The 72,089-nt window shown below is 34.1% G+C and overlaps 1 protein-coding gene across 1 annotated transcript; it reads right to left on the bottom strand.

The window, feature by feature from the left end:
• Window positions 1-49,703: 49,703 nt before the first annotated feature.
• On the bottom strand, window positions 49,704-68,363 carry LOC100376844 (monocarboxylate transporter 12-like). The gene is made up of 5 exons (XM_085496505.1): window positions 68,114-68,363; window positions 51,952-52,198; window positions 51,668-51,811; window positions 50,660-51,493; window positions 49,704-50,322 (listed from the first exon to the last, which is right to left on the bottom strand). Exons 2-5 carry the CDS (start codon window positions 52,187-52,189, stop codon window positions 50,003-50,005), a joined length of 1,536 nt encoding a protein of 511 aa, XP_085352631.1. The 5' UTR covers window positions 52,190-52,198; window positions 68,114-68,363; the 3' UTR covers window positions 49,704-50,002.
• Between the last annotated feature and the right edge of the window lie 3,726 nt (window positions 68,364-72,089).

Below are 72,089 nucleotides of genomic sequence, written 5' to 3'. Positions count from 1 at the left end.
AAATTCGTTGAAAGTTCCTAGTAATATTCACAATTGGTAGTTAGAATTGTAATGTTCACTAAATGCTTCTTTCGTATATACATTTGAGATGGAGCTAACATTTCGGCAAAGATATCATATAGTGATATGGCACACGGACAACACTTTGAAAATTTGGCTTAATCTATTTATACTGATTTAAGGTCTTGCCTTGTTTACCCAGTTATCCACCCAATTTGTGAATTACAAACAAAGTATAGTCTCGAAATACAACCTAGAGTTTTGGAATTTGGAATTACCCCCAAGACGTAAAAGTGATCTCCGTGCAAATTTTTATCATAGCAAACTCCTGTATCAATTTTCACTGCAGGTCGACTTTTGGGACAATGCGCTAGGTCACCAGGGGTCACCAAAAGGCAATGGGTTTCAAAACTCCAAGGTCAATTTTGTTCATTCAGCGTCACATTATCATCCGTACATGTTTAAGAAAAGTGGTTGTTTTAGTTACTAAAGATGACTATTTGATTGATTGTAGAGACATTTTGTTTTCAAAACTTTGATTTTGATGAAATAATATATCCTGATTAATATTTGATATCCTGTGCGCCATAATCACATGTCCAATTACGTAATTACATAGTGTTACGGGTTTTTGTCATTTCTAATTATTGCAATATTCCACCCACTGTCATCATTGTATTGATGACATATCTTCAAAGTTAATGGGTAAAGCAGTTGAAGAGAATAATATGATTGCATATTTCACAATGGGATTTTACTTTTTAAATGAGTAGAATGAGTAGACAAACTGTGTCCTATATTACCAGAATACCACTATATACCGTATACACATAATAATGAGCAATTATTTGAAGTTGGGAAGGGTAATTGAATGTATAATTTTGTTTTGTATATAGTGATATTACGGATGGCAAAATCAAAGGTGGTGGTTATAAATTATTATACTATTAACATAATTGGTCAAATATATTATCAACTTAATTATTATATGGGGATTACCATATACCAATGTTCGAGGTCACTAATTTTCAAGTATCTTTTACCTTACAAAGTAGGTGGTCACACACACATGGTGCATATTTTTGTTAGATCTAATGTAAATTTTATGTTTTCAATATTTCTCAATATAAAACAAATAATGGCAGTCCATTCACATATTTTATCAGAGGATTTTAAACTTTGTAATATTTGTTCCAAAACTACAGATGGTATGTTATTGATATCCCTTAGATATGTGAGAAGAATTTGTGAAATTAATTGCGCAATTGCTGTGGCACCAGCAAAATCATACAAAAGTAGGAAATGAGAAATTTTGATATAAAGTATCGTTTATGGCTTCATTGCTTGTCTGAAACAAAATGAAAATGCTTATCTTTTTATTAGACATGTGCTTAACATTTAACATGTTTATCAGATGAAAATATCCCAAGCACAGCACATGTTGGAATTATTGCATATAATCCTGTGTTTACCTAACACTATATGGAATCTTTCATATCTTTTCAGAAGTGTAAAGAACGAATATATTGTTAAGTGTATAGTGTTGTTTGTCAGTGAAAGATCTGTATATCTGAATGGCTGGATTTCAGAGAAAAATTACCATGTGATAGGCTTTATGATTCTTGAATTACGGCAGTGCACGCTCGTGCATATAATTATAAAGCAACACGTTGTACGAGCAACTCTCACAAATCGGGATAAACATAAATAACACTAGCCGTAAGAATAACGGCAAACGTCTAATGGTAAATATTCACGATATACCTCTTTTTCAAGGATGTGTTGGTCTTGTCAAAAAGATTGAGACGTAACTTAGACTTAACCACACTCTCTTGCAAAACAGCGACAAGCAATAGGTCCAATGCTTGCTATACATATTATTTATTTATTTATTTATTTATGTATTTATTTATTTATTTATTTATTTATTTATTTATTTATTTATTTATTTATTTATTTATTTATCTCGTATATCGTTATTCAATGGCATGAATGTGACAAAATTCTTATTAATAAATCATGTGACTTGTTTTGTCTTTCAAGTACTTTTTCGGGTATCGGTTGCCCACAGACAGCAAGCATATACTCATATTACCACCAAAAATAGAAATTTTACCATTTAATATGGCAGCCATCTTGGATTGATAGCCAAAATAGGCTGTTTCACGGGTGTATTATCTTATTAATAATTACATAAACAAAAATAAATTACATAATTACATAGTTATCTACAAAACCTGCATTTAAAAGTCTTGTTGAAAAAGGACAATGTCCTTTTAGAAAACCTGTATATTTGCAATCCGAACCTAGAGAATCAGATGCGAGGTGTACATAGAAGAAGAGAGTGAGATATATTGCTGTGAAGGTTAGGAAAATTGATGATAGTACAATTAAATGATCTCATATATCATACCATAGAGTCTGGTAGAAACTGGATGAATGCAAGGTGTTTTCCTACTTATGAGCAGTATCAGCTGGATATATCATTTGAATTTGGTTATATCATGTAATCACTCAACATAGGATGTTGATGAAAAATACAACAAGGAGGAATAGCTAAGAACTTCAAACTTAGCACACAACTTCCATGCGCAACAGGGAGAAGATATACAATACACTTGGCAAACATTTCCCTGATGTGATTACAATATGAAAATGTAAGGTTACACTTTGTATGTATATGTTTTCACTCAGAAAATATATGAGCCATCTTAAAACACACTTTTTGATTTGTAATACTTGGTTAGATTTTAAGGTACAGGGAAATTTCACATGGTTACATGTACGACGTTTATTACAACGTTTATTAACCCAGAGGCCTGAGGCTCTGAAACTAATATTAACATTGCGGCAATCAGGTATATGTTGGCATCTTATCAGTATGCTGTCTAGTTGTGAGATAGTATGTGTTTCAATATATATTGCCACAAATAAGATTGCTCGTATGTTACGAGCGAACGTTTTCCTGATCCAATCGTTCAAGATACCAATAGTAATATCTTGAAATCGGATTCCTTAAATAGTGGATTACAAAATGCAACTCAATAATTCATAAGATTTGTCTCCAGGCAGTTGTAATCTTCTCATAAAAATATGTTATAAATCCCAATTCGATATAAATATGAAGATTACGTCATTCATACGGTAAATCGGATTATTCATACAGCGTATCGTCTAGTTCAATCGTTATATCTCTAAAACGCACAGGTAGCAACTCCTACAATTTGGCAAACAAAACATTCTACCAACAACAACTCAATTCGTAGACTATCAGCTCGCTTTAAAAAGGACTTCATTAGTGTACAGCGCCACACTACATAAATACAAGAGGGTCATCTGTATACTACTGTGGCTATGTTATGCGTTCAATTATAATTGATTCCATATATGAAATTAAAACATAGTTCAAATACTGCATTTGCATTTCCCTTCTATTAGTATCCGCAATAGATGTAAAGTCGAATACAACTCTCATGTGTATTTCCAAACTCACCATTTGCAGTGTACCAAAGGACCCTTTAGAAAATACAAGTGTAGTGACTCGTTCATGTTCTTATAGATACAGTGTAGCGGTGTATTAATCTACATACACAGAAAACACCGAGGCATACTATTATATATCTATCATATAATAATTATATCGAATGTCACCGCAGCATCGGGTATGACGTAATTATAGACAAGCCATAAAATATTAAGGATTAGAATCGACTATGCGGGTGATTTGCTGAATAAAAATAAAAACGCATGATGTTATAACAATTTATTGTTACACACCTTTTAGCAGATAAAAATTTTTAATGTTGATCTTCAGAGATGGGTGGCAGATGTTACTTCAAACGCAGTACTAGTGGAGTCGGTTTCTAAATGGTAAGTATGCAACACTGAAATGAATGTGGTTATTTTACAAGGGGGAAATGACTGCATTTGAAATACATTTTCTGTTATGGTGGCTAATTACGAGTATAAGCGACAAATAGACGTAAATGGGATTCAAGGTATACAGTATACGTACTATAGAATGATACTATGTTTGCATCGTAATAAAGCATATCTCAGACAAGAACTCCATGTGGCCGCGCACGAACGTATACGATATACGAAATATCACAAGTAAAGAAATTCAAGAGTTTCAGCAATAAAGTCTAGGCAATGAAGTTCAGAGTCGCCGTCTATCATTCGTACATTAATTACAATACAATATATACGACGCCAGAAGAAACATACATGGTAATACAAACATACGGTAACGTTAACAGTCACAGGATATCTCATTACAATATTCGTTCGCTGAACAAGAACTTTAAAAAACTGAAATTGTTATGCGATAACACCCTTACCACCAAGTTTAACATTATTGCTCTGACTGAAATGTATTTCTGGTTATTAAAATATGTAATCCAAATGGTCTACTAGCTGGATATTTTTAACGTGTCATTCATGATACTATATTTTCAGACGCAATTGACACTTCTTACTGAGAAGGATCCAATTAACACCATCAAAACTCACTATAGGGATCACGGAAACCTGGTTCAAACACAACAGATGCATCCAGCTAGTCTTGAAAGCAATCTTACCGACTAACTCTATTTATAAACTTGCCGGTGAACAACGCAGAAGCTTAAATGGTTCTACTATATTATTTTAAAACTGCTCATTGCTCAGCATACACGTATTACTTCTTCCGCCAAAATCATCTGTTCTTACATTTTGTGACATTGCGGTACGATCGCAACTTATATTATACACTTTTAATTTCACCCATCGTTGCATGTATTGAAAACGTTAGGAATATGTTTTATAAAAACACCACTGATTATCAGAGAGATTTCTCGAAGTACAACAATGACAATTTTCACTTTGGCTTAACATGAATAGGTGAATATGTCGAATCAAATGGTCAGGCACTCTTGGCGTTATTTAAGTTTTAATTTATCACACTAGATGAAAAATCGAAACAGGCATGATGTCCATTATTTTAAAGCCGACACAATCAGTTGTATCTATTATTGTTCTATCATCCACGATACATACAATAAAAAACATAATTTTAGAGCTATGAGTGCCCAGGAACTTGCAACTGTAACTATTGACCGGTGATTGTACATCTGCTTGACCCGTATAAATGTAAATATGTAGGGCTGGAAGACAATCAATCTATAAAACAATCATCCGTTGGAGAAAGAGTTGAAGTTAAATTGCATGATTTGATTGGGCGCGTTAAGAGTTCATTAATCAACGTTTCTGTAACGATGTATTGTAATTCAAATTTATATCAATTGACTTTGTCGTATTTCACTATTCAATTGACTTCGTCGTATTCCACTTCATAGCTCGTTCGATTTCCCATAGAAACGCGTAACAAAAATTAACTTAGTTGACCAGACCAGAGAACGAGCTGTCGTGTTTGATTTAGTCAACTGGTAAAGTTTATATTGACAATTCTGCCAAGAAGTAACGGGCTGGCGACGATTTAAAAAAATACATGTATGAATGAATGAATGAATGAATGAATGAATGAATGAATGAATGAATGAATGAATGAATATATAGGAGACGACATAGCTTACATGCTTTCGCAAGAGGCTTAAGACTGTATATCCATACGGCACGATAATATTACGTGTATTTTCTAATACCGCATCAGATCAGATTAACAAAAGATACCGTTTCATCAGACTTTTTATATGACAGATATAATACATGAATTTGAAAAAAAATCAATTATATTTTAAACTACCAATGATTTATTAGCATCAGTTTTATTACCTAAATTTAAAGGCTTGTGGAAGTGCAGTAACAAAATTTAAGGAAAAATGAATGATGTTATGTCTGAATCATATTTATATCTCCCACGACAGACAGTGACCTTTTCTCGTATTCTTGCCTTACAAAACGGCAGTTTAATACAATGAATATATAATGAGATTAATGCAACGAGTAGACATGACAATTACGTTATGAGCGTTCTAAAGGACGGCCTGGGAACAAGCATAGTTTGAAGTTGATAAAACTGTCTGTGATGGACAACTACACTAAATTGTCGATTATCAATGTGTCCTGGTGAATAAAACATAATAGGTTGCTATAGATCAAAAATATGCTGTTGGATTAATAGGGGAATGAGAATATGACAGAACCCCACACCCTCCCCGTGGCTCTCGTTGCGTATGGAAGTTATTTTCACGAGTGATGCGGTGTATCCTACGGCTTTAGCAGCAGAATACACCGCATCTCGAGGGGAAAATATCGTACTTCTAAATATTATTTATTTCTGCGATGTTTCGCAAAACGGTACTTCTGAAAGGACTACTTTGTTTGCTCTCAGACCTCATTTGTATATGGGTTGTGGAAATACCGATTTTGATTTCAGGGAGGAATCAAAATAAACTGCAGTACGGATGAAAAAATAAATTGTATGGTAGTTCATACAAGAAACCTTTTGTTAGCAAAGCTAACGACTTTAATTTTGTGACTTGGCGTTACGTATAATTCAATATCTCAATTAAAGAAGATAATAAATGCAACACATCTTTAAAATATTTCATACATTTCTTTAAAAACGTTGCTTCTTATTTATGTATTGACATGAACTTGTCTCAAAAAACTTAGAATAAATACATGATTAACTGCATAACACCAATATACCTGTACAGTCTTCTAAGCGCGTACTATTCAGTTGCACACAGGTGGTAGTTTTAATATGACTTATCCTATCGCTACAAGCTGCAAGATTAATCGAAAAGAATTGTAGTGAAAATGACACGTTTTTGATCAGTCCAGGAATCTCCAATTAATTGTCGATATCACGTCAATCATTCCGTGGTGTGTAGACAAATTAAGTTATCTTAGATAACAATATATATTACAATGAAATAAGTCCATAACTGGTTTTTTTTTCGTGCTTTTTAATAGAATGTGGGAAAAAGTGTCTTACCTGAGTTGTGGGCAGGAGCTATTATTAATGTTTTGTATAAGCATGGGTCTCCAAACAGTCCGGAGAATTAATAGGGGTATTTCACTGCTCAGAAAGCCTTTGGCTTTGCTATAAAAAATGGTATAAGGGGGAAAATGTTCAAAATTGTATTTAATATTTATAGTAATGTGTGAAATCTTTAAATGGTTTCAGAGAAATCAGGGTATATTTGTTAGTTCCTTCGAAGATTTTGTTTATTGTTGTTGTTTTTTTGTCCCTACCAATTCATTATTTATATTTCTTATTTTTGTTTGATTAGCTGTTTGATTCGTTTAATTGTTTCATAACAGGTTAATTAATTATTATATCAACTGGTTGCTTGGTTAATTTTTTTGATAAATAGTTATTGATGAATTGTATTTTCATCTATTTTGTTTCCTAGTACAGATTTAGAAATATAAATAGTTTCTGTCTGTCAATGACCTTTACAAAGAAGTTCACTGGAATGGCAGGACTGTGGACGAGACTAGTTCAGTAGAACTATTTTCACAGTCCTCATATTTTTGTTATTGTTTTTATCTACTTAACAACTTGTATTTCCATTTTTTCTGATGAAATAATCATATAATTGAGAATTATTTGCCTGTCCTGTTGATGTTAGGCAGAGGTTCATGCTAGGCAGAGGTTCATGCTGAGTCTTTACCTTTTTTTCCTTTTTTATAAATGAGTTGGCTTCAAATTTGCAGACATCAGGGCAGAGGGGTAGGGTTCAGTTATCTCCCGATCTTGTAAACATTCTGTGTAGACGATGTTGTGTTATTTTCTGATTCGATTTTTGGGCTACAGAGGCTGTTGAATAACTTAAGTGAAGACTGTAATGTTTGGAAAATGTCTGTCAATCTTTCCAAGACTAAAGAGGTAGGTATTATTTGAAGTACTGAGAAGTGGTTTTATGATAACAAAAGACTATGTGTTGTTTCATATTATAAGTATTTGGATGTGTTGTTTCATGTCTGTTAAATTGGCCCAGTGATACTAAAATACTTTCCCAACAGGCTAAAAAGTCGATAATGTGTTTACGCAAGCGCATCAGTGAATTAGGCCCCTTGCCATATAAACATTTCTTTAAAATTTTTGATACAATGATTTTTTCCTATTTTAACTTACGGCTCTGAAGTTTGGGGTCACCGGGGTTGTGAAAAACTTGAACGCGTCTAGCACCTTGCATGTAGAATGTTCTTGGGTGTTTCCCAAAATGCAACAAATTGTCAATATTATGGGAGTGTTGGCGTTACAAAATAAACCTTATCACTGCAAAAAAATGCATTTAATATTAGGCCAAGTTACTGAGTATGCCAGCACGTAGATATCCCCGGAAATGTTATGTTATGTTACTTCATCTAGATATGTCCCAGACGAGATACAAACCAAATTGGGTGACCAATGTTAAACAATTATTTATTTTCCTGTAATATGCATGAGGTGTGAGAGTCGCAAGAGGTATCGAACACCAGTAATTTTTTTAACATTTTTGTTTCAAGACTAAAATATCGTTTATATTTAGATGGGCAAGAAGATGTCGCAACTTTGGACAAACTTAATAATTATTATTGTAATTTTAAAACACGGCTTGAGCCCGGGCGTTTTTTTGTTTGCTATTTCTATTCCCTATCATAGGTTTATGCTATATTGTTTCCGTTGTTCTTCTTATTGTCTTAGGATAGCAAGCCTCTGCCCACTCTATGAAAACGTGGAAATTGAAGATGAGTTACACTTTTTGTTGATTTGTCTCTTATTTGATGAATTTAGGAAAACATACATCCCTAGATATTATTTTAGCCCGCCCTCATATGAGAAGTTTTTAACGTTGTTATTGTCTGACGACAGAAATGCATTGAATTTCCTTGCAGCCTTTCTTTTTCATTCCCTTAAATTACGTTATAAACTTTACTGTTTTTGTTACTTCATATTTTATATATAGTTTATGTATTTTGGGCCACAGGTCTTTGATTGCAATAACGACCTTATAACTGGTTAACAGATTGTTTACTTTACATCACTTTAAGTTTAAGTTTAGTAATTTAATGAATGTTTAGTGCACAGCAAGTGTACACACGAATTTACGACTAGAGTAGACTGGAAAAACAGACAAAACCACCATAAACTAGGATATGGACTTACCAACCAATGTTGAAAAGATATTTATGTTTAGAAGTTTTAGTTCAATCACAACAAATTGCTTCAATCATTGTTTCGATAACATTTTTGGAGAAGCTGCTATTATTCTACTAGAACTGAGATCAGCTAATACTTTATTTAAATATCATTATTAATGTGTACATTATCCAGTTAGTATTTAATATGCGTCTATAATAAATCGTTTGTAATTATACATGCACATAATTAATGCGGTCACATTAGCATAATAGTTGAACTAAATCTCTTCATTTTAATGCACAAGACGTAGTGAGCAGTGAGTGTCTTTTTATATTACATCTCCGGAATAAGTTATGTGCATATTCAATGAGGTTACAAGAGCTGTTGATAGTTAATAGTGACCATCTGTTTATCCAGGTGCCTATTATCCATTTAATTAATACGATCGATAAAGAGTTAAACCAAGTTTGCATTATCGGCTTATTCATAATAGATATATGTGAATTAGATATGTACATAATTAATGAGATCATACGACCGACTAATAAGTCAACCAAATCTCTTCATCCACAAGATTTAAAATTTAAGTATTTATAGAAAGTGTGGTCAACTTTTTTCAGGCAATAATAGGAGTTATTTTGCCCATGAAGATTTTTTATGCACTTATCATCATTATATTTCACATATTATACGTCTGATACCGGTAACAATAGATTTCATTTATCGGGACTTGTTTAAAAGCATTACTGATGCGCTCGAATGCTTTCTTTATTTAGGAAAAAATGCGTCATCTTTACGTCACAATTATCTCAGAGTATGGTATTTACGTCACATTAATCTCAGATCAAGAAATGGAGAACAACAGTCAGGCAGCTACCAGTTAATTATATTAATCATTATTGACGATTTTGTTTGTGATACAAAAACAAAGTTTACCGCTATACTGTAATGTAGCGATGGGTGGGGAAAACGTTAAAAGTATACATGAGGATTGCATTTTTGGACACGGTCTACAACTGGTTCAATATATTATACTATTCAGTCTGTAAAACACAGTGTTTTTGTGTTCGGGTAGTAAATATGTTAAAATCATTCGGACTTTTTCCCTTGCTTACACATCGATCGCAGTAGCAATGTAGTGCTTGACTGACATAGAATCACGTCACTTGAAGCGCGGTGGTCGTCGCGCAGCGCGTGTTCGAATTTCATGTAAATAAACAATGTATTTTACACGCGTTGTATACGTCACTATGTGTCCCATATCGAACAGAACGCGAAACGACGACTACCGCCCTTTAATATTGACAAAACTGAGGCGCATCGACCTCTGTTATGCGTAGGTAGATACGATCTTTGCCGTATCATCGTAAAAAACACTTATAATTATGATCTTCAGTTTGAGACAGAGATGATGTAAAATTGATGTATTTTGCGTAATATTGCATGATTGGTGACGCTTTCAACAAGATAAAATCGTTATCTTCGCCGTTCCACTATCTAAGTACATTCACCCTTTAGCAATACAATATTACAAGGTTGAGAAGAAGTCTAAAATGAACGTCAAACAACTGCATTGATAATATGACGTTTATATGACGTAAATAAACAACACGAAATCCGTTGACAGCGTCGATATAAATTAACCTGTAGGCATCCAACAATGAAGAAGATATTTTTGAGAAATTTCACTTTCAAACGCACCTTCCGAATTAAACGACACTACATTCACATTGTAACGTCATTTTGACGTCATAGAAGCACTCCGTCACTATGGCAATACTTTGGCTAACTTGAAAAAATTCCACCACCACTATATCGTATGATCACGAGCCGTTTTTGAATGAATAAATATATTCGATGTTGTATTTAACGTAATTTACTGACATGCCAACAAGTAACAAACAAAAAATAATCTTAATTTTCATATATTTTGTTAATAGAGTTGAACGCCTTCGTGGCAAGGGACTGAAATCCATAAGTGTATCCCCAACTGTCAAGGCAAAATACCACAAATGCCATAATGCAACTGACACGATAACGGATGTAATGCAGTACATTGTTATGTAATGCATTGACCATACATTGTAATGCATTCATAAAATTATCTGACGCATTTACCATATTAAGTTGTAAGTTATGTAGTGTATTCATCATGTTATATAGTGCATTCACCATGATATGTAGTGCATTCATCATGATATGTAGTGTATTCACCATGTTATGTAGTGCATTCATCGTGTTACGAAGTGCAATTACCGTGATAAGTAGTGTATTCACCATGTTATGTAGTGCAATTATCATGTTATGTAGGGCGTTTACCATGTTATGTAGTGCATTCATCGTGTTATGTAGTGCATTCATCGTGTTATGAAGTGCAATTACCGTGCTAAGTAGTGTATTCACCATGTTATGTAGTGTATTCACCATGTTATGTAGTGCAATTATAATGTTATGTAGTGCATTTAACGAGTTATGTAGTGCATTTATCATGCTGGGAAGTGCATTTATCATGTTATGTATTGCATTCACCATGTTATGTACTACATTCACAATGTTATTTAATACATTTATCATGTTATGTAGTGTATTCACCATGTTATGTAGTGCACTCACCATGTTATGTAGTACATTCAACAAGTTATGTAGTGCATTCAACATGTTATGTAGTGTATTCACCATGTTATGTAGTGCATTCACCATATTATGTAGTGTATTCACCATGTTTTGTAGTGCATTCGCCATGTTATGTAGTGAATTTACCATGTTATGTAGTGCATTCAGCGTGTTATGTAGTGTATTCGCCATGTTGTGTAGTACATTCACCATGTTATGCAGTACAAACACCATGTTATATAGTGCATTCACCATGTTATGTAGCGTATTTATCATGATATGTAGTGCATTCACCATGTCATGTAGTGCATTCACCATGTTATGTAGTGCATTCATCGCGTTATGAAGTGTATTCACCATGTTATGTAGTACATTCACCATGTCATGTAGTGCATTCACAATGTTATGTAGTGCATTTAACGTGTTATGTAGTGCATTTATCATGCTGGGAAGTGCATTTATCATGTTATGTAGTGTATTCACCATGTTATGTACTGCATTCACCGTGTTATTTAATACATTTATCATGTTATGTAGTGCATTCATCACGATATGTAGTGCATTCATCACGTTATGTAGTGCATTCATCGCGTTATGAAGTGTATTCACCATGTTATGTAGTACATTCACCATGTCATGTAGTGCATTCACAATGTTATGTAGTGCATTTAACGTGTTATGTAGTGCATTTATCATGCTGGGAAGTGCATTTATCATGTTATGTAGTGTATTCACCATGTTATGTACTGCATTCACCGTGTTATTTAATACATTTATCATGTTATGTAGTGCATTCATCACGTTATGTAGTGCATTCATCACGTTATGTAGTGCATTCATCACGTTATGTAGTGTATTCACCATGTTGTGTAGTGTATTCACCATGTTGTGTAGTACATTCACCATGTTATGCAGTACATACACCATGTTATATAGTGCATTCACCATGTTATGTAGAGCATTTATAATGATATGTAGTGCATTCACCATGTCATGTAGTGCATTCACCATGTCATGTAGTGCATTCATCGTGTTATGAAGTGTATTCACCATGTTATGTAGTGCATTCACCATGTTATGTAGTGCATTCATCTTGTTATGTAGTGTATTCACCATGTTATGTAGTGCACTCACCATATTATGTAGTGCATTCACCATGTTATGTAGTGCATTCATCTTGTTATGTAGTACATTCAACAAGTTATGTAGAGCATTTTTCATGTTATGTAGTACATTCACCACGTTCTGTAGTAAATTTATCATGTTATGTAGTGCATTTACCATGTTATGTAGTACATTCAACAAGTTATGTTGAGCATTTGTCATGTTATGTATGTAGTGCATTCACCAGGTTATGAAGTACATTTATCATGTTATGTAGTGCAAATATCATGTTATGTAGTACATTCACCATATTATGTAGTGCATTCACCATGTTATGTAGTACATTCAGCAAGTTATGTAGAGCATTCACCAGGTTATGAAGTACATATCATGTTATGTAGTGCAAATATCATGTTATGTAGTACATTCACCAGGTTAAGTAGTACATTTATCATGGTATGTAGTGCATTCACCATGTTTATAGTGCATGTATCATGTTATGCAGTACATACGCCATGTTATATAGTGCATTCACTATGTTATGTAGTGCATTTACCATGTTATGTAGTGCATTTATCATGCTGTGTAGTGCATTTATCATGTTATGTAATGCATTCACCTTGTTATGTAGTACATTCACCATGTTATGCAGTACATACACCATGCTATATAGTGCATTCACCATGTTATGTAGTGCATTTATCATAGTATGTAGTGCATTTATCATGTTATATAGAGCATTTCTCATGTTATATAGTGCATTCAGCGTATTATGTAGTGCATTCACTATGTTATGTAGTACATTCAAAATGTTATGCAGTACATACACAATGTTATATAGTGCATTCAGCATGTTATGTAGAGCATTCACTATGTTATGTAGTACATTCAAAATGTTATGCAGTATATACACAATGTTATAAAGTACATTCACCATGTTATGTAGTGCATTCATCAGGTTACGTAGTACATTTATCATGTTATGTAGTGCAAATATCATGTTATGTAGTACATTCACCAGGTTATGTAGTACATTTATCATGTTATGTAGTGCTTTCAGCTGATGTAGTGTATTCACCATGTTATATAGTACATTCAAAAAGTTATGTAAAGCATTGGTCATGTTATGTATGTAGTACATTCACCAGGTTATGTAGTACATTTATTATGTGATGTAGTGCACAATTATTATGTTATGTAGTGCATTTACCGTGCTATGTACTACATTCAACAACTTACTTAGAGCATTTGTCATGTTATGTGGTGCATTCGCCATGTTACGTAGTACATTCAACAAGTTATGTAGAGCATTTGTCATGTGATGTAGCACATTCACCAGGTTATTTAGTGCATTCAGCGTATTATGTAGTGTATTCCTCATGTTATCATGTTGTGTCATACATTCATTATTTAATGTAGTACATTTATCATGTTATGTAGTGCATTCATCATGTTATGTAAAGTATTCAGCGTGTTATGTAGTGTATTCCCCATGTTATGTAGTGCATTCACCATGTTACGTAGTACATTCAACAAGGTATGTAGAGCATTTGTCATGTTATGTAGCACATTCACCAGGTTATTTAGTGCATTCAGCGTATTATGTAGTGTATTCCTTATATTATCATGTTGTGTCATACATTTATTATTTAATGTAGTACATTTATCATGTTATGTAGTGCATTCATCATGTTATGTAAAGCATTCAGCGTGTTATGATGTACATTCACCAGGTTATGTAGTACATTTATCATGTTATGTAGTGCAAGTATCATGTTATGAAGTGCATTTACCATGTTATTTAATGCATTTATCAATTTATGTAGTGCATTCACCATGTTGTGTAGTACATTCACCATGTTATGCAGTACATACACCATGTTATATAGTGCATTCACCATGTTATGTAGAGCATTTATCATGATATGTAGTGCATTCACCATGTCATGTAGTGCATTCACCATGTTATGTAGTGCATTCATCGTGTTATGAAGTGTATTCACCATGTTATGTAGTACATTCACCATGTCATGTAGTGCATTCATAATGTTATGTAGTGCATTTAACGTGTTATGTAGTGCATTTATCATGCTGGGAGGTGCACTTAGCATGTTATGTAGTGCATTCACCATGTTATGTAGTGCATTCATCACGTTATGTAGTGTATTCACCATGTTATGTAGTGTATTCACCATGTTGTGTAGTACATACACCATGTTATGTAAAGCATTTACCATGATATGTAGTGCATTCACCATGTCATGTAGTGCATTCACCATGTTATGTAGTGCATTCATCGTGTTATGAAGTGTATTCACCATGTTATGTAGTGCACTCACCATATTATGTAGTGCATTCACCATGTTATGTAGTACATTCAGCAAGTTATGTAGAGCATTGACCAGGTTATGAAGTACATTTATCATGTTATGTAGTGCAAATATCATGTTATGTAGTACATTCACCAGGTTAAGTAGTACATTTATCATGGTATGTAGTGCATTCACCATGTTTATAGTGCATGTATCATGTTATGTAGTACATACACCATGTTATATAGTGCATTCACTATGTAATGTAGTGCATTTACCGTGTTATGTAGTGCATTTATCATGCTGTGTAGTGCATTTATCATGTTATGTAATGCATTCACCTTGTTATGTAGTACATTCACCATGTTATGCAGTACATACACCATGCAATATAGTGCATTCACCATGTTATGTAGTGCATTTATCATAGTATGTAGTGCATTTACCATGTTATATAGAGCATTTCTCATGTTATATAGTGCATTCAGCGTATTATGTAGTGCATTCACTATGTTATGTAGTACATTCAAAATGTTATGCAGTACATACACAATGTTATATAGTGCATTCAGCATGTTATGTAGTGCATTCAAAATGACAGGTAGTACATTCAACAAGTTATGTAGAGCATTTTTCATGTTATGTAGTACATTCACCACGTTATGTAGTAAATTTATCATGTTATGTAGTGCATTTACCATGTTATGTAGTACATACAAAAAGTTATGTTGAGCATTGTCATCTTATGTATGTATGTAGTGCATTCACCAGGTTATGAAGTACATTTATCATGCTATGTAGTGCATTCACCATGTTTATAGTGCATGTATCATGTTATGCAGTACATACACCATGTTATATAGTGCATTCACTATGTTATGTAGTGCATTTACGATGTTATGTAGTGCATTTACCATGTTATGTAGTGCATTTATCGTGCTGTGTAGTGCAAATATCATGTTATGTAATGCATTCACCTTGTTATGTAGTACATTCACCATGTTATGTAGTGCAAATATCATGTTATGTAGTACATTCACCAGGTTAAGTAGTACATTTATCATGGTATGTAGTGCATTCACCATGTTTATAGTGCATGTATCATGTTATGCAGTACATACACCATGTTATATAGTGCATTTACCATGTTATGTAGTGCATTTACCATGTTATGTAGTGCATTTATCATGCTGTGTAGTGCATGTATCATGTTATGTAATGCATTCACCTTGTTATGTAGTACATTCACCATGTTATGCAGTACATACACCATGCTATATAGTGCATTCACCATGTTATGTAGTGCATTTATCATAGTATGTAGTGCATTTACCATGTTATATAGTGCATTCAGCGTATTATATAGTGCATTCACTATGTTATGTAGTGCATTCACTATGTTATGTAGTACATTCAAAATGTTATGCAGTACATACACAATGTTATGTAGTGCATTCAGCGTAATATGTAGTGCATTTACCATGTTATGTAGTACATTCAACAAGTTATGTTGAGCTTTTGTCATGTTATGTATGTAGTGCATTCACCAGGTTACGTAGTACATTTATCATGTTATGTAGTGCAAATATCATGTTATGTAGTACATTCACCAGGTTATGTAGTACATTTATCATGTTATGTAGTGCAAATATCATGTTATGTAGTACATTCACCAAGTTATGTAGTACATTTATAATGTTATGTAGTGCATTCATCATGTCATGTAGTGCTTTCAGCTGATGTAGTGTATTCACCATGTCATATAGTACATTCAAAAAGTTATGTAAAGCATTGGTCATGTTATGTATGTAGTACATTCACCAGGTTATGTATTACATTTATTATGTGATGTAGTGCACAATTATTATGTTATGTAGTGCATTTACCATGCTATGTACTACATTCAACAACTTACTTAGAGCATTTGTCATGTTATGTAGTGCATTCGCCATGTTACGTAGTACATTCAACAAGTTATGTAGAGCATTTGTCATGTTATGTAGCACATTCACCAGGTTATTTAGTGCATTCAGCGTATTATGTAGTGTATTCCTCATGTTATCATGTTGTGTCATACATTTATTATTTAATGTAGTACATTTATCATGTTATGTAGTGCATTCATCATGTTATGTAAAGCATTCAGCGTGTTATGTAGTGTATTCCCCATGTTATGTAGTGCATTCACCATGTTATGTAGTACATTCAAAAAGTTATGTAGTGCAATCACCATGTTATGTAGTGCAATCACCGTGTTATGATGTACATTCACCATGTTATGTAGTACATTTATCATGTTATGTAGTGCAAGTATCATGTTATGAAGTGCATTTACCATGTTATTTAATGCATTTATCATTTTATGTAGTGCATTTATCGTGTTATGGAGTTCATTTATCATGTTATGTAGTGCATTCACCATGTTATGTAGTGCCTTTATCATATTATGTAGTACATACACCATGTTATATAGTGCATTCACTATGTTATGTAGTGCATTTACGATGTTATGTAGTGCATTTACCATGTTATGTAGTGCATTTAATCTGCTGTGTAGTGCAAATATCATGTTATGTAATGCATTCACCTTGTTATGTAGTACATTCACCATGTTATGTAGTGCAAATATCATGTTATGTAGTACATACACCAGGTTAAGTAGTACATTTATTATGGTATGTAGTGCATTCTCCATGTTTATAGTGCATGTATCATGTTATGCAGTACATACACCATGTTATATAGTGCATTTACCATGTTATGTAGTGCATTTATCATGTTATGTAGTGCCTTTATCATGCTGTGTAGTGCATTTATCATGTTATGTAATGCATTCACCTTGTTATGTAGTACATTCACCATGTTATGCAGTACATACACCATGCTATATAGTGCATTCACCATGTTATGTAGTGCATTTATCATAGTATGTAGTGCATTTACCATGTTATATAGTGCATTCAGCGTATTATGTAGTGCATTCTCTATGTTATGTAGTGCATTCACTATGTTATGTAGTACATTCAAAATGTTATGCAGTACATACACAATGTTATGTAGTGCATTCAGCGTATTATGTAGTGCATTTACCATGTTATGTAGTACATTCAACAAGTTATGTTGAGCTTTTGTCATGTTATGTATGTAGTGCATTCACCAGGTTACGTAGTACATTTATCATGTTATGTAGTGCAAATATCATGTTATGTAGTACATTCACCAGGTTATGTAGTACATTAATCATGTTATGTAGTGCAAATATCATGTTATGTAGTACATTCACCAAGTTATGTAGTACATTTATAATGTTATGTAGTGCATTCATCATGTCATGTAGTGCTTTCAGCTGATGTAGTGTATTCACCATGTTATATAGTACATTCAAAAAGTTATGTAGAGCATTTGTCATGTTATGTAGCACATTCACCAGGTTATTTAGTGCATTCAGCGTATTATGTAGTGTATTCCTCATGTTATCATGTTGTGTCATACATTTATTATTTAATGTAGTACATTTATCATGTTATGTAAAGCATTCAGAGTGTTATGTAGTGTATTCCCCATGTTATGTAGTGCAAGTATCATGTTATGAAGTGCATTTACCATGTTATTTAATGCATTTATCATTTTATGTAGTGCATTTATCGTGTTATGGAGTTCATTTATCATGTTATGTAGTGCATTCACCATGTTATGTAGTGCCTTTATCATATTATGTAATACATTCATCATGATATGTAGTGCATTCGCTGTGTTATGTAGTGTCTTTATCATATTGTGTATTACATTTATTATGTTATGTAGTGCATTTACCATGTTATGTAGTGCCTTTATCATATTATGTAGTACATTAATCATGTCATTTAGTGCATTCACCATGTTATTTAGTGCATTTATCATATTATGTAGTACATTTATCATGTTATGTAGTACATTCACCCTGTTATGTAGTGCATTCACTCTGTTATGTAGTGCAATTGTCATGTTATGTAGTGCATTTACCATGTTATGTAGTGCATTTATCTTAATATGTAGTAGATTTATCTTAATATGTAGTAGATTTATCATGTTATGTTGTGCATTCATCATGTTATATAGTGCATTCACTCTGTTATGTTGTGCATTCATCATGTTATGTAGTGCATTCACCCTGTTATGTAGTGCATTTATCTTAATATGTAGTACATTTATCATGTTATGTTGTGCATTCATCATGTTATGTAGTGCATTCACCCTGTTATGTAGTGCAATTATCATGTTATGTAGTGCATTTATCTTAATATGTAGTACATTTATCATGTTATGTTGTGCATTCATCATGTTATGTAGTGCATTCAGCGTGTTATGTAGTGTATTCACCATGTTATGTAGTACATTCAAAAAGTTATGTAGGGCATTTGTATGTAGCACATTGAGTAAATGTTCCAAGTATGACAATAGCAAACCGAAAATTCGACAACAAACAGCTTACAAAGTTGTGAAAAACAATTGCAAAGTTGGTAGTTTCATTCGGGATTGTTACCTGTGATCATATTAACAAGTCCAATAGTTTAAAGTTCGGAAATGTGTATAAATATTTCGTAAATAGCCTTTAAATTAGGATATTGTTACTCGAAGTATGTAGAGGTCAAAGGTCAATTTTAGAAGGTACTAGTGCAAGCGATATCGATTTTAAAACATCCAAAAACATGAAATAACCGCCAATTCGGCTTAATTTCAAATAATCCATGCTTCTGTGTGGCTGGTGACCGACAACAGTTTAAAGTAAAGCACAATTGGGCGTGGTTAGTACTTGCATGTGAGACTCCATAAGAAAAGGGAGGTGTCTAATTTATTTTTGTGGTTTCATCACACACATGGGAAAGATATAAGGCAACGTTCCTGCATTCTTTCTTACTGTGATGTCTATCATTTATAGTGAAAAATCGTGGAATATTTGTAACTTTTTTAATTAATAAAAAGTGTTCACATTCCGTCTAATTTCAATAAAATTGTTTGATGCCGTCGGCACGTAGTGGGTTTTAAGCTGTTAACACATCGTGCAAAGTTGTTCAAAGTTATTTCAAGTTGTGCAAAGTTATTGCAAAGTTGGTAGATGTATTTGTATATATGTCAATGAATGAATACACTAGCAAATACAAAAAATCAGCAGTAGGTGTTCCTGTGTTTGGTTGTTTCACTTATCTATCTAGCCATCTTTTTGCTGTTCTCAATTGATTTTTTGAAAGTTTTTTGTTCTTGGTTAATTATTTAATATTTAATCTAATGTATACCAAGGGAGCACAAATGATGTTTTTGTTGGTGTGTAAAATTATGCACTTACTTAAGTATAATTAGAGCAAAATTTATAAAATAATATTGAAAACAAACATATTGCAACCATCTCTCTGGATGTATTCTCTTGGGTCACCCACAATGCATTGCATTGTAGGTGTACATGAGGACGCTTCACTCAAACAACCAAACAATGTGGCTGCTGTCATTCAACAACACTCACAGATGAGGCACAGTTTGAATATCTGGTGACTTTCAAGCTGTTGAACATACTACTACTGGAACCTAGTGATCAATAAATGAACAGAGAACGCATGGGTCATAGTACATCAACTTGTAGATTTCATGCAGTGGTATTTGATTGTCTGACTCAGCCAGCAGCTTAACTGCAAAGAACAATGATAATGATAACTGTTGTATAAAAGATTGCTATAAAGACAGCATAGATAGGTAAGTGATACACTTGTTATTTTTTTCTGAATTAAATGTTATTGTAAGACAGACATGGACACCAGTATTTTTTTGACTGTTTTGTTTGAACTGACTCTGTTTCTTTGTTTACTGATTTTCAAAAATGGCGCCTTGAATAAATTATGCAAATTAATTTGTATTTTATTATCATTGCGATGAATAGATTCACTGGGTTCATTCTTTTCTGTCCATAATGATATTCAATTTATATTTAGAACACATTTGTTTTCAGGGTTTTTTTAGATTCATTCTCACAGATTTCATAAAATTACTTTGTAGCTGCTTAAAACAGGATAATTAATTTATTAATTTCAATGATTATACTTTCATTTTCTTATTTTAGTGCTGCCATAGATGGAAAACTATAAAATATATCCAGATATTGACTACTATTGACACATAAAAATATACAACAATGTTTTGAAACAATTAACGTACCGTCGGTACCGTATTATAATGTTTACTTGGAATGACATTTTGTATGACGTTTACATTAATATAATATAATGAGATTTAAAAAAAAATAATTTGATGCAATCTAGATATTATCAGCTGCTGTACTGATTATGTAGAAACACCTACATTGTATTTTTTGTGTTACGAAAAATTGGTGAAATCAGCTATTTGCATATAAACTGAATTATTCAAATAATATAATATTATTTTTGAAAATGTTTTTTTTGCAAATAACATTGTCAAAGGAAAACAGAAATTCTATAGAACTCTGTGGTATTTCTATAGAGCTCCGTATAATTTCTATAGAATTCCGTAGATTTTTTATAGAATTTCATATAATTTTTATAGGATTCCATAGAATTCAAAATGTCTGTTAAATTCTATAGAATCCCGTATAGAATTCCGCAGAATTTTTTTAGAACTCTGTGCAATTCCTATAGAATTCCGTAGAATATCTAGACAATTCATATTTGCTACATTTTGACTACAGGCTGGAACAAATATACAACAATCGAAAATCCAGCGAGATACAGTGCAAACAGAAACGTAATAAAGCATTGAATTCCTTAATGAGCATTGTCATTATTTTCATGTCACACGTGTTCAGTAAAGAGTGGACTGCCGTATAAGCTAATGTGACACGACTTAACAATCATACACATCTAATCGGTTCCACAGAATGGCACAAAATATAAGATGTCCCCATAATGATATGCTCTTTATGAACACAATACGAAATATACCGAAACGAACACATTAACGGATATATAAGTATGTAGACCAAAGTCTGTATTGTACACTGTATTATAGCAAGTAAAATAGCTGGACACGTTAGAACACAAAGTCAGTTTGTTTAAAATAGTATTGTTCCTGAATAATTAGATAACTTTAATATTTTGTTTACTCTATCCAGGCGGCTTCTATGATTATAAATTGAACATGGTATACAAAAATGAACTCAAGTACACTCTACATCAATTAAATTGACTATGTACAAATCACAACTGTTAATTCCGTACTGAGTTTTCGAATGCTACCAATAGATTCTTCAAAGGCAACGATTTATTCCGTGTGTGTGTGTGTGTGTGTGTGTGTGTGTGTGTGTGTGTGTGTGTGTGTGTGTGTGTGTGTGTGTGTGTGTGTGTGTGTGTGTGTGTGTGTGTGTGTGTGTGTGTGTGTGTGTGTGTGTGTGTGTGTGCGTGCGCGTGCGCGTGCGCGTGCGCGTGCGCGTGCGCGTGTGCGTGTGTGTGTACTTGGATTGCTATATGTTGCGAGGACAAAAATACAGATATATACCTACTTCCGAGGACATACACACCTTCCGAGGACCTTTTTCATAGTCCTCGGAAAACATAATTTATATTAATAGTTAATTCGATTATTAATACGTTCTGCGTAGCTTAGGTTTAGTATCGCGTGCGCGTGCGCGTGCGCGTGCGCGTGCGCGTGCGCGTGCGCGTGTGCGTGTGCGTGTGTGTGTGCGTGTGTGTGTACTTGGATTGCTATATGTTGCGAGGACAAAAATACAGATATATACCTACTTCCGAGGACATACACACCTTCCGAGGACCTTTTTCATAGTCCTCGGAAAACATAATTTATATTAATAGTTAATTCGATTATTAATACGTTCTGCGTAGCTTAGGTTTAGTATCGGGGGAAGGTATGGTTCAGTTTATATTAATATTAATATAATTGTACCATACCTTACCCCGATACTAAACCTAAGCTTCGCAAACATTTCCATGTTCAGTCACGGGATATTCAACTCTTGTTTAATTAAACTTAATTAAAATGCAATTCTCCATTGTATTGCATTGTAATTGAGTTTAATTAAACTCCAATTAAAACGCAACCCTATATAGGAACGCGTTTTAATCGAGTTCATATCGCAACTATATTAAAAGTTAATTCAACTTTATTAAAAGTTAATCCAATGAAGTCCTCGGAACATATAGCAATACAAGTATGTGTGTGTGTGTGTGTGTGTGTGTGTGTGTGTGTGTGTGTGTGTGTGTGTGTGTGTGTGTGTGTGTGTGTGTGTGTGTGTGAAAGGTGCCCACTGTGGACATTTTTTTTGAATATATACTAACTTCTGAGGACATACAAACCTTCCAAGGACCTTTTTCATAGTCCTCGGAAAACATAATTTATATTAATAGTTAATTCGATTATTTTGCGTAGTTTAGGTTTAGTAAAACGGAAAGTATGATACAATTTATATTAATATTACTATAATTGTACCAAACCTTCTCTTTTATTAAACCTAAGCTTCGCAAATAGTTCAGTCCCAGGATATTCAACTTTTATTTAATTAAGGTGTCGATGCACCATGATTTATAGGAATTTTAAACAATAAATTACACTACTAACAAATACGTTAATTTTGTCATGTTATATACCATATATCATGTTACCAAGCGCATTTTGTCAGCTTTTCAACAGTATGATGCATTTTTTGCAGGTTGCTAACGATATTGAAAATGGGTTGAAAATGTCCGTTTTTGGTTAAGTTGTGTATAAAACTATTTAACTTTCGAACGCATATGTTTATCGAATGGCAGTTTGACTTGTTTAAAACATATGTTCACTAGGATTATAGAACAAAAGTTTGTAGTATTTCCATTGAATAGTTTTTTCACAGTGCCTTCTAAATTGACATTTTTAAATTGACGCGTAATTAACGATATTGCCGATTGACAATGCGGTTACTCTTTTTCTTCTCGAAACAATAAATGCACACGACGCACATTGAATGTGCCAGACCGAAACAATTGTTCCTGAAAATTTCAAAGGAAATGACAAAATAGTCTGGGAACTAAATAGTTTCGAAGGACCTGGTTGAAGTCGAAAATGAAGTTGGGATAATCGCCATTTTGTTTTAATTTACGCGAAACCACGAATGTCGATTCGCGTACCTTTTGGACACCGTCGAAACACCACGAAAAAATCGAGTACCGCAACTTGAACAACACTGTTTTTAATAAAAAAAATTAAATCTGCGCAAATCTACTTGTGTGAGCGTTTTTGTTCTACAAAACGCGGAGTTTGCGAAACTGTCTTCGTGAGCTTCTGATGTCTCGCTTTGTTTATAAAGTCAACAGTGGGTGGAGCTTGTACGCACATGTATGCAAATTACCGATCAGCTGATTGTTTATACCGCCATGATAAATCCGACTCGCCAGGGGCCCGGGGTAAAATCCGACTCGCAGATGTCATAATAAAAATAAAATAGCGTTAATTGACTATGACAGTGTATACTATGCATCACAATAGTATTGTCTCCGTAATTTCTGGGAAAATGTTGTTATTGTTACTCTTCTGAGAGCTGACAGAAATTCTTGCTCGGCTGTCTCCTCGCTATTTGAAGCCACAATGGCGGCGTGTTTTTTTTTTGTATGGGGGAGCGGAAATTGGTGGGGGAAGTCCAATGAAACTTGACAATTTGATGAGCGCCTGGCTTCTTTGCCGATCGCACTCATTCTCAGAATTTTCTATCTCTTAATCTCGAAATGTTTTGCATTTTATTTTGATGAAGTCAACTCCACAGCTCGACGTTCAAGCATCTGAACTCGAGAAAACTCCCCCGTCTTGTCATGCAGGGTCAAAGTTCATTTCCCACAGAGTGCACAGGTCGCGGCTTTCTCCAAGCATTCGTTTAGGGACATTCGGTCGATTATGCCCAGAACTTCAGAATCTCTTCTATTGTATTTTCATTACGTCCCACTTTTTTCGGTTGTACAGATGTATGATACCGTGTCTGTCTCATGCATACTAACAATCGCGTATTCTCTTTGGTTATGATAGAAACCACGGTATGGTTCCATCAGTAACATTCTTTTTTCCTCTATCATAGTGTCCGTCTTTCTTTTCCGGACCTGTTCTCCTTTTTACTCCGCGTGGCATTGCTGTATATAATGTACTTGGTCTACAACAATAATACGGTTTTAATAATTGTTTCCTCATTGTATAGAAAGCAACGCACTCAAACATATAGTGAAATTCATCACCAATATAATTGCCTGGGCATAAGATACATATTCAATCACGAGTAGCAACATTTTGATAGGGACCAGTCATAATAGGTAATCTATGATTACGACATCTAAATTTACATAACTGTATACGGTGAGCTGGATCAAGGTACATAAGGTATTTGAAATGGACAACAAATTTGTAATAATTCTGTAATTTGTACACAAGAAATTTTCGTGCATTTCAGAATTCCAATTTTACGTATAAATATCCAATAAACGAAATTTCATGCTTTGTTTAAGCCATGTTCTATTCACGCGTGTCTCGCTCAGCTAAAGGTTCGACATACCAGACTTGTCAAGTATATCCTTGATTTTTGTCATTCTAATGGGTTTGTATATACCTCTATCATACAAAGATGTCATTAAATTATACAATCTATGAGATAGTTTACGTGATTTATTATGAATAATATTACTCCAAAATTGCAGCATTCTGTTTTCAACAAGCATAGCAAGTCGAACCTTCCCAAGCTCACCATAAATCATACAATTTGCAGTACTTATGTTTAAATTAAGTAGTCGTTTGCAACATTTCAGATAAAACGTTTCTAATTGAGTAAGGTCGGAATAACCCCATATTTCACAACCATGTCGTCAGCATAAAATAAGGTGAATAAAGTAAGAAATATTTCTATATCCACATCACTCAAATGAGATTTAATTTCATTAGCTAGAAATGATAACCCATTGCAACGCTCACTAATGAACTATTCAAAGTCATTGATGTAAATAGCAATATTACCCCAATACTACATTTAAAGAAATCAGATTTAAACCCGTCATTAATAATGCATGATTTAGCTTGTTAGTAAATATTATATATGACTGAAACCCGTCATTAATAATGCATGATTTAGTTTGCTAGTAAATATTATATATGACTGAAACCCGTCATTAATAATGCATGATTTAGCTTGTTAGTAAATATTATATATGACTGAAACCCGTCATTAATAATGCATGATTTAGCTTGTTAGTAAATATTATATATGACTGAAACCCGTCATTAATAATGCATGATTTAGCTTGCTAGTAAATATTATATATGACTGAAACCCGTCATTAATAATGCATGATTTAGCTTGTTAGTAAATATTATATATGACTGAAACCCGTCATTAATAATGCATGATTTAGCTTGCTAGTAAATATTATATATGACTGAAACCCGTCATTAATAATGCATGATTTAGCTTGCTAGTAAATATTATATATGACTGAAACCCGTCATTAATAATGCATGATTTAGCTTGCTAGTAAATATTATATATGACTGAAACCCGTCATTAATAATGCATGATTTAGCTTGCTAGTAAATATTATATATGACTGAAACCCGTCATTAATAATGCATGATTTAGCTTGTTAGTAAATATTATATATGACTGAAACCCGTCATTAATAATGCATGATTTAGCTTGTTAGTAAATATTATATATGACTGAAACCCGTCATTAATAATGCATGATTTAGCTTGTTAGTAAATATTATATATGACTGAACCCCGTCATTAATAATGCATGATTTAGCTTGTTAGTAAATATTATATATGACTGAAACCCGTCATTAATAATGCATGATTTAGCTTGTTAGTAAATATTATATATGACTGAAACCCGTCATTAATAATGCATGATTTAGCTTGTTAGTAAATATTATATATGACTGAAACCCGTCATTAATAATGCATGATTTAGCTTGTTAGTAAATATTATATATGACTGAAACCCGTCATTAATAATGCATGATTTAGCTTGTTAGTAAATATTATATATGACTGAAACCCGTCATTAATAATGCATGATTTAGCTTGTTAGTAAATATTATATATGACTGAAACCCGTCATTAATAATGCATGATTTAGCTTGCTAGTAAATATTATATATGACTGAAACCCGTCATTAATAATGCATGATTTAGCTTGTTAGTAAATATTATATATGACTGAAACCCGTCATTAATAATGCATGATTTAGCTTGTTAGTAAATATTATATATGACTGAAACCCGTCATTAATAATGCATGATTTAGCTTGTTAGTAAATATTATATATGACTGAAACCCGTCATTAATAATGCATGATTTAGCTTGTTAGTAAATATTATATATGACTGAAACCCGTCATTAATAATGCATGATTTAGCTTGCTAGTAAATATTATATATGACTGAAACCCGTCATTAATAATGCATGATTTAGCTTGTTAGTAAATATTATATATGACTGAAACCCGTCATTAATAATGCATGATTTAGCTTGTTAGTAAATATTATATATGACTGAAACCCGTCATTAATAATGCATGATTTAGCTTGCTAGTAAATATTATATATGACTGAAACCCGTCATTAATAATGCATGATTTAGCTTGCTAGTAAATATTATATATGACTGAAACCCGTCATTAATAATGCATGATTTAGCTTGCTAGTAAATATTATATATGACTGAAACCCGTCATTAATAATGCATGATTTAGCTTGCTAGTAAATATTATATATGACTGAAACCCGTCATTAATAATGCATGATTTAGCTTGCTAGTAAATATTATATATGACTGAAACCCGTCATTAATAATGCATGATTTAGCTTGCTAGTAAATATTATATATGACTGAAACCCGTCATTAATAATGCATGATTTAGCTTGTTAGTAAATATTATATATGACTGAAACCCGTCATTAATAATGCATGATTTAGCTTGCTAGTAAATATTATATATGACTGAAACCCGTCATTAATAATGCATGATTTAGCTTGCTAGTAAATATTATATATGACTGAAACCCGTCATTAATAATGCATGATTTAGCTTGTTAGTAAATATTATATATGACTGAAACCCGTCATTAATAATGCATGATTTAGCTTGCTAGTAAATATTATATATGACTGAAACCCGTCATTAATAATGCATGATTTAGCTTGCTAGTAAATATTATATATGACTGAAACCCGTCATTAATAATGCATGATTTAGCTTGCTAGTAAATATTATATATGACTGAAACCCGTCATTAATAATGCATGATTTAGCTTGCTAGTAAATATTATATATGACTGAAACCCGTCATTAATAATGCATGATTTAGCTTGCTAGTAAATATTATATATGACTGAAACCCGTCATTAATAATGCATGATTTAGCTTGCTAGTAAATATTATATATGACAGAAACCCGTCATTAATAATGCATGATTTAGCTTGTTAGTAAATATTATATATGACTGAAACCCGTCATTAATAATGCATGATTTAGCTTGCTAGTAAATATTATATATGACTGAAACCCGTCATTAATAATGCATGATTTAGCTTGCTAGTAAATATTATATATGACTGAAACCCGTCATTAATAATGCATGATTTAGCTTGTTAGTAAATATTATATATGACTGAAACCCGTCATTAATAATGCATGATTTAGCTTGCTAGTAAATATTATATATGACTGAAACCCGTCATTAATAATGCATGATTTAGCTTGCTAGTAAATATTATATATGACTGAAACCCGTCATTAATAATGCATGATTTAGCTTGCTAGTAAATATTATATATGACTGAAACCCGTCATTAATAATGCATGATTTAGCTTGCTAGTAAATATTATATATGACTGAAACCCGTCATTAATAATGCATGATTTAGCTTGCTAGTAAATATTATATATGACTGAAACCCGTCATTAATAATGCATGATTTAGCTTGCTAGTAAATATTATATATGACTGAAACCCGTCATTAATAATGCATGATTTAGCTTGCTAATAAATATTATATATGACTGAAACCCGTCATTAATAATGCATGATTTAGCTTGCTAGTAAATATTATATATGACTGAAACCCGTCATTAATAATGCATGATTTAGCTTGCTAGTAAATATTATATATGACTGAAACCCGTCATTAATAATGCATGATTTAGCTTGCTAGTAAATATTATATATGACTGAAACCCGTCATTAATAATGCATGATTTAGCTTGCTAGTAAATATTATATATGACTGAAACCCGTCATTAATAATGCATGATTTAGCTTGCTAGTAAATATTATATATGACTGAAACCCGTCATTAATAATGCATGATTTAGCTTGCTAGTAAATATAATATATGACTGAAACCCGTCATTAATAATGCATGATTTAGCTTGCTAGTAAATATAATATATGACTGAAACCCGTCATTAATAATGCATGATTTAGCTTGCTAGTAAATATTATATATGACTGAAACCCGTCATTAATAATGCATGATTTAGCTTGCTAGTAAATATAATATATGACTGAAACCCGTCATTAATAATGCATGATTTAGCTTGCTAGTAAATATTATATATGACTGAAACCCGTCATTAATAATGCATGATTTAGCTTGTTAGTAAATATTATATATGACTGAAACCCGTCATTAATAATGCATGATTTAGCTTGCTAGTAAATATTATATATGACTGAAACCCGTCATTAATAATGCATGATTTAGCTTGCTAGTAAATATAATATATGACTGAAACCCGTCATTAATAATGCATGATTTAGCTTGCTAGTAAATATTATATATGACTGAAACCCGTCATTAATAATGCATGATTTAGCTTGCTAGTAAATATTATATATGACTGAAACCCGTCATTAATAATGCATGATTTAGCTTGCTAGTAAATATAATATATGACTGAAACCCGTCATTAATAATGCATGATTTAGCTTGCTAGTAAATATTATATATGACTGAAACCCGTCATTAATAATGCATGATTTAGCTTGCTAGTAAATATTATATATGACTGAAACCCGTCATTAATAATGCATGATTTAGCTTGCTAGTAAATATTATATATGACTGAAACCCGTCATTAATAATGCATGATTTAGCTTGCTAGTAAATATTATATATGACTGAAACCCGTCATTAATAATGCATGATTTAGCTTGTTAGTAAATATTATATATGACTGAAACCCGTCATTAATAATGCATGATTTAGCTTGCTAGTAAATATTATATATGACTGAAACCCGTCATTAATAATGCATGATTTAGCTTGCTAGTAAATATTATATATGACTGAAACCCGTCATTAATAATGCATGATTTAGCTTGCTAGTAAATATTATATATGACTGAAACCCGTCATTAATAATGCATGATTTAGCTTGCTAGTAAATATTATATATGACTGAAACCCGTCATTAATAATGCATGATTTAGCTTGTTAGTAAATATTATATATGACTGAAACCCGTCATTAATAATGCATGATTTAGCTTGCTAGTAAATATTATATATGACTGAAACCCGTCATTAATAATGCATGATTTAGCTTGCTAGTAAATATTATATATGACTGAAACCCGTCATTAATAATGCATGATTTAGCTTGCTAGTAAATATTATATATGACTGAAACCCGTCATTAATAATGCATGATTTAGCTTGCTAGTAAATATTATATATGACTGAAACCCGTCATTAATAATGCATGATTTAGCTTGCTAGTAAATATTATATATGACTGAAACCCGTCATTAATAATGCATGATTTAGCTTGCTAGTAAATATTATATATGACTGAAACCCGTCATTAATAATGCATGATTTAGCTTGCTAGTAAATATTATATATGACTGAAACCCGTCATTAATAATGCATGATTTAGCTTGCTAGTAAATATTATATATGACTGAAACCCGTCATTAATAATGCATGATTTAGCTTGCTAGTAAATATTATATATGACTGAAACCCGTCATTAATAATGCATGATTTAGCTTGCTAGTAAATATTATATATGACTGAAACCCGTCATTAATAATGCATGATTTAGCTTGCTAGTAAATATTATATATGACTGAAACCCGTCATTAATAATGCATGATTTAGCTTGCTAGTAAATATTATATATGACTGAAACCCGTCATTAATAATGCATGATTTAGCTTGCTAGTAAATATTATATATGACTGAAACCCGTCATTAATAATGCATGATTTAGCTTGCTAGTAAATATTATATATGACTGAAACCCGTCATTAATAATGCATGATTTAGCTTGCTAGTAAATATTATATATGACTGAAACCCGTCATTAATAATGCATGATTTAGCTTGTTAGTAAATATTATATATGACTGAAACCCGTCATTAATAATGCATGATTTAGCTTGCTAGTAAATATTATATATGACTGAAACCCGTCATTAATAATGCATGATTTAGCTTGCTAGTAAATATTATATATGACTGAAACCCGTCATTAATAATGCATGATTTAGCTTGCTAGTAAATATTATATATGACTGAAACCCGTCATTAATAATGCATGATTTAGCTTGCTAGTAAATATTATATATGACTGAAACCCGTCATTAATAATGCATGATTTAGCTTGCTAGTAAATATTATATATGACTGAAACCCGTCATTAATAATGCATGATTTAGCTTGCTAGTAAATATTATATATGACTGAAACCCGTCATTAATAATGCATGATTTAGCTTGCTAGTAAATATTATATATGACTGAAACCCGTCATTAATAATGCATGATTTAGCTTGCTAGTAAATATTATATATGACTGAAACCCGTCATTAATAATGCATGATTTAGCTTGCTAGTAAATATTATATATGACTGAAACCCGTCATTAATAATACATGATTTAGCTTGCTAGTAAATATTATATATGACTGAAACCCGTCATTAATAATGCATGATTTAGCTTGCTAGTAAATATTATATATGACTGAAACCCGTCATTATTAATGCATGATTTAGCTTGCTAGTAAATATTATATATGACTGAAACCCGTCATTAATAATGCATGATTTAGCTTGTTAGTAAATATTATATATGACTGAAACCCGTCATTAATAATGCATGATTTAGCTTGCTAGTAAATATTATATATGACTGAAACCCGTCATTAATAATGCATGATTTAGCTTGCTAGTAAATATTATATATGACTGAAACCCGTCATTAATAATGCATGATTTAGCTTGCTAGTAAATATTATATATGACTGAAACCCGTCATTAATAATGCATGATTTAGCTTGTTAGTAAATATTATATATGACTGAAACCCGTCATTAATAATGCATGATTTAGCTTGTTAGTAAATATTATATATGACTGAAACCCGTCATTAATAATGCATGATTTAGCTTGCTAGTAAATATTATATATGACTGAAACCCGTCATTAATAATGCATGATTTAGCTTGCTAGTAAATATTATATATGACTGAAACCCGTCATTAATAATGCATGATTTAGCTTGCTAGTAAATATTATATATGACTGAAACCCGTCATTAATAATGCATGATTTAGCTTGTTAGTAAATATTATATATGACTGAAACCCGTCATTAATAATGCATGATTTAGCTTGCTAGTAAATATTATATATGACTGAAACCCGTCATTAATAATGCATGATTTAGCTTGCTAGTAAATATTATATATGACTGAAACTATTTACCATTTATATGATTAGAGATTAATTTGGACCATAGAGAGGTCCTATCAATAAGATAAAAAGCTTTTTTATAGTCTATGAATGCACAGTATACCCGTTTTTGAAACTTGGTGTATAGATGAGCTAATACGCAGGTGTGATCAAGTTTCAGATGAAATCTATACATATTAATTACCTGATTTGCAAGATAATTAGTTAATATATGGTTGTTTCTTGACTTTCCACTGATATATAAAGAACCATTCATTATATATTGGTGAAACTTGGTACATAGATGCTGACGCACAGATGTGATTAGATTTGACTAAAAATCCATGCATATAATTAACCCAATGTGCATAATGATTAGTCAATTTTTGGCTTTTCATCACATTTCAATGAAACTCGCATAGATACATACATAGGACAATGCACAGACAGATATGAGATATTAATTACCTAATTTGCATAATTAACCAATTTTCGGCTTTTGATAATCACCAATATTGTATTCAATATTAGTGCCCTCATAAGTAAAATATGCTAAAAGTCAAATTTCTGAAAATAAAAAACCCACATGTTGATCAAGATCAGTTACCTAATTATGTAATAAATTTAGCATATACAATGTTAATTAGAAACCATGGCGGACCGCAATCAGAATTGATAATTTATGACGGTATTGTTGATTTATTCTTAGCGATTTTTCGATTTTGAAAAAAAAAATATATTTTGGATTTTTCGGAAAACAACCAGATTTGCTCATTTTATGAGGAAATCATTGAAGCCCTATTTTCGGCGATATTTTGGAGTTTCTTAGACCCTCTCATTCATATCTCTAATCCTAAAGTCCGCAAACGGGTTGTGCGTGCGTGCGTGCGTGCGACCGTCCCTAACCCACACATGCTTGAGCCGATCAAGTTAAACCTTCACACGTACATTATACATAATATCGAACATATACACATGCATTTCTTTCCATGTTCTGATACATGATGGTTGAATGGTAGCCCATTGTAAAGCCAAAATGAACTAAAATCACACATTTTCACTATTTCGAAATCGAATCTCAGCTGTGTCTGGACGAAATTTGTTTTGAACTTGGTACATACAGAATGGGATTTTGAAGATGGCCGATTTATAGTCACGTGAAGCCCCCAAAACGACTGAAAACCACACATCTTCACCATTCTGAAACACGATATCAGTTGTGCATGGGCGGACTTGGGTCAAACATGGTACATGTTGAAAATAATGGGACTTTGATGCACACCATTTTATTCTGCAGATGGTGTACAAAATAACAAACTGGTGACCACATGCAACAGAAAATATTCTCTCTTGTAACCAGAGAGGGAACAACCAACACACATTTACGAAAACGTGATGGATTATTTACGTTACTATATGTAATATTATGTTACATGTAGTAATGTAAATAATTCATCACTAAATATGCCATGTTTGCATTTTAACACCACACTGCGAAAACGGAAGCAGGCGTGGGAACCCACGCAGACTCAAATTTCTTTGTTCCTGCATTACAATTTGTCCACGTAGTGTGAATTCATGTGCCAGCAGGTGTGAACTGACTTCTCGCCAATGCTTAAATGGGGAGGGGGGAAAGGGAATAGGGTGGACGTTGGGACGTCATACTAGATGCAGGTCTTGACGGATTGTTGCGATAACCTAGCAAAGGGTGTATCACGTGTCTTAATATTAAAGAACATCGAAGCTCAACTCCAGAAACTTTGTCTGACTACATGGGTGTGTGAATGACTTCAGTGTTCAGTGAGAAAAAATCGTTTCATAGAGGATTAAAAAAATGATGAAATAAAACTTATTACAAATATCCTACTAGTCACCACAACTCTCGATTATCAGAGCCGTTTTGAAGTATAAAATTCATGCAACTACAATTGAATTCGTCAATAAAACTGGAAGCTAAAATGAGAAACAAAGATAAAGCGTTGTCAATCGAATTGCTTAAATTAGAAGAGAAAATTAATAACCAAAGAGAAAGAACCGCTTAAGGAAATTAGAAACTGCTCTAAATTTGGAAACGAATGCTATGTATGGTTTCTTTAATATTTTCCATTGCTAGATCCCACAAAAATGAAAAGTTATGAAGGCCTCTTCCTTAAAGAAATCACCTCAAAATAAAACACCGGGTGGTGATGGGCTAGCACCTGCATTGTACCTTGCATTTTGAGCTGAAATTGAGGATGCTCTGATATCCTCTCTAAAATGAGGTCACGTACCTGGATCGATGTCGGATATCCCAGCATTGGTCACATAATATCATACAAACAGTTTACAAATAAATATACTTTTTAACATGAGAGAGTTTATTTCATGCAATTGCAAGATCATGAAGGTAAAGTTGCTGGCAAATGGTGCAAGTGAACAGATATAAAGCATGGAATGGAAGGATGCAGGATAAGCAAATCAGACAGATTGAGGAAAAATTCGGAAACTACCATGTAGAACTACAATGCAGGACAAAATGAGAAATTTTCAGTTTAAAACTTTACATCGCAATCTTACCACAAATTATTACTTTTTCCAGAATAAACGTATAACTAATAATGAATGGTAAATATTGTAAACAGAAGGAACAATAAAGCACATATTTTAAGAATGATTTGGAAATTAATTCAAAATTGCTGGAATTTTAAAACTATAGAAAAAAAGTCGTACACTAATATCGGAGAATATATTTTTTTAAGAATCACAGAAGAAGCTACTCTATTGAATAACCTCAATTTAATGTCCACACACTTCTATGGACGATATTTACAGCGAATGTTAGTTTTTTACTCATTGTGTTATTTGTTAGGTTATCTGAAATGACGTCACTGAATGGCAACAAAATGCCGCGAAAGGGCAGATACATGGCCAAGGGGCCACCTGACGGTGGCTGCGGATGGATGGTTGTTACTTCTGCTGTCTTAGTTGTCAGAGGGATACAAAATTCAGCTGAAGTTTTTTCGCTGTGCTTTTGGTTTATTTCCGACAAGGAGCTGGTACCACATCATGGATGTCAGCTTCTATATCCGCAGCCAGTCTGTGTATGCGTAAGTGTGGAACCCATGCTGTCATTGTTTCTAATTACTTGTCTATATCAGCTCTGAGCCCACAACATAAATGAAAAGAGATGTATTTTTTTTTAATTTCCTGACATTGTTTCATAATTAGGTACATTCGCATTGTACATCGCATTGGACATTGCATTGTTGTCTTTGTTGGAGGACTATGAACATCCACCTCCATAGTCATTAGTGCATTTTCTCAGAATATTCTTTTTATAAGTGTTACATTCGGTTTCTGTACAGGTGAGTCTGTGAGCTATATAAAACAAACGTGGCATTCATTTTCCACATATAGGTGATGTAACCCTATAGAACTTATCTGTATTGTAATTTGTGTGCCCGCACGTTATTCTAATATTTCCTCTAAAAAGTTTACATCAATCAATCTCTTTCTTTGAATAACCAGGTGTTGGATTTGATCTAGCTCGAGTTACTGCTGTCGCTATGTTTGGGAAGTACTTTGCTAGCCGGCTTTCCGTAATCTGAACTGGCAGTGGAGCTTCCATGATCTCGCCGTTACTCAGATCATTAATCAATGTCTATAGATGGAGAAGATCGTTCATTATTCTGAGAGGCATTTCGTTGCACATGTGTGTGAGTGGGACTCTTTTGAGACCAATTCATTTTCTTGACGATAACGAACACTGTGAGGACGAACATATATCTGATAGTAGGCGTAAGGAAACGTATCCTAGTTATGAGGATAAATCAAAGCTATCATGTCTTCGTATGGGAATCAATGGCATTATGACATTTAAATTATCACTGTTGAAGAATCGCATGTTTGCCATGTTGTTGGTAAGCAATTTCTTCTTTGGACTCGGAATTAATATTCCTGTAGTACACATAGTGAAGGGAGGTCAGAACGTTGGCCTTGACCATGCTGACACAGCATTCTCACCATCGGTCTTAAAATTTTGCATGACGTTTGGTGCTCTTGGCCAATGGTTTGTTGTCGACGTATTACACTTGTGCAAGATACGACCATTTGCGGCTTCAACCATTATATATAGACTAAGTACTTTCATGTAAACTCTCAAGTGCTTACGGTTTAACACTTCCTTTTATTGGAATGGCAGAACTAAGAGGATCCGTAGTTACAGGTAATGATACAACTAGTCTACCCCGGCTATGATAATGTAGCATTTGTTGACTAATTGAGACTCTGTTGCGTCATGAATAATATATCAGAATTCATCAAATCAACATTAATAGATCAATGGGTGTGGTCCGAATCGACAATCAACTAAATTGTAATTTATGACGTGTAATGCATATTTATTGTCCATTACAGTTTATAATTGAATTATTGACAACACTCCTGGAATTTACACGAGAGAGCAAAATAAACAGTTATCTGACTCTAAGGAGGAAATCGTGTTGTTCATTAGGTACACCTATATAAGACAACATATGTCTATTATAGTACATTCCATCCTTACCTAGGTGTATTAGATGACACATTTGGCTTCATCAGAGACATGAACAACTGTTATTCGTTGGTAAACCAGATTATTGGCTGACATTGATCGTTCTGGCATATCAAATTACCTGACAATGGCTGTCATGCAGAACTAATCAGTGACAGGTCATCTGCACTCTACGCGGAACCTACATTAAGGGAGCCTACATTACGATCCACGATCTATATTAATATATGAAATTAATCGATTTTGAACGTATTTCATCTCTCTTAGTGTATTCCAACTTTTTCTATGTGTTATATATGTATACTGCTATATTTCTATATTATTATTTGTTTTACAAGATACATGTACAACTACAATGGGAATTACAACGTTTCATTTTATCAGAGTGGTGCTAGCGTCTTGCTGAGCGCCGTCATCCTGCTGATTAGTCAGTTTGTGTGGTTAGGAAGCAAAGTAAGAGAGGCTATATTAGACCGAGAAACGGATAATGACGAAACGATCAGCCATGTTTTGGAAATCAAAGAGGGTTATGTGGTACGTTACTTCCCTATGAAACAAGTTGAAATTCAAGCGCAGTCTGAGGACTTGTCTGATATTGATGATGACGAGTGTCTCGATTGTGTTGGGGCTATACACATCGAGAAAGACAGTATATAGCGTAAAGGCATATTATGAACACATACCTTTTTTTTTAAATATATACTTTGATTGTGTCACTTGCATTATAATATTTAAAATGTTTTATACTCTGTACTCTGTTTTAAACTCAATACCCTATAGACAGTGTTAATCAAAGCACAATTGAATAACAAAGATCATTATACTCCATGTTTACGAAGCTTAGGGGGTAAGTATGGTAGTTATGTAACATTTAGTGCACCATACATTACACCTGTCACGCTTTCGTCAATTGGTGAATATTATTGAATGAAAGTCGCCACAAGGAAACAATGAAACACTGCGTTTCAAAGAACGGAATTTACTTTGATCTTAGCGGTTCACGATGAATCAACAAGATCGTACTCATCTTGATTTGCACACACCTGAAGCAATAATAATTCAGGACCGATAAATGGTTGTGAAAACACACACACACACACAAACACACACACACATACAAGTGTAACCGTACTTGTGACGCCACACATTGGATTAACTTTTAATAAAGTTGCGATATGAACTCGATTAAAACGCGTTACTATATAGGGTTGCGTTTAATTGGAGTTTACGTAAAATCAATTACAATGCAATACAATGTATAATTGCGTTTTAATTAAGCTTAATTAAATAAAAGTTGAATATCCCGTGACTAATCAAAAGACATTTATGCGAAGCTTAGGTTTACTAACGGGGGAAGGTATGGTACAATTATATTAATAGTAATACAAACTCTACTATACCTTACCCCATTACTAAACCTAAGCTTTGCAAACTTAACTTAAATTCGATTAAATATTAATATAAATTATGAAACATTCTACTTGTACAAAATACTCCACTTTGTTGGTGTGTATCCGGACCACTGACTCCACTATTACTTTTACACACGCACGCACGCACACGCACACGCACACAGAGACACACGCACGCGCACGCACGCACACGCACACGCACACAGAGACACACGCACACACAGACACACAGACACACAGAGACACAGAGACACACGCACACAGAGACACACGCACACGCACACACACACACATACAGGTGTCCCATGAATTGTGGAGCCACCATTGAATTAACTTTTAATATAGTTGAATTAACTTTTAATATAGTTGCGATATGAACTCGATTAAAACGCGTTCCTATATAGGGTTGCGTTTTAATTGGAGTTTAATTAAACTCAATTACAATGCAATACAATGGAGAATTGCACTTTAATTAAGTTTAATTAAACTGGAGTTGAATATCCCGTGACTGAACATAGAAATGTTTGCGAAGCTTAGGTTTAGTATCGGGGTAAGGTATGGTATAATTATATTAATATTAATATAACGTGAACCATACCTTCCCCGATACTAAACCTAAGCTTCGCAAACCTGACTTAAATTCGATTAAATATTAATATAAATTATGAAACATTGTGGAGCCACCAATTTGGGGATCCACTTGTACAAAGGGCTTCACTTTGTTTGTGTATGTCTGGTCTACAGGCTCCACTTCTACATCTACACCAACACACACACACACACACACACACACACACACACACACACAGACACAGAGACACACACACAGACACACACACTGACACTGCTATAACTCCCATTGTGTGCTTCGCACATAGGAGTCCACAATGTATAGCTGTATATATGTAGTATTGTAAATACCGGTAGGTGAAATAAAAAAGGTGTCAGATTCCGCTTTTTTGGTTGTCCACATAATTTATTCTAGATGAGTCTCCTCTTCAGTCTCAGCCAAATTGCTTTGATGCAGTTCCTAAAGATCAATATACATATTGAGATATTAGTGCAATGTTTTCAAATGATTTAAGAAAATGGACGGATTAGGTTGGTTTACATCATGTCATGTAGAACAATGATCTTTCCTCATATATCATATACCTACCAAACAGGAAATGGCGGAATTTAGATGCTACACTGTACAATTTAAACTTTTTATACAAGTGCAAGTGTCTGTTTACACAGAATATTTAGTGTTTAATGCACTACGGCCCTGCAAAAGAATGGCCAAGTGATGGATGGCTCATAGACGGTGTTTTAAAGTGGTCGCGTATGATCAGCCATGTACATCAAATCTATGTAGGTTTGTGTGTACATAAAGTTTGTTGCATGTGTTCCTGGTATAATGCAGCCCCCCCCCCCCCCAATAGGGGCTATGAGTTTGATGTTTCTGAACTTTGTCGGTAATTTTATTGCATTCTAATCAGAATGAATGAAACTATGTATGTGAAACGACTAACAACAATATACATAATACATTTATAAATGTGCTTCAAATGTATTCAAAATATAATTTTTAGCTACAAAATCACTTTTTATTCAGTAAGCAAAATACAAAAAAGTTCCATATTTTTACCACTTTATAAGTTGGAAACATGTAATATTAACATCAATAATCTATGTGAATTATTGTATTAAATACATTTCTTGTAGACAATAGAGGTCTTAACATTTTTACCCTAACTGTGTTACTTTGTTGTGACTTTTCAGTGATTTTATATGATTTCCTGGGAATTTTACGACTTGGACAAAGACATTTCAACAACATTGCAACACCATAATAATTCTACGTTTGTCGCTATTTAGTTTTTGACTACTGAATCTTCATCCAAATCGAAAATGACATGAACATAGATCAAAGTTGCATCCTACACCATATAAATCAAAAGAAATACCTTTATCGCCCAAATCAAGAGCAAGAATTCTGTGACCAAAGCAAAATAAAGCAAACAGAACATCGCAGTTTCATTTTCATTGCATTTGGCAATAAAGAAATAAAACAAAATAAGAAACCACAACATCTGCAAATATACACACATTATAAACATTTCCATCTGTTATATACTGCATGTTGATGAGCATATTGAATTATAAATTAACATTAACCGAAACATTGTTTTGAAAGCAGTGTGTCTACGATCAAAATTGTAAGCCAGTATACTGTATAATTGTGTGTTCATTCTAAAGAGATGCACTTCTAATAGAACAATTACAGTTACTATAATAAAGCATGTCTATACTGACCATTAAATCATAATTCAAATTGTCCATTAACAGGTAGCTACTGTGTTCGCACTTAAAATATTTACAAAGACATTATTTGAACAAAAGATTTTATTTGGGGGTTACACTAGAGCTGATACCCCTTCCAGGTGTATAACAGTTTAAATGTTGTCACTCTTGAGCCTCTTGCTTGATGCTAATTTTTTCGTATTCACAGCTGTTAATTTTAACAATTTTATTTGCAAAAGACACTTTCAGAAATTTTATTCAAATAATTCAGTTTATATGCAATACTTTGTTTTTTTAAATGTGTGAGAATAAACTAAAAAAACTAAAAAATAGTTGTGTACTAAATATAAATTGAATATCATTAAGGAAAGAGAATTTATTAATTGTAATGTTAATTAAATACAAGTTAATTTGCATAATTTATTCATGGTGCCATGCTTGAAAACCAGCAAACAAAGAAATAAATTCAGTTGAATCAAAACAGTCGAAAAAATACTGTCTATGTCTGTCTGACTCAATTACATTGTCTTATAATAACACTTAATTCAGAAAGGAAATAACACATGTATCACTTACCTATCTCTGCTGTATTTATAGCAATCTTTTATACAACTATTAGCTAGCTTTGTCATTGTCCGCTGTAGTCAAGCTGCTCGCTGCGTCAGACAGATTACCACTGCATGGTTACACTGTTTTTCGAGAAAAAAAAAGTTATCGCTACTCCGTAATAACGGGATAAATATTGTTTTTTTTTCTCTTTTATTTTACCAGAGCGTGGCTCTAATAAGCTTCCGTAAGTCACATGCAGTGATTAGATATTTAAGAAATTGTGCAAAATCGTACATATTCCAATTTTAGTTTCACATTTCTCTGTTGTGCTTGACATACTTTGCATTACCCACTTCTGTAAATTCCACTCCTTGACCAACAACAAATTCAACGTAATATATGGCATGATAACAGTTTTCAATTGCTTCCTGCTTTTAAAAACCTGTTTTGACAGTTACAGTAAAACATGTCTCGCTGGTTTGAAATCGTACCAAACTCGGTAGAAAGTTTCTTTTTGAATCCTAGCAGTAATGTTCCATTACAGTGGAGACCCAATGGACAACATTTGTTGAATGTATGTTGAATTAATATTTTATACCAACAAGAGATGTTGGGTTTTAACAGAATATGGAATGTAAATCAACACATTCAAACAAAAAGTATATGAATGTGCGGAAGTGAACTTGTAATGATTCGTCATACACTTACACTGAAATTACATTGTCACCATACACTGTGAACAAATAACAATTAATTTGTTCAAGTATTATGCGGTCATTATATGTATATTTTTGAAATGTCTTCCATGGCAATACGTGTTGAGTGGGGGGGGCACTATTAACGTCAGTATATATTACCGCTACTGGTATTTTTACAGCCACGTACAAGTAGTCAAGACCTATATGCAGATAGGTTAAGGAATCAACACATAGATACGTTTAATTGTGTTAATGTCTCTTTCATAAACACATGTATACAAAATATATTCGGAGTGATAAAACACATTTTGGGGTGTTGTTTATTCGTTTTAGAAACAACCCCAATCATAAACAGAATACATATAGCTTGAAAATTTGTACCTCGAATTATAAGGAGATTAATTTTAGTAATATAATACTTAAAAGTACTCATTCATTCACTAAATCTTTATAAAAATATGATATGTATAAACATATATCTTTTAAATATAAAAAAAACATTTCTGTAAATAGTATAATGCCAGTAACACAATCAAAGTATATATTTGTAAACAAAAGAGGTATGTGTTTATAAATATACCTTTATGCTATATACTGTTTTTCTCGATATGTATAATAGCCCCATGACATTCGAGACAGTCGTCATCATCAATATCAGACAAGTCCTCAGACTGCGCTAGGAGTTCAGCTTGTTTCTTAGAGAGGTAACATACCACACAACCTACTTTGATTTTCAAAACATGGCTGAATGTTTTGTCACTATATGTTTCTATGTCTAATATTGCCTCTATTATTTTGCTTTGTAACCACAAAAACTGACTAATCAGCAGGATGACGGCGCTCAGCAAGACGCTAGCACCACTCAGATAAAATGAAACTTTGTAATTTCCATTGTAGTCGTACAGCATGTATCCTGTAAAACAAGTAATAGCAATATGCAATTATAGCAGTATACATAGATAACGCATAGACAACGTTGGGATACCCTCAGAGAGGTGGAATACGTTCAAAATTGATTAATTGCATATATTAGTATAGGTGGTGGATCGTAATGTAGGCTTCTTTCGTTCCGCTTAAAGCGCAGGTGACCTGGCACTGATTAGTTTTGTCTGACAGCCATTGTCAGGTAATTTGATATGCCGGGAAGATCACCAACGGATAACAGCTGTTATCTGAAGCCAAATGTGACATTCAATACACCTAAGTACTGATGGAATGTACTATAATAGACGTATTTTGTCTTGTATAGGTGTACATAATGAACAACACGATTTCCTCCTTAGAATCAGATAACTGTTTATTTTGTTCTCTCACGTAAATTACAGGAGTGTTGTCAATAATTCAATTATAAACTGTAATGGAAAATAAATATGCATTACACGTCATAAATTACAATTTCCAATACATAATTTGATAAGTTAGTTGATTGTCGATTCGGTCCACACCTATTAATTTATTAGTGTTGATTTGATGAATTCTGATATATCAATCATGACGCAATCGAGTCTCAATTAGTCAACAAGTGATACATTATCATAGTCGGTGTAGACTAGTTGTATAATTACCTGCAACTACGGATCCTATTAGTTCTTCCATTCCAATAAAAGTGTTAAACCGTAAGCACTTGTGAATTTCTTCTGTTCCACGACGACTTTCTCCACTACGGAATTCAAGGAAGCGAACACTCCTCTAGCTAAGCCCATGGTCGACAAGACTGCACACATAGAAGTAAAGTCGTGTGCAAGAGTTAACAACAAAGTACTTAGTCCATCGTATCTTACAAAATTGTAATACGACGACAAACAAACCCTTGGCCACGAGCAGGAAAAAAATCATGCAAAACCCTAAGACCGATGGTAGGTACGCAGCATCAGCATCGTCAAGGCCGACATTCTGACCTCTCTTCACTGTGTGTACTACTGGAATATTATTTCTGATTCCAAAAAGGAAATTGTGGTGTCGTCTGCAAAACCAGAATATTTCTGTGCAAGAGAATGTGGCAGCTTAATGCCATTTTTTTATCATTTGCTCGAATGGCATTAGCTAATAATTCAATTGCAATGACGAAAAAAGCAGTAGACAAAGGGCAAGCCTGTATGATATCTCTTGACAATTCATACTAACCGGTGGAGTGACTATTATTAGCAGCGTAACTTTCAATGTCATTATAAAAAACTGTAACCCATTTTATGAATGATTCTTCAAAGTTGAACTCAACCAAGGTACAATTCGAGTGGTAGCCCATCACCACCCGGTGTTTTATTTTGAAGGGATTTTTTAAGGAATTGTACACTTCAATTTTTGTAAAGAGTTCTTCATAAATCTTCATTTTCGTTGGATCTAGTAATGAAAAATTAACCTTATTAAAGAAACCATACATATCATTTGTTTCCAAATTTAGATCAGAGCTAGTGTACAGTAAGAGTTTCTAATTTCTGTTAGCAGTTCATATCAGGGGGTACTGTATACATTATCTTCTTATTACCTACAATAATTGCTTGATAGTTTCCTTTTTTGAAGTTTCTATTTTCTGAACTTAGAACATATTTCGTATTTTTCCCCTTTTTTGAAACCAAATTAGGCGTGACTGAACTGCATAAGCCTAATTTTTGGACAAATTATGTTATCAAGTGGGTCTTTACTTTATATTGTATTTCTTTTCTAATTTAAACAATTCGATTGACAACGATTTCTCTTTGTCTCTCATTCCAGCTGCTCGTTTTCAGCCGAATTCAATTGTGCTTGCTCGAATTTTAGACTTTAAAAAATTCGAAACGACTCTGATCATCGAGTGTTGTGGTGTCCTGTGGGATATTTATAATAAGTTTTGTTAACTGTAACCAATTACAATGTCGAGTATTATTAATTACCACACCATTCTCACTAAACTTTCGAAATATAGTGCAAATATGATTCCCTTCCTTTTGCCATATGACATTTTCCACACACATTTGTTTTAATCTATCTATTCTGAATAGGCATGTCTCTTATGCATGATTTTTGGTTCATTTAGTGATGAATTAATTAAATTACTACATGTTTTCTAATATTACATGTGGCAACGTACATAATCCATCAAGTTTTGCATGTTTTACTCTCGTAATTGCGTGTTGGTTGTTCCCTCTCTGGTTACCAGAAAGAATATTTGCTGTTGTACATAACAAAGGAGCTCAGCACAAAACACATAAGAAAGTTTATCGACTTAAAGTAGGAGACGCAATTATATATTTATTTATTATAATTCATTACGTGATGTACACGTAAAGCAAGGTGGTCACTAATCGGTCATTTTGAATCATACAAATACAAAATACAAAGAGATCGCGTGACTGTATATCGGCCATATTCAATCACATCATGAAACAAATGTGATGTTTCACCATTATTGGCCCAGGCATGTCGAATATATCCGGATATATGGAATATATTCGGGACTGCAATGTATAATGTATGATGTGTGAGTGATGTTTAAACTTGATCGACCGAGCATGTGAGGGTTACGTCTGGATACAGACGTCCGTATGCACGCACGGATGTCAAACTCTTTTTTTATCAAAATCGTAAAAAAAATATTCGCTAAGAATAAATCAACAATACCGTCACAAATTATCAAATCTGATTGCAGTCCGCCATGGTTTTTGATAAACACTGTATATAGATAATTATTGCAGCATTACTACGCATGCCTGTTTTATTCATTTTAGACTAAATTTGAATAACTAGCTAAATGATCTTGATCAACATGTGGGTTTTTATTTTGAAAAATTTGAGCGATAACAAAGGTAATTACGTGTTCACTAATAGTGAATATAATGTCGGTGATTCAATGAAATGCGCTTTATGCTGAAGATGCAATGTGCATTAGTCCGTTGACAAGAGTCTAATATTCACAAACATGTTGATGATTCACATACACCGTTTGTATACCACCAAACCCACTCATAACAAGTAAATCATTTAAAGACATATCTCGTCTGTTCATGACGAGTTGTCAAGCATATTCAATTAAAAAACTCAGTGACTTGGAGTACAATTTTGTCAATATTTAACGGTATAGTTACACCAATTACGGGACAATCGAAATTTAAATGTTTGAATTTTATAGCTTTAATCGATATTACAAAGTTTGAAATTTTTGAACAAAAATCTCTTTGTCATCTTTCACGCATTAACAATATTAACAAAGCCGACGCCGATAGTACCCCTATCATACCTTTTTGCCCTTCATATCATTATTACGGGAAGGCAAAAATTAAAACAATCAAATTATGGGGAATGTGTAATTCTAGGCTTTTATTACGACGAATGGGCGATATACTGAAATAGATTGATTGGTTAATGACCACATGGTAATGCGCAAGACATTCTCTGTAATTGAATACACATTACACTACTATCATATACATATAGATGTTTTCCTGAAAACTGGCTTTTAGGAGAATACGATCGCGACTATGTACACGTATTCAATTACTCAAAGATTTAGCCTGCGGAACAACTCGAACAAATATAAGTCAGTCTGAAACTGTAGCAATTGGTTTGGAAAATAATGAGCAACAAAACGACATGACTTACGCAATATATGGCTCCAATAATTTATAAAGACGTATCGAATAACAAATATGAGAACTTCCTTCGTTACTTGAAACAAACTTGTTTTGCTGGCCAATCATTGGTGATTTGAATGGACCAATTGCGATCGAAATTAAGTTTGCCCGCCACTTACCAAAGGTCCTTTTTAAGTATATAATGTATGTATAATCTTATGTTCAATAGAAGATTAGTTGTCTCTACGCAATAAACGTTGTCGCTGTTTCCTATTGTACTGGTTGTGTATGTTTGGTAAGTGTCAAGAGTACGAATATTCTATTCATGATCATGTAGCCATAGGCGACAGAGGGGAAAATATCCATAGTTGGAATTTTTACAAAAACGTTCAAACACATCTAATGTGCGCCTTCATCGTTTCAATTGCCTCCTGCCTTTCGAGTAGCCCTGCATTTAGAACTATCGATTATGTTACGGGGGTTATGAACATACATTCAGGCCAACCCAAGTGGATATAGAGGGGGATAGCCTGACTCTATGCTCTTAACCTCCGACATACAGCCATGTACACAGGCTTACCTTTCGGTCAGCTAGCTTTCACTGCTTTTTCATTAGGAGAGTGAAACCACAACTTGTGAAACTGTAAAATCAAAATATCGAATGAGAGCTGTCTTCAATAAGCCAGATGAAGGAACTGTCTCAGTGTTTAATTACAAATACGCGCTAAAACAACGGTGACATTTGCGATGACAGTGTGGTAGGATGTCCGAATTCGGATTGAATGTATTGACATATATTACTTAGATTTTTCCATGAGAATTAGGTGACTAAACACGTTAACGACAGGGTATATTGGTATAAACCCTTCACCGGTTGATATGTTAATCGGCTCTTGGCTCTTAGGAAAGAAATCTATACCGATCCGATGATTCGCCACTGGCGGGGTCTCTTTCAATACAACCAACACACACTTGAAATACATGACCTTCAAGGTGATTGCCGAACTCAGCCGGTGGTAGAACTCGGCCAACGGTCGGACTCGGCAAGGTTATGTGGTGATGGATTTGTCGTTGTAGATTTCAGTAACGCAGCAATTGCTTTGTCATTTGCTAACAAGGTACAGACTGTCCGAGTCATAGATCTGAAAGATCAAATGCATCAGGAATCACAAAATGGCTACAAATTAATACATTATTTTTGTTCTTTTTACTTAGCAGAGGCATACGGTTGCTGATGTAATGTCTGTTTTTTGTAAACTTGCGTCCTGACACCGACAAGAGTCATTCGATTTATTGAAATCAACAACATGTCAGAGAGCCGGTAGCGTTGCTGGGCAGATTGTAGATTTCTATTTTCTATTTGTTGGACTTAAACTTATGTCGCTGAAATCGATAACAAAACAGTCATAGGAGTTAATCAAAAACATGACAGTGAAACGGTACGTCACTGGTCGTGTTTTGTAGCAGATATAGCAGATGACAATCAAATGCCACCACATATGAACACACGAAACAGACATGGAAGGTGATAATTGTTGACTATTGACCGCTTCACATTCGGCTATTTTCACCTAGCCGAGTTAGAATCTGACCAAGTTCGACTATGATCTCCGTCAATCGGGGTCGTTTACTTGGTATGTACAAATTGCTATATACAAAAAAACAATAAAGATACTTAAGAAATTACAAATAAGGTGGAACAAATCACGTGACAATACAATGATAATAACGGCAATAAATATCTTAACAGTTAAACAGAATAATCATAAAGTCATCGGGGTCACGCCAAGGGCACGCTATTCGTTGCAACATGCCCGTGTGATTGAAACTAGGTCATGGCGTGACGGGCGGGGAATACATCATGGGAAATGAAAAACCGTCTAACACAAACGGAACCGAATCTATCCCTTACGAAAAAATGCTATAGATTATTCTATTGAAGTGTATAGAATTCCTATTCAATAGAAATATCTATAGATAATAGTGCAATGTGTTCAAATGATTTAAGAAAAGAAAATAAGTAGGTTGGTTTACAACATGTCATGTGGAACAATGATTTTTCCTCTAATCATATGGCGAAATCTAGATGCTACACTGTACCATTTAAACTTTTTATACAAGTACAAGTGTGTGTTTACAGAGAAAATTTAGTATTAAATACACTACGGCCCTGCGAGAGAATGGTCAGACGATGGATGGCTCATAGACGGTGTTTTAAAGCGAGCGCCTTTGATTAGCGGTGTACATATATGTAGATTTGTGTGTACATAACGTTTTTTGCATGTGTTCCTTGTATAACGCCCCCCAATACAGGGTAGGAATTTGATGCTTCTGAACTTTGTCGGTAATATCATTGCATTCTACTCCGAATGAATGAAACTATGTATCTGTAATGACTATCAACGATATACATAATAGATTGATAAAATGTGCTTTAAATGTATTTAAAATATATTTTTAAGCTACAAAATCACTTTTTAATACAGTAAGCAAAATATAAAAGTTCCATATTTTCACCACTTTATAAGTTGGGAACATCAAATGTTAATATCAATAATATGCGTGACTTATTGTATTAAATACAGTTCTAACATATGTTACGCAGTAATTGCAAAAAATAACGACAACATTTACAGACAATATAGGTCTTAACATTTTAACCTACCTGTGTTACCTTGTTGTAGCTTTTCAGTGATTTTATATGATTTCATGGAAATTTTACGACTTGAACAAAGACATATCCACAATATTTAAACAATATAAATGTTTGTCGCTATTTTAGTTTTTGACTACACATATGCAGGTTCAATTTTGTGAATGTCTCCTGCCTAAACATGTATACAAAAGATATTCAGAGTAATAAAACATGTTTTTGGGTCTTGTTTATTCGTTTTATAAACAACCCTCATTACAAACAAAATACATATAGCTTGACAATAATAATTTATACCTCAAAGCTTAATTTTAGTAATATAATACTTAAAAATACTCATTCATTCATCAAATATTTGCAGTTTAAAGCATAATAAAAATATGAAATGTATTAACATATATCTTTTAAATATAAATGTAAGTGCAAAACATTTATATAAATATTTTTATGCCGGTAACACAATCAAAGTATATATTTGTAAAAACAGTATGTGTTTATAAATATGCCTTTATGCTACATACTGTCTTTCTCGATGTGTATAGCCCCAACACATTCGAGACAGTCATCATCATCAATATCAGACAAGTCCTCAGACTGCGCTAGAAGTTCAGCTTGTTTCCTAGGGAGGTAGCGTACCACATAACCCTCTTTGATTTCCAAAACATGGCTGATCGTTTCGTCATTATTCGTTTCTGTGTCTAATATAGCCTCACTTTTTTTGCTTCGTAACCACACAAACTGACTAATCAGCAGGATGACGGCGCTCAGTAAGACGCTAGCACCACTCAGATAAAATGAAACGTTGTAATTCCCATTATAGTCGTACATGTATCCTGTAAAACAAGTAATAGCAATATGCAATTATAGCAGTATACATATATAACGCATAGAAAAAGTTGGAATACCCTCAGAGAGGTGGAATACGTTCAAAATCCATTAATTGCATATATTAATGTAGGTCGTGGATTGTAATGTAGGCTTCCTTCATTCCGCTTAGAGAGTGGCCTGGCACTGATTTGTTCGGTCTGACAGCTATTGTTAGGTAATATTCTAGTATAAAAGTTTTTCATTTTTTTGATGAGGCCAAATTTATCATCTAATACAACTGTATTAGTTAGAATGCACAAATTCCAAAAATGTCGTTAATAATTAGACTTTTTGAATCATTACCTGCAACTACAGGTCCTATTAGTTGTGCTATCCCAATAAAAGGAAGTGTTAAACCGTAAGCACTTGTGAATTTCTTCTGTCCCACGACGACTTTAACCACAACGGAATTCAAAGAAGCGAACACTCCTCTAGCTAAGCCCATTGTCGACAAAACTGCACACATAGAAGTAAAGTCGTGTGCAAGAGTTAACATCAAAGTACTTAGTCCATATATAATGGTTGAAGCCGCAAGTGATCGTATCTTGCACAAATGTAATACATCGACAACAAACCCTTGGCCAAGAGCACCAAACATCATGCAAAATCCTAAGACCGATGGTAGGAATGCCGCATCACCATGGTCAAGGCCAACATTCAGACCTCTCTTCACTATGTGTACTACAGGAATATTAATTCCGAATCCAAAAAAGACATCGCTGACCAATAACATGGCAAACATGTGATTCTTCAACAGTGATAATTCAAAGAAGTTCATAATGCCATTGATTTTTGTACGAAGACATGATAGCTTTGATTTATCCTCATAACTAGGATACGTTTCCTTACGCCTACTATCAGATATATGTTCGTCTTCACAATGTTCGTTATCGTCAAGAAAATGAATTGGTCTCAAAAGAGCCCCACTCACACACATGTGCAACGAAATACCTCCCAGAATAATGAACGATCCTCTCCATCCATAGACATTGATTAATGATCTGAGTAACGGCGAGATAATGAAAGCTCCACAGCCAGTTCCGACCACGGAAAGCCCGCTAGCAATGGCATGCCTTCTTTTAAAATACTTCCCAAGCATAGCGACAGCAGGAACTCGAGCTAGACCAAATCCAACACCTGTTTTTTTCAGAGAAAGAGATTGAATCATGTAAAATTATTTGTTGGGAAATATTAGCTTGACACAATTTCGTGCAGGCCCACAAATTACAACACAAATAAGTTTTATAGGGTTGCATCACCTATATGTGGAAAATGAATGCCACGTTTGTTTTATATAGCTTACAGACTCACCTGTGCAGAAACCGAATGTAACACTTATAAAAATAATATTCGGAGCAAATGCACTCATGACTATGGAGATGGATGTTAATAGTCCTCCAACAAAGACAACAATGCGATGTCCAAAACGATTTGCTAACGCCGCTGCGAATGGACCTAATGATGAAACAATGTTGCAAAGTTAACTGTCAGGAGATTTAAAAAAATTACATCTCTTTTCATTTATGTTGAGGGCTCAGAGAAGATATATATAGACAAGTAATTAGAAACAATGACAGCATAGGTCCCATACTTACCCATACACAAACTAACAGCGGATATAGAGGCTGACATCCATGATGTGGCACCAGCTCCTTCTTGGAAATAATCCAAAAGCACGGCGAAAAAGACTCCAACTGAATTTTGTATCCCTCTGACAACGAAGAGAACTAGGAAAGCAGAAATAACAACCATCCATCCCCATCCACCGTCAGGCGGCCCCTTGGCCATGTATCTGCTCTTTCGTGGCATTGTGTTGCCATTCAGTGACATCATTACAGATACCTGAACAAATAATAAAAAATCACAATGAGTGAAAAACTAACATTCGTTGTAAATATCGTCCATAGCAGTGTGTCAACATTAAAATGAGGTGATTCAATAGAGCAGATTCTTCTGGGATTCCAAATAATATATTCTCCTAAGTTAGTGCTTCTTTCGTTTTAAAATTCCAGCAATTTTGAATTAATTTCCAAAATATTCTCAGAATAGGTACTTAATTGTTTACAATATTCACATTCATTATTAGTTGTACGTTTGTTTTGGAAAAAGTAATAATTTGTGGTAAGATTGCGATGTAAAATTTTAAATTGGAAATTTCTCATTTTCTCTTTCATTGTAGTTCTACATGGTAGTTTTCGAATATTTCCTCAATCTGTCTGATTTGCTTATCCCGCATCATTCCATTTTTGGATTGATACCGGACTCTCATACCGTACTTTGACCAATAAATTGGAAAAATTAACATGTTTTCACTGTAAAATTAAGACCAGAGGTACTGCTTTTTAATTGTTCACATGCATTATCTGCATCATCAGCAACTTTACCTTCAGGATCTTGGAATTGCATGCAATAAACTCTCATGTGTTAAAAAGTCTGTTTTGATCTTATATTTATTTGTAAACATTTACGTATGATATTGCTGTTACACTGATGACCTTTGCATTCTACTCCATGACTTAACCACTGTCTATAAAAGAATGAACTATATATCGTTTATTCTACAAAATTTCCGATTTCACATCAACCGGGTTGTGATAGCTAAATTCCATCCAAAATGTGCAATATCATAGTGAAAAACTGGCATAGAAATTTGAAGCCACCATATTTCCAAAAATAGTCTCAAGAAGCATGTGTCCCGATAATGCGCATTGTATATTCATATAAGTTTGAATACCTAGTTTTGTAATTCTAAATCATTCACTCTCAAGCCACCATTTTCCTTTCTGCATATTAAGGTATTTTCGACCTAGCTTCTTTGATGTTTTAAATGAAATTAAGACACTATTCTTCATAAGGTGTGCCACAAAATCTTAGCTGAGGTTACTGTGCCAATTAGGGCCAGGTCACGTAATCTCCATATTTTCATCTTTTCACATATCTTTTGCAGTTTGGAATGTGAATTTAGTTCGAGATTTTTGGTTGTATTACGCCACATAATTATTCCAAGACGTCTAATTGTTTTTGCAAAATCCAAGACCTCGTCGTTAAACTCCCCCAAAATTGAAAACAATGACAATGTCAAGTATTATTAATTAACACTATTCTGACTAACATTTAGAAATATAGTGAAAATATGATTCAATTCCTTTGTCATATGAACATCTTTGCTTACAACATTTCTTTAATTCTCCATGTAATGTCTGGCCATTCTGTGCATGTTTTATACGTCTGTTATCTGTCAGCCCAAAGCTAAATCAATAGGATAAACAGCCAATTGAGTGGTTAAGGTGTTAAATATAAATTAGAGACTAGTAAATCAAAATCTGAATAGGCATGTCTCTTATGCATGCTTTTGGGTCCTAATAGTACATGTAGCAATGTAAATAATCCATCAAGTTTTCCTTGTAAATGCGTGTTGTTTGTTCTCTCTCTGGTTACCAGAGAGAATATTTGCTGGTGTACATAACAAAGGAGCTCAGCACAAAACACATTGAAAAATTTATCGGCTTAAAGTAGGGGAAGCAATTATATATTTATTTATTATAATTCATTACGTGTTAAACACAAGAGATGTAATTATGTATTTATTATAATTCATTACGTGTTGTACGCACGAGATGTAATTATGTATTTATTTATTATAATTCATTACGTGTTGTACGCAAGAGATGTAATTATGTATTTATTTATTATAATTCATTACGTGTTATACGCAAGAGATGTAATTATGTATTTGTTCATTATAATTCATTACGTGTTGTACACAAGAGATGTAATTATGTATTTGTTCATTATAATTCATTACGTGTTGTACACAAGAGAAGTAATTATGTATTTGTTCATTATAATTCATTACGTGTTGTTCACAAGAGATGTAATTATGTATTTGTTCATTATAATTCATTACGTGTTGTACGCAAGAGATGTAATTATGTATTTATTTATTATAATTCATTACGTGTTGTACACAAGAGATGTAATTATGTATTTGTTCATAATTCATTACGTGTTGTTCACAAGAGATGTAATTATGTATTTGTTCATTATAATTCATTACGTGTTGTACACAAGAGATGTAATTATGTATTTGTTCATTATAATTCATTACGTGTTGTACGCAAGAGATGTAATTATGTATTTATTTATTATAATTCATTACGTGTTGTACACAAGAGATGTAATTATGTATTTGTTCATAATTCATTACGTGTTGTTCACAAGAGATGTAATTATGTATTTGTTCATTATAATTCATTACGTGTTGTACACAAGAGATGTAATTATGTATTTATTTATTATAATTCATTACGTGTTATACACAAGAGATGTAATTATGTATTTATTTATTATAGTACATTACGTGTTGTACACAAGAGATGTAATTATGTATTTATTTATTATAATTCATTACGTGTTATACACAAGAGATTTAATTATGTATTTATTTATTATAAATTATTACGTGTTGTACACAAGAGATTTAATTATGTGTGAAGTTTGTCATGGCATGTGTAATATTAGGATCAGGAACTGCATTCTATGAAACAAAGTGGTCACTTCGGTCATCGGTCATTTTTAATCATATCAGGAAAATAAAATGGTGGGCATCAAAGTCCTATTATGTTCAACATATGTACCATGTTTGACGCCCATGCACGACTGAGATGGTGTTTCAGAATGGTGAAAATGTGTGGTTTTGAGTCATTTTGGTAGCTTTACATGACTGTAAATCGGCCATTTTCAAAAACATCATGAAACAATTATATATATGATGTTTCACCTTTATTGGCCCAGGCATGTCGAATATATAGAGTATATCTGGAACTGCATTTTTTGAAACAAAATTTGCCGCCAGTCGGCCATTTTGAACTTGATTCAAAAAATTAAATTATGTGCATAAAATTCCCATTCTGTATGTACTAAGTTCAAACAAATGTTGTCCAGAAACAGATGAGATTCAATTCGGGAATAGTGAAAAATGTGTGACTTTTAATGTATTGTTGGCATTACAATGCGCTACCAATCAACCATCTTGTAACGGAACGTGAAACAAATGCATGTGTATATGTTCGATATTATGTATAATGTATAATGTATGATGTGTGTGTGAGTTTTAACGGTCATGCGCATGCACGCACGGATGTCAAACCCTTTTTCGGATATTAGGATTAGAGTTATGGATGAAGGACTCTAAGAAACTCTTATCAAAATAGTTGCTGAACATTCCGTCATAAAATGTGGAAATCTAATAGAGTCCCACTAAAAGTAGTTCTTTCAAAAACAAATCCAAATATTTTTTTATCAAAATCGATAATATATTCGATAAGAATAAATCAACAATACCGTCACAAATTATCAAAACTGATTGCGGTCCGCCCATGGTTTCTGATAAACCATGTATATACATAATTATTAAAACATTATTACGCATGACTGTTTTAGTCACCTTGAACTAAATTTACATAATTATGTAAACAATCTCAATCAACATATGGGTTTTTATTTTGAAAATATTGACTTTCACACAAAATGATAATTATGTGGTATTATTAGTGTGAATACAATGTCAGTGATTGAATAACATGCTTAAAATACAATGTGTATTATTCATTATTATTTATTAGACAAGAGTCTACCATTCCCGAACGTTTTGAAAATTTACACAGACCGTTATGTATACCAAAATCACTCTAACCAGTGAATCATGTTCAAGTCGACACTGATAGTGTCCCCTACCTATGGAAAGCCGTACGGGACCCTGCTGCGTCAATTTAAATTGCATGGTAAAACATATAGCTTCCAAATTATGCTGCTTCTTCCACAAAAATGCGATTTTCGATGTCTACGTTTACCAATTGTAGTAGTAGCAATCAGCACAAATATGGAAAGCCGTACGGGACCCTGCTGCGTCAATATAAATTGCATGGTAAAACATATAGCTTCAAAATTATGCTGCTTCTTCAACAAAAGTGCGATTTCCGATATCTACGTTTACTAATTGTAGTAGTAGCAATCAGTGCAAAACTTATTCACTATCGTCGCTAATTAATTAGCAGTTGTCGCAAAGCGAGCTGTAGTAGTCGCGATTTAACGGGAGATGATTTGTAGAAGTCACTAACACACTACAGCGTATTTGTCGTTGACGCGGTTCCTTAATTTATAGACGACGACACTTCATTTTCCAAGTTGTCGAAGCAAACAAGTCCCCCTAGTAGACGACGCAACTTGCACTTTTCAAGTTGTCGACGCAAAACGAGTCCCCCTAGTAGACTTTGCATTTTTCATTCCAAGTTGACGCAGACACACTTTTCTTCTAGTAGACGACGACGCATATAGCATTCTCAAGTTGACGCAGACGCATTTTTTCTAGTAGACGACGACGCACATTGCATTTTCAAGTTGACGCAGATCGTTTTTCTGGTAGACGACGACACAAAATGTACAGTGCATTTTCAAGTTCGACATCACGAGAATAGGTCTGTCGAGAATAAGTAAATGACAAAAACCTGGAAGTATAGTCAGTTGGTCATGTTCAATACTGTATGTTATTAATCGGTTTTAGTATTGCTCCCAGGCAAACGAGCACAATCAAGTATTGACTGGTATTCTGTTCATAGTTCCACCAAATATCGCTGAAATATCCATTGTACACACTAAAATATCTCGTCACCCGTTAGTCCCCCCTAAAAAAACCTATGTTGCCCACAAGTCGGAAAATTGAAAAATTGAGTCGGTCGGTCGGATTTTTTTTTTAAACTTAAATCTGTCAACGGGGGGGGGGGGGGTATCCCCGACACCCCCCCCCCCCCAGATCCGCCACTGGTACGTACACACGATGTGGCATTACTGCGATACTGACAGCAGCGGGTGAGAGTTTTAATATAAAATGTCAAGTTTTGTAAATTCAATTAAAAATTTGTGCATTTCATTTATTAAAAATAATATTTACTACAACAAACGTATTGTTTTTGTCAATAATGTTTTTATTTAATTAAGAAAATACTTGGTGCGGCGATATTTTTAATATTGTGCACCAACTATCCTTCGAATCGCAAATGTCAAAATGGCCTGAAACGCAAAAGACGTGTTTGCTCTTCAGACTTCATAGTTCATAGTATTCGGAATATGTCAGAGAAATACAGATCAACCCGAGGTTCAAAGTCGCCACTTATCCCCCTGGGAACCCTGGGGATCAAACAACGGTCCGGTGTCATGATATGTAATCGACAAAGCATGTTAATTATGAACATATGGCAATTGACCCTGTACACACAGGAAGTCCTCATTATGCAAATTATGTGACCTTGTTTACTTTATAGTTATTTGGGGTTGAATAAATCAGTTCTTAGAAGTTTTTGTCAATTACTAAACATAACATCCGGGATCGTTAATTTTTAGAGGAAACACTTTTACTACTTAAAATGGTGAGTTTTTACTTACTCACTTTTGGGCCTATTAAAAAAAAAAAAAAAAAAGAAAAAAAAAAAAAAGCGACCCGATATTTTATTATTTCATATTTTTCGTTCGGTCGCTGAGGGCAACAAAACAATTTTTTTTGCCTTATGTGTTTTCGTGTAGACCACGCAAAATGGGACAATGTTTATCGCTACTGGTTATTTGTGTTGCCTTTTTCTTATAACTTAAGGGGTTGGTAATTTTAAATCATAGGTGGTTGCTGAACAATTTCTTGAAACAAATAATTTGCAAGTTAGACACAGGGAAAGGAAATGCATGAAAGAAGGAAATTCAAGATAAATAAAAATGTACATATAAAACAATATGAAAAGGGTATTGCATTGGTCACACGCTTCCATCTCCCTATATTTTAAATGCTCAATCCCCCATGTTCTGCTATTTAATATACACCTGAGCTGAAAACTGGTGTTTCATAATTACTTGCTATAATTTTCAGCTCACCTGGGTCTGACTATTCTATTTATTCATTATTTTAATGTCTATCAAATGATATTATTGAGTCTAGCTGGCTATTTTATTATGGTGAATCCACATGAAAAAATGCACAATGGTCTCTTAACCATGTATATTAACTACCCTGCCATCGGCAGTCCCTGACCGCTAGTACGACGTCAAACTACTAGGACCTGAACAAATTAAACTAATAGTGAACACTTTATGTCTGTTTATGTGGCGAACATCTAAATAAACACATATGTTCCAGGCGTCCCACCCCCTCAGCCCGCAAACAAAAACATTTACAAACCCAGCCCACATCAATAGTAGCGCCCCTTACCGAATTTCTGGATCCGCCATTGTATATACGTAAGTGATCTCAAATTGTAGTGCAGCTATATTCATAAAAATAATTATTTTTATATTGATGCCATTTAGTATTGGTAACTTTTCATTATAATTGAGAAGATAAGTATGATAGAAACTTGAGAAGGGGAAATAGTAAATTATATTCTCACTCATTTGTGTGCTAAATTTCTGTTTTAATGCAGTTTTTTATATAGTTTAAAACTGTGTAAGTGAACTTTTCTATATTATATAAAGCCTAACTAGTTATATCGAAACCTTTAGGCAGTTTCAAGACATAACGTGTGATCATGGAGGTGGTGGTATGATCAACTTATAAAAAACCTATCTTACGTGGTTATTCACGAATATTTTTGCAGATTCTTATTTGCTCAGTGACCTAAATAATTAGCATGCCACTGACAAAACAACCTTTAAATTTCCTCAAGTCACATTTCTTTTATTTATGACAAATATACGAGTTGGAGATCCATATACAAATATCAACCTCCAATAGTCTTCCATATCAAGACTGTTTCATTGGGCGGTTGCTACTATACACAGGTTTTATTTTATATAAATATTATTTCTGACTTGGTTTTTCTTAAAATTTTATCTGCGAAGATTATCATCCGCACCCTAACTCAAATGTTGCGTTGGTGTCAATTTGAAAAATACACTGTGCGTTGTCGTTTACCAGGAAACTATGGAAAGCCGTACGGGACCCTGCTGCGTCAATATAAATTGCATGGTAAAACATATAGCTTCAAAATTATGCTGCTTCTTCAACAAAAGTGCGATTTTCGATGTCTACGTTTACCAATTGTAGTAGTAGCAATCAGCACAAAACTTATTCACAGTCGTCGCTAATTAATTAGTAGTTGTCGCAAAGCGAGTTGTAGTAGTCGCGATTTAACGGGTGATGATTTGTAGAAGCCACTAACACTATACAGCGTATTTGTCGCTGACGCAGTTCCTTAATTTATAGACGACGACACTTCATTTTCCAAGTTGTCGAAGCAAACAAGTCCCCCTAGTAGACGACGCAACTTGCACTTTTCAAGTTGTCGACGCAAAACGAGTCCCTATGGAAAGCCGTACGGGACCCTGCTGCGTCGATATAAATTGCATGGTAAAACATATAGCTTCAAAATTATGCTGCTTCTTCAACAAAAGTGCGATTTCCGATGTCTCCGTTTACCAATTGTAGTAGTAGCAATCAGCACAAAACTTATTCACAGTCGTCGCTAATTAATTAGTAGTTGTCGCAAAGCGAGTTGTAGTAGTCGCGATTTAACGGGTGATGATTTGTAGAAGTCACTAACACACTACAGCGTATTTGTCGCTGACGCAGTTCCTTAATTTATAGACGACGACACTTCATTTTCCAAGTTGTCGAAGCAAACAAGTCCCCCTAGTAGACGACGCAACTTGCACTTTTCAAGTTGTCGACGCAAAACGAGTCCCCCTAGGTGACTTTCCTTTTTTCATTTCAAGTTGACGCAGACGCATTTTTTGCTAGTAGTCGACGACGCACATTAGCATTTTCAAGTTGACGCAGACGCACTACACATTCTCAAGTTGACGCACATTGCATTTCCAAGTAGACGACGACGCAAATTGCATTTTCAAGTTGACGCAGACGCGTTTCTTGGTAAACGACAACGCACAGTGTATTTTTCAAATTGACACCAACGCAACATTTGAGTTAGGGTGCGGATGATAATCTTCGCAGAGAAAATTTTAAGAAAAACCAAGTCAGAAATAATATTTATATAAAATAAAACCTGTGTATAGTAGCAACCGCCCAATGAAACAGTCTTGATATGGAAGACTATTGGAGGTTGATATTTGTATATGGATCTCCAACTCGTATATTTGTCATAAATCAAAGAAATGTGACTTGAGGAAATTTAAAGGTTGTTTTGTCAGTGGCATGCTAATTATTTAGGTCACTGAGCAAATAAGAATCTGCAAAAATATTCGTGAGTAACCACGTAAGATAGGTTTTTTATAAGTTGATCATACCACCACCTCCATGATCACACGTTATGTCTTGAAACTGCCTAAAGGTTTCGCTATAACTAGTTAGGCTTTATATAGTATAGAGATGTTCACTAACACAGTTTTAAACTATATAAAAAACTGCATTAAAACAGAAATTTAGCACACAAATGAGTGAGAATATAATTTACTATTTCCCCTTCTCAAGTTTCTATCATACTTATCTTCTCAATTATAATGAAAAGTTACCAATAGTAAATGGCATCAATATAAAAATAATTATTTTTATGAATATAGCTGCACTACAATTTGAGATCACTTACGTATATACACTGGCGGATCCAGAAATTCGGTAAGGGGCGCTACTGTTGACGTGGGCTGGGTTTGTCAATTTTTTGTTTGCGGGCTGAAGGGGGTAGGGCGCCTGGAACATATGTGTTTATTTACATGTTCGCCATATAAAAAGACATAAAGTCATTATTAGTTTAATTTGTTCAGGTCCTAGTAGTTTGACGTCGTACTAGCGGCCAGGAACTGCCGATGGCAGGGTAGTTAATATACATGGTTAAGAGATCATTGTGCATTTTTTCATGTGGATTCACCATAATAAAATAGCCCGCTAGATTCTCAATAATATCATTTGATAGACATTAAAACAATGAATAAATAGAATAGTCAGACCCAGGTGAGCTGAAAACTATAGCAAAAAATTATGAAACACCAGTTTTCAGCTCAGGTGTATATTAAATAGCAGAACAATATAGGGAGATGGAAGCGTGTGACCAATGCAATACTCTTTTCATATTGTTTTATATGTACATTTTTATTTATCTTGAATTTCCTTCTTTCATGCATTTTCTTTCCCTGTGTCTAACTTGTAAATTATTTGTTTCATGAAAATGTTCAGCAACCACCCATGATTTAAAATTACCAACCCCTTAAGTTATAAGAAAAAGGCAACACAAATAACCAGTAGCGATAAACATTGTCCCATTTTGCGTGGTCTACACGAAAACACATAAGGCAACAAAAATTGTTTTGTTGCCCTCAGCGACCGAACGAAAAATATGAAATAATAAAATATCGGGTCGCGTTTTTTTTTTTTTTTTTTTTTTTTTTTTAATAGGCCCAAAAGTGAGTAAGTAAAAACTCACCATTTTAAGCAGTAAAAGTGTTTCCTCTAAAAATTAACGATCCCGGATGTTATGTTTAGTAATTGACAAAAACACTGTCTCTAGCTACTACTTCTAAGAACTGATTTATTCAACCCCAAATAACTATAAGTAAACAAGGTCACATAATTTGCATAATGAGGACTTCCTGTGTGTACAGGGTCAATTGCCATATGTTCATAATTAACATGCTTTGTCGATTACATATCATGACACCGGACCGTTGTTTGATCCCCAGGGTTCCCAGGGGGATAAGTGGCGACTTTGAACCTCGGGTTGATCTGTATTTCTCTGACATGTTCCGAATACTATGAACTATGAAGTCTGAAGAGCAAACACGTCTTTTGCATTTCAGGCCATTTTGACATTTGCGATTCGAAGGATAGTTGGTGCACAATATTAAAAATATCGCCACACCAAGTATTCTCTTAATTAAATAAAAACATTATTGACAAAAACAATACGTTTGTTGTAGTAAATATTATTTTTAATAAATGAAATGCACAAATTTTTAATTGAATTTACAAAACTTGACATTTTATATTAAAACTCTCACCCGCTTACATCACAAACAAAACGACGGCTTTTGCACGTTTTAGCGCTGTCAGTATCGCAGTAATGCCATCGTGTGTACGTACCAGTGGCGGATCTGGGGGGTGTCGGGGATAACCCCCCCCCCCCCGTTGACAGAATTAAGTTTAAAAAAAAAATCCGACCGACCGACCCAATTTTTCAATTTTCCGACTTGTGGGCAACATAGGTTTTTTTGGGGGGGGGACTAACGGGTGACGAGATATTTTAGTGTGTACAATGAATATTTCAGCGATATTTGGTGGAACTATGAACAGAATACCAGTCAATACTTGATTGTGCTCGTTTGCCTGGGAGCAATACTAAAACCGATTAATAACATACAGTATTGAACATGACCAACTCAGATCAGGTCAATCGATGACTATACTTCCAGGTTTTTGTCATTTACTTATTCTCGACAGACCTATTCTCGTGATGTCGAACTTGAAAATGCACTGTACATTTTGTGTCGTCGTCTACCAGAAAAACGGTCTGCGTCAACTTGAAAATGCAATGTGCGTCGTCGTCTACTAGAAAAAATGCGTCTTCGTCAACTTGAGAATGCTATATGCATCGTCGTCTACTAGAAAAAAAGTGTGTCTGCGTCAACTTGGAATGAAAAATGCAAAGTCTACTAGGGGGACTCGTTTTGCGTCGACAACTTGAAAAGTGCAAGTTGCGTCGTCTACTAGGGGGACTTGTTTGCTTCGACAACTTGGAAAATGAAGTGTCGTCGTCTATAAATTAAGGAACTGCGTCAGCGACAAATACGCTGTAGTGTGTTAGTGACTTCTACAAATCATCTCCCGTTAAATCGCGACTACTACAACTCGCTTTGCGACAACTACTAATTAATTAGCGACGACTGTGAATAAGTTTTGTGCTGATTGCTACTACTACAATTGGTAAACGTAGACATCGAAAATCAAGTTGACGCAGACGCATTTTTTTCTAGTAGACGACGACGCACATTGCATTTTCAAGTTGACGACGATGCAAATTGCATTTTCAAGTTGACGCAGACGCGTTTCCTATGGAAAGTATGGAAAGCCGTACGGGACCCTACTGCGTCAATATAAATTACATGGTAAAACATATAGCTTCAAAATTATGCTGCTTCTTCAACAAATATGCGATTTCCGATGTCTACGTTTACAAATTGGAGTAGTAGCAATCAGCGCAAAACTTATTCACCGTCGTTGCTAATTAATTAGTAGTTGTCGCAAAGCGAGTTGTAGTAGTCGCGATTTAACGGGTGATAATTTGTAGAAGTCACTAACACACTACAGCGCATATGTCGCTGACGCGGTTCCTTAATTTATAGATGACGACATTTCATTTTCCAAGTTGACGAAGCAAACGAGTCCCCCCAGTAGACGACTCAACTTGCATTTTTCAAGTTGTCGACGCAAAACGAGACCCCCTAGTAGACTTTGCATTTTTCATTTCAAGTTGACGCAGACACATTTTTTCTAGTAGACGACGACGCATATAACATTCTCAAGTTGACGCAGACGCATTTCCAAGTAGACGATGACGCACATTGCATTTAGCCCCCCCCCCCCCATCCGCCACTGTTACGTGCACACGATGACAAACCCGGAAGTGAGAATACTGACAGCGTTAAAACAACGTGCAAAAACCGTCGTTTTGTTTGTGATGTAAGCGGATGAGTTTTAATATAAAATGTCACGTTTTGTAAATTCAATAAAATTTTGTGCATTTCATTTATTAAAAATTATATTTACTACAACAAACGTATTGTTTTTGATTCAAAATAATGTTTTTATTTAATTAAGAAAATACTTGGTGCGGCTATATTTTTAATATTGTGCACCAACTATCCGTCGAATCGCAAATGTTAAAATGGCCTACAATGCATAAGACGTGTTTGCTCTTCAGACTTCATAGTATTCCGAACATGTCAGAAAAATACAGATCAACCAGAGGTTCAAAGTCGCAATTTACCCCCCCCCCCCGGAATCCTGGGGATCAAACAACGGTCCGGTGTCATGATATGTAATCAACAAAGCATGTTAATTATGAACATATGGCAATTGACCCTGTACACACAGGAAGTCCTCATTATGCAAATTATGTAACCTTGTTTACTTATAGTTCTTTGGGGTTGCTAGAAACAGTGTCTTTGTCAATTACTAAACATAACACGGTGTCAGAAGTGCATGACAATTGTTTGAAACTCACCATAGAGTAGTGAAGTAACAACAGGTTGAGCTGAAGGGGAAGAACTCCTGAGAAAATCTTTCAAAAAGTGAACTTGTTTACTTATAGTTTTTTGGAGTTGAATAAATCAGTTCTTAGTAGAAGTAGCTAGAGACAGTGTTTTTGTCAATTAACACCCGGGATCGTTAATTTTTAGAGGAAACACTTTTTTACTGCTTAAAATGGCGAGTTTTTACTTGGGCCTATTAAAAAAGTGTATCGCTACCGCGTATTTGTGTTGCCTTTTTTTGTAGCTTAAGGGGTTGGCAATTTTTAATCATAGGTGGTGGCTGGAAAATTTCTTGAAACAAATAATTTGCGAGTTAGACATGATAGGGAAAGAAATGCATGAAAGAAGGAAATTCAAGATAAATAAAAAAGTACAGATAAGACAATATGAAAAGAGTATTGCATTGGTCACACGCTTCCATCTCCCTATATTTTAAATGTCCAACCCCTTATGTTGTGCTATTTAATATACATCTGAGATGAAAACTGCTATAATATACTTGTTATAGTTTTCAGCTCACCTGGGTCTGACTATTCTATTTATTCATTGTTTTAATGTCTATCAAATTATATTATTGAGAATCTAGCGGGCTATTTTATTATGGTGAATCCACATGTAAAAATGCACAATGATCTCTTAACCATGTATATTAACTACCCTGCCATCGGCAGTCCCTGGCCGCTAGTACGACGTCAAACTACTAGGACCTGAACACATTAAATTAATAGTGAACACTTTATGTCTGTTTATGTGGCGAACATCTAAATAAACACATATGTTCCAGGCGTCCCACCCGGCACCCCCTCAGCCCGCAAACAAAAATATTTACAAACCCAGCCCACGTCAATAGTAGCGCACCTTACCGAATTTCTGGATCCGTCAGTGTATGTAAGTGATCTCAAATTCTAGTGTATTTTATATATATATTATTTCTCACTTGGTTTTTCTTAAAAGTTAAGTTAAGTTTTTAACTTAAATGTTGCGTTGGTGTCAATTTGAAAATACACTGTGCGTTGTCGTTTACCGGGAAAACGCGTTTGCGTCAACTTAAAAATGCAGTGTGCGTCGTCGTCTGCTTGGAAATGCGTCTGCGTCAACTTGAGAATGTTATATGCGTCGTCGTCTACTAGAAAAAGTGTGTCTGCGTCAACTTGAAATGAAAAATGCAAAGTCTACTAGGGGGACTCGTTTTGCGTCGACAACTTGAAAAGTGCAAGTTGCGTCGTCTACTAGGGCGACTTGTTTGCTTCGTCAACTTGGAAAATGAAATGTCGTCATCTAGAAATTAAGGAACCGCATCAACGACAAATACGCTGTAGTGGGTTAGTGACTTCTACAAATCATCACCCGTTAAATCGCGACTACTACAACTCGCTTTGCGACAACTACTAATTAATTAGCGACGACTGTGAATAAGTTTTGTGCTGATTGCTACTACTACAATTGGTAAACGTAGACATCGGAAATCGCACTTTTGTTGAAGAAGTAGCATAATTTTGAAGCTATATGTTTTACCATGTAATTTATATTGACGCAGTAGGGTCCCGTACGGCTTTCCATACTTTCCATAGGAAACGCGTCTGCGTCAACTTGAAAATGCAATTTGCATCGTCGTCAACTTGAAAATGCAATGTGCGTCGTCGTCTACTAGAAAAAAATGCGTCTGCGTCAACTTGAAAATGCAAACGTGAGTCGTCGACTACTCGCAAAAATGCGACTGCGTCAACTTGAAATGAAAAATGTAAAGTCTCCTCCTCGTTTTGCGTCGACAACTTAAAAAGTGCAAGTTGCGTCGCCTACTAGGGGGACTCGTTTGCTTCGTCAACTTGGAAAATGAAATGTCGTCATCTAGAAATTAAGGAACTGCGTCAGCGACATATACGCTGTAGTGTGTTAGTGACTTCTACAAATCATCACCCGTTAAATCGCGACTACTACAACTCGCTTTGCGACAACTACTAATTAATTAGCGACGACTGTGAATAAGTTTTGCGCTCATTGCTACTACTACAATTAGTAAACGTAGACATCGGGAATCGCACTTTTGTTGAAGAAGCAGCATAATTTTGGAGCTATATGTTTTACCATGCAATTTATATCGACGCAGCAGGGTCCCGTACGGCTTTCCATACACAAAACTTATTCACAGTCGTCGTAATTAATTAGTAGTTGTCGCAAAGCGAGTTGTAGTAGTCGCGATTTAACGGGTGATGATTTGTCGAAGTCACTAACACTCTGCAGCATATATGTCGCTGACGCGGTTCCTTAATTTATAGATGACGAAATTTCATTTTCCAAGTTGTCGAAGCAAACAAGTCCCCCTAGTAGACAAAAGACCGTCTGTAACAATAGGCTTGGTAAATAATGAGCAACAAAACTATGACTTACGTCTTTATAAATTATTTGGAGCCATATATTGCGTATGGAATAACAAATATGAGAACTCCCTTCGTTACTTGAAACAAACTTGTTTTGCTGGCAATCATCGGTGATTTGAATGGACCAATTGCGATCGAAATTAAGTTTGCCCGCCACTTACCAAAGGTCCTTTTAAAGTATATAATGTGTGTATAGTCTTATTTTTAGTAGAAGATTAGTTGTCTCTACGTAATAAACGTTCTTGTTGTTTCCTATTGTAATGGTTTTGTACCGGTATGTTTGGTAATTGTCGTCTCACCGTCTTCAAAAGTACTGGTTGTTTAATGCACTGTAGTGTTCTTAAGTGCAATTTATTCCCTAAATGAGTAAATGATGTAATGTGAATAATCAAAATATTTTTCTTGAAATACGCACATTACATATAACGTATATGAGGCGTCATCACTGATTACTACAATCCATTGTGTAATATCCCAAACTGGTCTATTGCTTAATAATTACGCATTTGCTACTAGATATTGGGGTATACCAGTAAGGGTATGAGTGTTTTATTCATGGTCACGTAGCTAAATGCAACAGAAGGGAAAATATCCATAGTTGATATTATGGCAAAACATTCAAGACATCAAAAGTGCGCCCTCATCGTTTGAATTGCTTCCTGCCTTTCGCGTTGCCCTGCACAAAGAACTATCGATTTGTGTCGGGGGTTAGGAACCGGTCAGGCCAACCCATGTAGATATATAGTGTGGTCGCCTGATCGTATGACGATATCCTCCGACATACAGTAATGTACACAGGGTTACCTTAGAAACCACAATTTGTGAAACTGTCAAATCAAATCATCAAAATATCATCGAAAGAGAGCTGTCGTTAATAAGCCGGAAGTGGAACATTTTTCGCTGTGTAATTACAAATACGCGCTAAAACAACAGTGACATTTGCGATACCGTGGTGGTAGGATGGCAGTCTTTTCGGAGACGGATTGATCATCTTATCAACATATATTTATACAAATAAATTGTCAGATTTAAAATTCTCGAGCCCTGCCGGGGTATACTTGGTCCACATACAGGGCAACATTCGTACAGGTCGTGCGCATGAGAATCGTGTGACGAAGTCGAAAAACTATGTCAACATTACCGACAGAGTATACTGCAATAAACGCCTCACAGGTTAATCGGCTTTTGGTTGTCCGATGGTTCGTCTGTTTTTCTTCGGCGAGGTCTGTCTCATTACAACACACAGTTCAACTCATTCTTGGTGATATATTTCATGTCAAATCCTGAACAGACAGATTTCTGGGACGGGTGTTCTGTGGGTGGTGCAACAATAGTTAAGATTTCTCTTAGAGTAGAGTCATCATGTGATCTATTGCACCAGCCATGTTGTGTCGCAATAAGTGTATATATAACTGGGTCACGGTATGATCCACATTGTAGAATGACCTGCTGACACATAGTGCTCACCAGTAACTATCGTAGATGGCGCTAACTGAAGAAATACATTTGTTTTATTATTAGATACTGGAGGGTCGGCAAGGGGTATTTCCGTAAGCTGTAATCAATTGTTTTTATTTTTGTAATAATGTAATTTAAATAAATTAAAAACTTAAATTCGTAGACATGGACAAGGTGTAAAATGTAATCAGCTATTTTATTCGTCCGTAATTTGTACAAAGATCTTATTTTGTTGTAAGTGTATAAAGCATTTTCAACATAATGCAACGCAATTTCCAATTTTGATTCTTAAACACAAATTAAATGTTATTAGAAATGTTCTATATCTGTAAAGTGTAAACTGTAAAAACGTAAAATGCATTTTTTTTATTTCCTGTAACCTGTACCAGCTACCCCTTCTCCCCCTCCCCCATACTAGTAGCTCCTCAGTGGTCGGCTTTCATGGTGATTGAATAGCGAATGCATATACGTGTTTCAACTCAATATCAATAGTGAACATGAATTGATACATGTCAGCTGAAGGTAGTAGAAGTGGGAAGGTCGAATGTTTGTGTAGACTGCAAACTGATTTGGGATGGTGTGTTTTTTTAACAGCCCATGCATGAATCCACGCGAGACAGGGAATTACATGTAACAATAGAGAAACGAGAAGGACAAGAGAAACTGGAAATGTTGTTAATAGAAGACAAAATATACAATGTGATATTTTTAGAAGTAAGAAGTGAAGCTTTTGTGGACCTGTTTGTTGACACACCAAAAAACGTGTCCCACAGGTGTATTGCGATATGCTGGGTGCAGAAAAGTAGAAGTGAGAATGATTGTGTTAAATAGTTTGGATGTTGTACAATGCAGCCAAATATAAACGACAGGGACTTAACATAGAGGTGAACGTATAACATACGGTATATTATGTGCACAATACATCTCTAAACGTATAGCCACGTGTAAAGTGGGGGTATTTCTGAGACAGAAAGGAAAACTTGCAGTTTTGTTGTGACATCGTACAACATATACCACTGCAGGTGAAATACGGTGATTTAGATACAGACGAGAGACAAGGTAAATACAGGTATGGTGTTCATGATAAGCATGCATGTTTAAATTAAATTAAGATCATCAAGTAAATTGACTCTATTGGGTATTATACTTTATATGATATATAACTCTGCAAATCTTGCCTCTCAGGTGGGTTCTCCTGACACGCAAACATTAACAATGAATGCTGTAAGACAAATTTGGGATGTTAAAGTCGCAATCTCACTTTGAAAATTAGTGAGGTACAAACCACTGGCCAAAATATACATATATACACCATCACATGATGAGATTGTGGGCGGATAAGAAAGAACTAACTTCGAAATATGAATTTAAATGAGCCTCCTGAAATTGAGTTAGACAATAGACACTCCCTGAGTTGGAAGGGTTTGTTACTCTCAAAATAAAATTGGGTCTTAGTACTCAAAAATCAAGTGTTACTCGAGCACTAAAATTTGCCAGTTAGAATGAGGGAAATTATGTTTCGTTAGGGGAAAATAATACATTATTTTTTTTAGATAAATGTCAACTTGACAGTTTTTTTCATTGTTATCGTATTTTATTGATTTATTTTTCTCTTGAACAATAAATCTGATTTTATATGTACAAATTTCAGAGAAAATTGTTACAAAATGATGTAAAAATGTAATAGAATGAAATAGTTTAAAAGTAAAATTAATAGACTTTTACTTATGAAAATATCTACTTATAACTGTTTTTTAATCTGTGTCGAAAACGTATGGTCATTCTGTGCACGTTTTCGACTCTGCTTATCAGTCACCTCAAGTGCCAAATTCACAGGATAAAAAGACAATGTCAATTGAGTAACTAAGGTGTAAAAATGGGTTAAGTACTGGCAAACCAACTTCTGCATAGGTATGTCTCTAAACGCATGCTTTTTTGTTTCAGTTAGAAAGCGAGCGGGAATTTGGGTGCAATTAGTATTGTACATTCGGTTGGAATAAACAGGCCCTTTGCAGAAATACGACCGGCCAAGATCTATCATTCTGAAGTACGCCAAAGACAGAAAAAAATGCAGTTTTGAATATTTACACCGTTGTATGCTGCTTGAGTATCGATAGATTGAAACAAACTCTGTTTGCAAGTTGTAAGTTCATGGGTCAGGGTATACCCCAAACCACTCGTTTTGATGAACGGGTCTCGAGTAGTCATAGTGGGGCTTGTGAGTAAGAATAGAGAATGGATTATGATAGATTTTTGACGACGGATTTTTGCTATTGAGTACTCACTTTTATAAAGCGACTTTGTCTGCAGCTCACATGTCATTTTTATACCTTGCTGCTGTTCTATTTATTTATTTTATCTTTTTATTGAATTCGGTACTATCTCAAAAATATACTAGTATGTGGCAGACTTGGCCAACCCATTCAAAATATTGATGATGTTAGGTCTGCAGTTACCCTTTTTCATATTTTTGCTACATTTTTTTTTCAACTGCATTTAAAGAAGTGCCTGGGACTGTCTCATGTCTCTTCTCTTGCTTGAGTGTAAAACTACTCGGTTCAGTTACTGACTCTTTTTTTTTATAAATATTAGATTTTATTTTATGTAGGAAAGTTATTTTACATATACTTGTGACGTCATCTAAAATTCTTTCAACCTCATTTTATCCGCGCACAGATATTTGTTTCACCTATGTGTAGTGTCGATTGTGCTAAGATCGTGGTTTGAATGATCACTAAAATTAGTGATTATTTTACCAATGAAAATGTTTGTATTACTTTGGATGTATTTGTTTAAGTTCTTTTGTTATTCTGTGACATACTTATGACATGCAGTTAATATCATTTGCATCACTACCATTAAAATTAGTTCTTCATTAATGTAATCTTTCTTTATATTGTGAAAATGGTCATGTTGTGTTGTGTTGATGTTTGTTGTTTATTAATGACTCGAGATATTTGGGTATAGGTCGAATTTTGGTTTAATGTCTAGTTTCATTTTTTCATGTTACATTTCATCAGTCGTTTGTCGTGCATTGACACATTTACAAGTATTGTTAGGTATTAAGATGGCTGCACCCATCGCAGACAAGTGTACATACAGTAAAATTAATAAATATATATATTGATTTACCAATTAAATACAGAAACAACAAATACAATCGTAAAACATTTGTTACGAGCCACGTATTGGATTTGTTGTTTGGCGTTGGACGATTGAAACTGTGAGCGTTTTTGAAAAGCATCTCAGCACAGCATCGTCAATCTACCATGTGCTAAAGGATTCAACGATTCACCGCATTTTAGTGGAGTAGAAATAACATAGAGTACCCAAATCCACATTCATGGTCATCAAGTGGAATTTAAAAGTCCAAGACAAAAACAAAAGACACCCTTTAGCCGACACACTTTGTTAATTTAAAGCAGTGTGATATATGACACAGTGAGCTGAATACATTCACATATAAAGCCATAACAGATTTATGGTATGCGATAGTGTTCTGTGAGTACAACATAATATTTATTATGTTGCATTATATAACTAGTGTATGTCTTTTAAGTTGGTACACATTAATCTTTATTGACAGTGATAATGATATGTACACGCCAATCCACGTCCGATGAACATAACATTGCTCATAATGTTTACTATATGATATT

This window comes from Saccoglossus kowalevskii, chromosome 3, assembly GCF_978046115.1.
Source record: "Saccoglossus kowalevskii chromosome 3, keSacKowa6.1, whole genome shotgun sequence".
Classification (NCBI taxonomy): Eukaryota; Metazoa; Hemichordata; class Enteropneusta; family Harrimaniidae; genus Saccoglossus; species Saccoglossus kowalevskii.
This window is presented reverse-complemented; position numbering and strand designations above follow the sequence as displayed.

Coding starts and splice junctions, on each gene's coding strand:
- LOC100376844 (XM_085496505.1), bottom strand. CDS start 52,189: ATGATGTCACTGAATGGCAACACAATGCCACGAAAGAGCAGATACATG. Junction 51,494..51,667: donor TACATTCGGTTTCTGCACAG/GTGAGTCTGTAA, acceptor TGAAAAAAACAG/GTGTTGGATTTGGTCTAGCT. Junction 50,323..50,659: donor AATAGGACCTGTAGTTGCAG/GTAATGATTCAA, acceptor CTTGTTTTACAG/GATACATGTACGACTATAAT.